Source organism: Indicator indicator, chromosome 5 (genome assembly GCF_027791375.1).
Source record: "Indicator indicator isolate 239-I01 chromosome 5, UM_Iind_1.1, whole genome shotgun sequence".
NCBI lineage: Eukaryota > Metazoa > Chordata > Aves > Piciformes > Indicatoridae > Indicator > Indicator indicator.
In genome coordinates this window covers 33,552,825-33,624,913 of record NC_072014.1, presented here as the reverse complement: position 1 = coordinate 33,624,913, position 72,089 = coordinate 33,552,825, and the positions used below count along the sequence as shown (strand labels likewise).

At 40.6% G+C, this 72,089-nt stretch overlaps 2 protein-coding genes across 2 annotated transcripts; both read left to right on the top strand.

Annotated features, from left to right (window-relative positions):
• The first annotated feature begins 38,432 nt into the window (after positions 1-38,432).
• Positions 38,433-49,481, top strand: DDX18 (DEAD-box helicase 18). Its single transcript, XM_054380976.1, has 14 exons — positions 38,433-38,553; positions 38,686-38,895; positions 39,871-40,008; positions 40,402-40,537; positions 40,989-41,089; positions 41,200-41,399; positions 41,487-41,601; positions 42,803-42,942; positions 43,790-43,951; positions 44,942-45,094; positions 45,793-45,906; positions 46,589-46,645; positions 47,982-48,159; positions 49,115-49,481. Exons 1-14 carry the CDS (start codon positions 38,433-38,435, stop codon positions 49,255-49,257), a joined length of 1,968 nt encoding a protein of 655 aa, XP_054236951.1. The 3' UTR covers positions 49,258-49,481.
• A 10,250-nt stretch (positions 49,482-59,731) lies between these two features.
• Positions 59,732-69,896, top strand: LOC128967276 (5-hydroxytryptamine receptor 5A-like). Its single transcript, XM_054381338.1, has 2 exons — positions 59,732-60,514; positions 69,564-69,896. The coding sequence occupies exons 1-2, from the start codon at positions 59,732-59,734 to the stop codon at positions 69,894-69,896; spliced, it is 1,116 nt and encodes a 371-aa protein (XP_054237313.1).
• The last annotated feature ends 2,193 nt before the right edge of the window (positions 69,897-72,089 follow it).

Genomic DNA, 72,089 nt, shown 5'->3' with positions numbered 1-72,089 from the left:
CATAAATGGAAAGCTTGAGAGGAGTACAGAACGTCCCTGCAGCTACAGCTTGGAATATTAATCACACTGAAATATATTTAGAGTGGATGAGCTGGGATTAATAACATCACAGAAATAATAGATCTTTCTTCTTTAGATAATCGATCCAGGTTTTACTTTATTACTGTTTTATAGCTGCGTGGTGGACCATGTGAAACAAATGGGAGGTTCTGGAGTTTCTTAGTGAACAGCTTAGCCCACACTTCAAGACCTCTCATCTCAAGCAGTATTTGTGATCCCAGATGAAAGGTGAAAGCCTGAGAACAGAAAAACAGTCCAGGGTGGGATTTTTAAAGGCTGTCTCAGGACATGGACTCAGAAAGCCCCTTTTATCCTCCTACCCAAATCAGGGCTAGAGAGCTCTGCACTAATTTATGCAGGATATTTCTTTCTCACCACCCCAGCACTGCCAAGTTCTCCACATGCCTCCAGCAGGAAAGCCAAAAGGAGGGGTACCTCCTGGGAAAAGGAAGTACAGACATAAAACATTTCTTTGCATGCAAAAGGTGATCTACTAAGCCAGATTTCCTGATATGGAGAGTCTGTGCACACAATCATAGAGCTTATGCCCTCGCCTCCCTCAACTGGAAAGTGAGATCATGTACTAAGAGAAGGTCTAAGGGTACTAGGGTGGTCCAAAATACAATTCAGTGCTACAGCTGAACTATGGCGTTCTTGTCTCAAAAGGCTGAAATTCAGTTCCATCTTCTCTTCCCATATTTTAGCTACATGCTTCTCACACACTCCGGCTCAAATGTTTATCCCGTAGCAAGCCAGTACAACAACTCCTTAAACGTGAGTGCTATTTATTAGGGCAGAAAGCAGTGTCTACTTTTAGAAGGGAAGTAGAGGAAAATATATTTTGGACTAAGAGGGCAGCTTAGCAGCCTTAAGAAACCTTCCCCTAAATCCTTTTACAGGTCAGAGTCCAAGACTAAAGATACCCCACTCCTCAGTGTCCGTCTAAGGTTAGGCAGCTCTCTAAGCAGCATGCTCATACTTTATGGTCCCTCTATAATATGCTTAGCTCAGCATTCTCGGATCTCCTGCAGGCACTAGGGCATACATACGTTTTTAGAGCAGCTTTGCCATACCTGAGACTTGAGATCTTTACAGGCAGTTACATGGATGCCTCCCACTGTTTTCAATTAAGAAGCCAGGATTTTAAATAACTCTGCAAATTTGATCCAGTAAATCCTATTTTTGTAACCTCAGCCCTTCAGGTTTCAGTTCCTATGCCAGAATCTATCATTTTTAGTTACAAAAGGCTTACATTCAGACCTTACTGATGGCATACATACAAGATTTCAATTTTTGAGAAGTAATTTGGAAATATGAGATAAATATGCCACAGTTCCTGTCCAGCATGGTTTCCAACTTATTTTACTGCTGACTATCAGCCTAAAATGAGATTTTATGCAACTCAACCTGAAACTGGAAGTTTATCATAGAACTGCTGATAGACTCTTTGTAATATGTTATATGCTGATGCTTTGAAAAGTCCTTATTTGCAATCTAATTTTTTTTTTTTAAGGAAACAGAGAAGAATGAAACATGACCACTAACACAGTCTTTTCAGCATGAAAATATCTTAGGCTATTTCCACCTTTCAGTTGCTAGTAATAAAACTTTGCTATCTTCATAAAAAAAATTGCCTCAAGGAACTTGACAAGACTTGAACTCTTCCATTAATGAGATTTTAACAAGCTGTTGTGGGTTAAAGCTAAATGTCCTTAAGAACCAGAGAGATGACAGTCCTCCAAGGGACTAGACAGCCACAGGAAATCATAAGCTACGTTATTTTATCCCAGAAGCTCTGTATATGTTGTATAAGAGGAATGCAGAGATTGTTCATCCCTTTATTTTCTGGCCTTCTTCATCCCTTTATTTTCTGGCCTTCTTTCTGCCTTCCTCCCTCCCCTCTTGACATGGTATCTCTTGCAGGGTGGGGGAGGCTTGCTGCCAGGTGTGGTGGGTTGAAAATTCCCCCAACATTAACTTTGCCAGAGCAGCTCAGTTGGAAGCAAATGAAAGCTGTATTTCCAAGCAAAACTACAATCTACAATGGAATGCAATGAATATGTACAATTCAACAATATAAGGACCCCCTGCCCAAAGACCAGGGGAAGCTGCAACAGCTTCTTCCTCCCTGCCTCATCCTTACGCACCCTGCACAAACCAAAGTACTGACTGAACATTTTAAGTGTGTATATCGATAAGCACAGGTGTAAAAAAGTGTTATAAGATATGTTTAAGAGACAATTTGTAGTTGAAAAATCCATAAACAATGGGAAGGCACCTGGCATATGCCAAAATATCAGGATTAAGGCATTGTACAAAAATGCCATTTTAGAGGAAAAAAAAAAAGAGTAAAAAACATTAAATCCAGTCTTCACTCTACTGTAGCATACCTGCTTCACATGAGCTTATCATGACCTACCACTACTTCTCATTCAAGTCTTTCATGTAGTGAGACACTACAACATCCATAAAAAAATGTGAATCTGCTTGTTAAGAGTGTGATTTGAAGTTGAATAGATCTCAGTGTATCATTGATGTTGATGTCTGTAGTATTCCAGAGGACAAGGATCTGCAGACAATCTCCTTGGAGATTCATAGTTTCATGTTCACAGATCATAGCCCTGTGCATTGGACCATTTTACTAAAAGGAGACCTTATTGTGGCCTTCCAATATCTGAAGGGGGCCTACAGTAAAGCTGGTGAGGAACTTTTTAGAGTGTCAGGAAGTGATAGGATTAGGGGGAATGAAAAAAAAATAGAAATGGGTAGATTCAGATTAGATGTTTAGTTGAGTGATGGGTTGGAGTTGATCATCTCGAAGGTCTTTTCCACTCTGGTTAATTTTGTGATTCTGTGAAGAGAGTCAGCAACAGAACAGGAACAGCAGTGTCCAGCTGAGAGTAATATTCAATCATCCCCTAATCCAGAAGGCAAGGAGAAAAGAGACACCACTGCTCCTGGAGAACTTGTTTGCCCTGAGAAGCTGTTTACACCTTTGAAAACACTCTTGATCAGCTACTCTGGAGGCCATGCAATGAGAAATCTGAATCAAACAGCACATTTAAAGTTCTTTTCCCGAGCACCTAAGAAGAGTAATAAACCTCTTTCACTGCATCTCCATTTCCCCATTATACTCACCTACAGATGTACCCCCTTCACCATTCTCCACCTCATTAAATGTATATGCATCAATCAAAACAATAAAACCCAAGCATGGAAATAATTTTTCACAAACTACATAAAATCAACCCCTCTTGAAGATGACACTGTGTTTCCACTGTCTGGTTTCTTCCCTCCCACGCACATTACAGATAGCCTAAAATGGCACAGGGACTCTGTTGGGTATGATTTATTGCCTTGATTTATTGAACTGAGCAATGACAGAGCTCCTGTTTGACAAGTTTTCCTTTCTTCATGGGAAGTAATTAGCCTTCATATTGCCAAAGGGCTCTTCAGCTGCCCCATGAATGCTGTTCCAGCCTAATGAAAATACACTGTCTTATCATAGTAAGACATTTACATTATTCACATATTGCTTTCCAGTGCCCTCTCATTAGCTCCAGCCTGCTTAACTTTGCTGGTTTATTTGTGGCAACAGAACAGAAAAAAAAGAACATGATTCTCAAGGAGGAAGGGAATCATTCAGCTGCAGTCTTGCCTTGTTCTAGGTTGAAACAAGGTCTTCTGATACCCCCATGCCAATGATTTTTCAGGAGAGTGTAAAGAGAGCACACATTTTTTGCTATATATTTACTCTTTAGCCTTCACAGTGCTGCATCTTGTCATTAAGCACAGCCCCAAATAGCAGGCTGTGTTATAATCCACACCTCATCACAGTCATAATCTCCCTCCGACCTTCTCCTCCCAGCAGGTAGTTTACAGCTATCTGATCCTGATACCAAGCTTTTCTCCTGCCAAGCCACCAGTGCTTTAGCCAGTAAATAAAATCTGTAACCACAGCCCTGCCTGTTCTGCAACTACCTGGGAAGAGGATAACTGTCAGCAGTTCAACATCCTTGCCAACACTTTCAGGCTGGGACCAAACCCTTTAAGCAGGCAGCCCACCTAGGGCAGGAAAGGAGCTGTGAGGGCATGCAGAGCAAGTCACAGTGCTGCCACATTTATACAGAGGAAGAGGGTCTGCTAAGTAATCCCATCAAATCCCACAAACAGAGCTTTGTCCAATGTGCTGCTTCCTTACCCACCAGAGATCTACAAACTGCAAAGTGCCTCAACACCTTCGGACATACCATGCACAGGCCTGCCCAAACCAACTGTAATACAGTCAGTGTAGCTCTCCAGAGCAATTTTGAGTAGCAGCAAGATCTTCAGCAAGGCTGAACAAGACTACCTGGCTCTGATGGTTAGGAATATAGTCAGAAAAAGCATACAGTGAGAGTGAACAGACAAGCTGCCACAAAGCATACACAGGTTCTCTTATAAACATTCTAGAGTTCAGTATTCTTTTTTTTTTAACATCCCAATCCACCAATTAGGATTATACTAGAGTACACCAAAGCTTTCCTCTTGTCCTGTTTTTCTCAATTTGCAATAAATTTTGTTACTGTTTCTGGGACAAGAAACTGTTCTTCATCAACACAAGACTAGGACTGCCAGAGAGACGAATTAGTAGGCAAAGCATCATTAGGAAGAAAACTTAACATAGCCAACAAATTCAGTCTACCACTGGAAAAAAAAAAAAAAAAGAAAGAAAGAAAGAGAGAGAGAGAGATGAATCCTCCTAGGAAACGAGCACCCATCAAAGCTTTGCAGAAGCTATCTTGCTAACTGGCCAGTGGAGTGTTTAGTGCATTTGCATTCAAGAAGCCAACTCACATCTGGACTGCTGGTGCCTTGCTTGGTTTATGACTAACCCTATGTGGATGCAGAAGGGTAAAATAAGGGATAAAGCCCCCACAGCCATACCATTCTGTGGCTTTCCTCAGACCTTCCATTCCCCAGGAGACATAAGGAAGAGAAAGCAAATCTCACTACCCTCTGCTTAATCCTAACAGAGTAAAATAGTGAGGAAAGCACACATTCAGTCTCTGCTATCCCACTGGACTGCACAGCTGAGAAATACAACTTGTAACATTCAGGAACTCGGCATATTCCTCCCAACACATTCCCCACCTCAAATGAAATAGAACAGAACATAAAGCATTGCTCCCCAAATACCACATTCTTCCCCACAGATGCTTTGGAGATGATAAACACACATTTAACTCCTAATTCTGCTTTTTTCTAGTTCTGCCTTCTACCATTCACAGAAAGAATGTCTCATCAGCAGCCAGCTTGTTACTCTCTTGTCCTGTTTCAGCTTTCAGGACTACCAATTCTCTAACGTAAGATTACTGTCCAGAACAGCAGAGCCCAAAACGGATATGGTCTTCTGTCTGCTTGTTTATTTTCACTGATATTGCCTTTCACACTAGCACTGTATCTTCCTTCCAGTCTGCAAAGCACCTAGAACGTTTTCTACTGCATGCTTTAAAAAATATGAAATACTTATAAACGTGATCACAGTCTCACAGTATATCAGAGCTTGGAAGGGACCTCAAGAGATCATCAGGTCCAACCCCCCTGCCAGAGCAGGATCACTTAGGGTAGTCCACACAGGAATGCATCCAGGTGGGTTTGAAAGTCTCCAGAGAAGGAGACTCCACAACCCCCCTGGGCAGCCTGTTCTGGTACTCTGTCACCCTCACTGTAAACAAGTTCTTCCTCACGTTGAGGTCAAATCTATGTTCAAGTTTGAATCCATTGTTCCTTACCTTATCACTGTGAACCACTAAGAAGAGCCTGGCCCCCTCCTTCTGACACCCACCCCTCAGATATTTATAGACTTTGATCAGATCCTCTCTCAGTCTTCTCAAGGCTAAACAGCCCCAGGGATCTCAGTCTCTCTTCATAAGGGAGTGGCAAGTACCAAAACCCAAGCTGTCCTACAGCCTTGTATTATGACCCCTCCAAAAAAAGTGCTGGTTGAATTTATGCTATACAGTTAAAGTGCTGCTGTTCCAATTGTGAACAACTAGATACTTCATCTTGACCTTGCTTTCCAAGGTAATATTAATGCCTTAGGAGAGTCTTTATTCATAGCTCCTAGCCTGCTTCAGAAGTTTCCCCAGTGACATTACGCGTACCTTAGCAACTGTGTTAAGAAAGCAGATTTAGGGCTTCTAATGTGAAGGGCAAAAGTTGCAGCTAACTGAAGTTGTGGTGACCCAAAGGAATATGCTATGTTTCTTCTAATTGCTCCTTTCATTTTCAGTTTGAGTCTTCAGTAACAAAAGCCTACTGAAATTTCAGGGTAGGGAGAAGGGTAAGAGGAGGAAAACAATCACTTTCTGTAGCCCTTCTTCAACCCTTCTCAAGCCCCTAAAATCCTGTTGAAAGGAGCAAAAGTAGGTCCTGCTTTTCCACCTCAAAGAGTGATCAGGAAAAAAAGAAATATGCTGAATTGTCCTAATATTAAATACAAAAATAACATTAAAAAAAATTAAAGCCTGGGAGCTATGAGAAAAAAGTAAATTTGTAAGGATTTTAATCACAGAAAAAAAAATCTGTCTTCTCTGCTTCCCTTCGATCAACTTCATTTAAATCTTGCTGTGGGTCATGTAAGCTTCTATGCCACTCCCTTAAGCAGTAAGGAATCTTCTTGTAGGCTGAGGGCTGTATGGCAGATTAAAAGGCTTCTCAAAGATGTTGGGGGGTTTGCAGTCTCATTGCCCCTCATCCTATCACTACAGGCATTTGTAAACAGTCCTCTCCAGCCTTCTTGTAGGTCCCCCTTCAGGTAGTGGAAGGCCAACAGAAGGTCTCCCCAGAACCTTCTGAACAACTCCATCTCCCTTAGTCTGTCCTCCAAGGAGAGGCATTCCAGCCCCCTGATCATTTTTGTGTCCCTGCTCTGGGCCCACTCTATCATAAAGTCTTTTCATCACATGCAAAGAGACAGGACTATGAGGTGACAGAGCACTGGAACAGGCTGTCCAGAGATTTTGTGGAGTCTCCTTCTCTGCAGACTTTCAAAACCCACCTGAACTGAGTTCCTATTTGGCCTGCCCTAGGTGATACAGCTTTGGCAGAGGATTGAACTAGATTACCTTTAGGAGTCCCTTCCAATTCCTAACATTCTGTGATTCTGTGACACAGCTGCAAAACATGATATATCCAGTGCACCAACCAGAAGATCTAGTGGACAGCTCACTTCTACAGGAATAACTGCCATATTCTTTCCATGGACCTGTAACAGAAAGTGTATCAGAGGAGTAAAATGTCAGAGATGGTAGTACCTCTTGCTGGATGACATTAGGTTTAGCAGTAACATCAGTATGAGATGTGAAAGTGTGGGAATAGCAATATATTTTATTGCAATATATTTGTTTAATTACATAAATTTTCATCAGAAAATGAAGACAAATAAGAGGATGAGCATACTTCTCAACAGTGTTTGGGTCACAACAGAAACAAGATACATTGGTAATACAGCACTGGATGAGACTAAAATAATTTCAAAAAGATCAGCTGATCTCACTTGTGCCTCCTCAGAAGAGCCCCATGTGTATCAAAAGGCCCTTATTATCTCAGGAGAAATCAAATTCATAGAGATCTTAGATAATTCACTAAAATTAACCATAATTAGTATGATATTAGCCATTGATTCTTGCAATCTGTTCCAGTGAGATGAAGAAACAAGTAAAAAAGGGCATTTTCCTGAGATGTTTCTGCACGATAATTTTCTAATCAGTACTGATCTCTTACCAAATGCAAGACAATCACATCGATCCAGCTGCTCCTATGTGATTCCACAGCCTCCTGCTTTTGTAGGTCATTTTAACAACACATTTATTGTGGTGGTGGGGCCCAACACAAACCCAGAACAAGTCCTGGCATGATCCTCCTTTGCCCCTCCCTCCTGCAGGGGGCTGGGGAATGCAGGAAAAAGACAAGGAACCCTCCCTCAGAAAGTCTGGTGAACCCTTTGTGGTAAACAGGCACGTGCACTGCCCATGTTTCACTTAGACTAGGCTTATGCCTTTACTTTATATGGTCACAGCCTGGCAACATCCCATTCTATTGGTTGCCAAGCGGCCAAATTGATCCTCAGGCAAATAACAGCAAAACCAAATTGTAAACAAGGTGCCTTGCCTAAGATACAGGCAAAGAAGCCACGAGCCTTGCAACTCAGAATCTTTGCTGTGCCTCAGTTTACCCAGAAAGATGCAAGCCCCTTCATGTAAGCTGCACCGAAGCCACAGTCAGCCTCTCCACGTTGCGGAAGCCCAGGAGCAGAGAGAAGTGTCTTGCTGGGCAGAAGGGACAAAACCCAGGAGAGCCGAGACCCAGAGAACTGTCATAGAATCAACAAGGTTGGAAAAGACCTCAGAGATCATCAAGTCCAACCTATCCCCCAGTACCTCATGACTAACTAAACCATGGCTTCAAGTGCCATGTCCAACCCTTTTTTGAACACCTCCAGGGATGGTGACTCCACCACCTCCCTGGACAGCACATTCCACTGGACAATCACTCTTTCTGTGAAGAACTTTCTCCTCACCTCGAGCCTAAACTTCCCCTTGTGCAGCTTGAGGCTGTGTCCTCTTGAGGCTGGTTGCCTGGGAGAAGAGACCAATCCCCACCTGTCTACAACCTCCTTTCAGGTAGTTGTAGAGAGCAATGAGGTCACCCCTGAGTTGCAGTGGCAAAACTGAGCATAACAGCACTTGCCCAGTTAGGCAAATATTACTCAGGACAAAACAACTGAACACACATAGGTACACATGACTAAAATTCACAGAAGTATGTTGAGTACCTTAAACTATTCATTTGACAACAAACTAGACTGCACAGCACAGCTAATACACACGTCTGAAAATATCTTAAGGATATACTAAAGAAAATTTGCCTAAACATAAAACTGGTTTAGGAAGAAAAATATGAGAGCATCCATATAGGCAAAAATGAGGGGCCAGGAACTGTATTATTTCACTGCATGGTTTCCTGCACTATGAGATGCTGAATGGTGGAGAAAGAAACTGTTGCTTTATTACCATGCTCCAAGCAGACATTCCTGCAAAGATACTCACAGGTTTATTGAGTTCAGTAGTCACAACACAACTTAAGATGGTGGGGAAAACAATGTTAGAAAGACAAAAACATAGGGTCCAGCTTTTGCTCAGCTACAGCTATCTTCTTTTGGCTCAACCGCAAGGGGTACATATACTATTCACATACAGAAGGTGAAGAATGTGAATATAGGCAGCTAAGGTGAAAGACCTTAGTCTACAAGATTGTGTTGAAGGACTAATCTTTAAAGGATGGACTACAAAGTTTCCCACTAACATAATAACAGTAGTAATTAAGAACACAAAAAAACTGAAATCATGTAGGAGGACAAGGAAGAATAGAGGTGGAAAAATGCAAACATGTTAATTCATGCCTGGCCTGTAACAAAAGGAACCCATCTAAAAAGTTTAACTCCAGGGTTTAAGGAAAACCCAAACCACAATCAATTTGAAATAGAAGTTTAAAAAGAAAGAATTGAAAAAGCAATGACAGTTTTCACCTTCATATAAAAGCCACTGAGGGAAAAAGAAAGCACAGAATTTAAAAGGGTATTTTCTTTAAAAAAATACTTTACATATTTCAATCCTTGTATTTCCCTTGGGGTTTGCATATTTTGGTCACATAGTTATCCAATTAAAATGAAAACTCTGCGTTATCCTTTAGGCGAGGACAGCTGCCAGCTGCTAAGTTTTATAAAGTCTTTAATCTTGTCCATAAATATTTAACAAGAATTGGTTGGTACACAAGCCAAAGTAAAGTAAGAAATCAAAGGCATGAGCTCTGCAGTAACCTCTGTATTGTCTGAATGGAGATGAACTACTTGAACAAAATTAAGATTTTTCTCTTTGTATGCTAGAATTATTATTAAAATGATTTTTCAGGCAACTTTTCTGATAGTTTCCCCATCTTCTTCTCATGTAAGAGGAGAAGCAAAGAACTTAAAAGATCTCAAAACTGACATAAATCTCTTTTGTCCAAACGGAGTTTGCAGCACAGCTAAGTACTAATCTGCCATTTTATCCTATATGATTTCCATGTTGATTAGTTGTTTTTCAAGCACAGCCTTCAAAAAAGGGTAACCTCTTTTCATGATATGTCAGATATGTAGAGACTGAGGTGAATATCTGTAGGCAGAAGCACACTGACAGATATATGAAGACAACAGGCATAGCCCAACACATCAGATCATTGCAACATCAGCCCCAGCACATCCTTAAATGAGGTACATCTAAACCCCAAGGCCTTCTCATTTAGACTGACATCTGCATGATGACTAAGCTGGCAGCCTAAGCCATATCCAGAAGCAAGGAAGAGTCTTGTGATCTGCTGTTTCCACAGACTACATGCACAAGAACACCTGGGAAGTATGCCTTCAAAGGCACATCTGAGAAAATCATGGATGCAACAGCCTCTTGCCAAGCCAGGGAAAATCCCATGGCAGCTCTTTCTTGGGCATAAGATATTCTGACAGTTGCTGAACCAAGGGACTCAAAGATTTGTATTTGTCATGCAGTCACAGCCTTGTACAACTCCATTTTTGCAGAAAGCAGAGGAATAGTCCTGTTCTCTGTAAGGTAAAGATAATCAATCCCCCAATATCAGGCCACCGATTTCGATGTCATGTCTGTAAAGGATTGGCAGCAGGAGACATGACCTTGCCCTGTAGTAGGGCATTAAGCACACATCAAAGTCACAGCACCTGGAAAAGCAGCATTACACCATTATCACCCCTTGGTCTCAAGAGAATAAGCTCAGTAAGCTCTACATGTAGGGTTTGCATAACTAGTCACCAGGATCTTATCAATGCTTACAAATATCTAAAAGGCCTGGTCTTCAGGGTGGGATTGGGATCTTCTCACTGGTGGCAGTAATAGGACAAGAGGCAAGGGGCACCAACTAGAACACATGAGGTTTCACTTGAACTTCAGAAAAAAATTCTTTACTTTGAGGATGGCAGAACCCTGGAACAGGCTGCCCAGAGAGGTTGTGGAACCACACATTTTGTGGAAATTAAAACTTATACCTACTCAAAATCACTAGTCAATAATGAAAAATATAACTTTTCCTGCCAGCTCCATGACTAGTGAGTCAAGTAAGCTTGGAAAATTATGGTCAAAAGCAAGGTGACTGCAAGTCTCTCTGAAGTTGATGAAAGCTGCAGAAACTAAGCACCCGGAAAAAGTCAAGTCATAAACATCCCTGCTGCAAAACTTCATATATTTAAACATAATTCTGAGGCAGTATTTACTACTTCAAGTAATCAAACTAAGGTCTTCAAATACATCCATTTAAAAAACATTTCAAATTCCTCTGAAGACAGATTCTAAGTACAAAGTTAATGGCACATCCAACCCAATCTGTAATCAAGATGCTATTTGAATTCTAGATCTGGACTTAAGAGGTGTTAGTCCTGAGTTCTGTTAGCCCTGACAGATTAGAGCACAGCCCCTCACAGGGCTGTGAATAGTTGAACAAAGGAACTCATTGCTATGGTCAAGCTGGGCAGAACTCAATAAATATTTTCATGGAAGAACTCATCCTCATAAGAAAATTTTATAGCATAGATTAACCTCTGGCAAGTCTTAATTATAGATGAGGGAGGTCAATGCAAGGATAAGCTACAGAGGACAAGTACTATGAGAGCCTCAGAAAATCTGCACTTAGCCTAGAGCACCAACCCACTTTTGTCAAGGAGGAGCTCCTCAGGCTCACAAGCCCTTAGGGCAGGTCCAATTAAAGTTCAGAAAGAGCAGAAAGAAGTGATGAGCATGATAATTCCTCTGATGGAAGAAACAGTCCAGGAGAAACCAGTGGGAAGCTGAGCATAATCACATTGAGGTGAGACGTATCAAAGCTAGGGAAGGACATGTGAAAACTGGTGATCTGGGTGAGAAGAGCTGGGGTCAGCAGGATGTAGCACCATAGTTTGCAGTAAGGAGCAGAAGAAAGCAATAAATTAGATTTTATCTTCAACTTGACACAAACTTAACTTTTCTTAAAAAAAAAAAAAAAAAGAAAGAAACAAAAAAACCAGCCACACAAAACCCCACAAATCTTTGTGCTGAAGGGCAGGGTGGCTAACTGAGATCAGTAGCTCTGTCTCTGGACTAAACCTGTATGTCCAAAAGTTTAGTCCTTGAGCCAGATTAGATGTACAGAGGGATATAATCCTATTGGATGAATCACAGAAACATTCATGTTGGAAAAGACTCTCAAGATCAACTGATAACCCTACTCTACAAGGTTCATCCCTAAAACATATTCCCAAGCACCACATCCAAACAACCTTTAAACACATCCAGGGTTGGCAACACAATCACCTCCCCAGGAAGCACATTCCAATGCCTGACCACTTTTTCCATGAAATTTTTTTCCTAATGTCCAGTCTAAACCTACCCAGTTGCAGCTTGAGGCCATTCCCTCTTGTTCTATCACTAATTACCTGAGAGAAGAGACCAGCACCAACCTCTCCACAACATCCTTTCAGGTAGTTGTAAAGAGCAATGAGGTCTCCCCTCAGCTTCCTCTTTTTCAAACTAAAGAACACCAGCTCCTTCACTCACTCTTCATTCTTCAGGCCCTTCCCCAACTTCATTGCCCTCCTCTGCACTCACTCCAGCACCTCCACATCTCTCTTGTATTGAGGGGCCCAAAACTGAACACATGAATACATGCCTACTGGCACAAATGCTGTGAGCAGCTGAAAACACATAGCTGCTATGAACAGAAACATAGCCCATGACTCCTGTGGGACAGGGAGGAAAGGGAGAGCACTTCACATTGCTCAGCAGTGCAAAATAAAACTGGGAGAAGAGAGAGCAGTATCTTGCTCATCCAAACAGCAATGCACCATCAAGAAGCTTTGGTGAGAGGACCAAATAACATCACTCTCCCATTCTGGATCTCCCCTGTGGACAGCACACACTAACATACAGCATAAGACATAAAAACAACTTGAAGTGTAGGACATATGGCAGATCTATTTTAACCTGATGTCACATTGGAAAAGATTGCTCTTAAGCCAGTAGAAACTTCTAAAGCCAACTGCCTTTAACAGTAATCAAATTCTTCTTAACAATTTTGACTCATGGACAAAATCTGAGCAAACTCATCTCTGATAAAGCACCTCTGTTCACAGCTCTGTGCAATCTCAAGTATTTCTGAGGGTGAGACATATGAAGTACAGAAATTCTTCCAAAATCTTCCACTTTTATTATCCTTGTGACAATGAGAAAAAGGAACATTTTAAATGAGTTTTGAAAGAGCGTTTGCAAAATGCTGACCTAGAAGAAAAGCCTTGTAAATCATTTGCCATAGATTACTTACAGGACTGGTGAGAAACCTGATGTGAAGCAAGCCAGCTCCCGAGTGTGCAGTGCACACTGCTTTTCACAAGCCTCAGCCAGAGCTACATTTAGCTTTGAATCAGGAGCAACAGATGAATTTTGTACCACAGCATCACATGCACCATTTCAATTTTCCTTCAAAAGGAAAAGCCCAAGAAAATACAAACCCAGGAAAATATAGATAGATCCAGACCCTCTGGTTCATTGTTCTTGCCTCTCAGCAGAGCACAGGGGTAGAAACTCACGTTGCTTTAGCAATCACCTGCCTCTTCCCTAATTTGGGGGAACTCTAAAGTTGTCACAAAACTTAGCTACAGAGCACACAGGCTCATGGCATTCCCTTAGGAAATGGTTCAGCATAATTCAACTCACAACACCACACACTGCAGATGGTAGATATATATCTGCTCTAATGCTAACTTCCTGTAATAGATTATATGGTTTAGGCTCCAAGATTGGATTTCTGATAATGAAATGTGCTATTAAGCTCAGAGACAACTTACAACTGCAGAGAAACTCACGCCACAGCTACTGAGAAAGGAAAATATGGAATTATATAGCCCACGTTCTTGCACTTCCTTACCAAGAGATTACATTTTGGGTTATCTTGACAGGCTAGATTGCAGTACTTGATGTTTTGAGCAGAGTGCACTTGTGTCAAATAACTGTTCTCTCAAAGTGAAAGACACTTTTATCAGTGAGAGACAGTTGTGAAAGCAGAGATCAGACACACAGAAGCATCTCTCTGCAGTCTCCTGCAGCACCAACATCACATTAAAGTATTTTAGGTGACCTGGTGCCAAAGGACACAAAAAAGGCCAAGATGCTCAATGACTTCTGCACCTTGGTCTTGCACTGGTAAAGCTTGCCATCAGCAATCCCAGGTCCATAAGAAGGTCTGGAGCAAAGAAGACCTCCCATTCATGGAGGAGGGTAAGGCCAGGGAACACTGAAAGAGTTTGGACTCTTCTCAGCAGCCACCGGGCAAAAGACAATAGGCACAAAGTGAAATATGAAAAACTCCATGTAAATAAAAGCAAGGAAATGGCAGAATGTCTACTATTTCATCTAAAAAAATGTATGTATTCCTCTAGACAAGACACATTTGGTGCTGTGTTTGACAGTTGCACTCAGGGAAATGGTTTCAAAGTATACTTCAGACTGCACTGCATTAGTGTGACTGCTCTTACTATCTAGATATCATTATTTGACAGAAGTACTTGAAAGAAAGGATGCCAGTGCTCTTTCCAAAGTTAAGTAGCTATCAAAGAGCCCAACCTCTTTGCTAATGCATAAAGAAATTCTAACTTATCTTTTCATAATTCAAGGATAACAGCACTTAACATATTATTGATTATAATTACAACTCCTAAGTCCAGAGACTTGTTTCTCAAAGCCAAGCATCACCATTTTCCCCCTCTAATCCATCTATTTTTTTTTATTAAAGAAGAATTATTTCACCCACTGGCACTCACTTGCAGGCAGTTGCTGCTTAATAGTGTCACTGTCTCCCTGTTTTTCTTTGCTTTAATTTCCAAATCAGTTCTGCACTGATTAATCTTACCTAAGTTTACTGCACATGTCTCAAATAGCATAAATATTGAATTTCAATATGCCACCTTGCATTCTGTTACTTCTCTGCCTTGTCTCATCCATAAACTTTGGAGCAAGAAGCATTTCAGCCAAGGAGCACAGGCACTACTCTGACAGAAACAACAGGAAATATGAACAATAAATTTCTCACTGCATGCTGAAAGAAGATCTTGGCTTCTCTCTGTATGTGGATCTTCAGAAAACAGATTGAGGTTATTGAACACAGGAAGACTTTGCCTCTTTGAGATGGACATGGTGAGGAGGGTACATAAGCAGGTCAGACTTGAATAAATACATGAAGGAACAAATCCACATTTTCCCTTGTAAATTCAATATCATGTCTAGCCTTCTCCATATATTTACTCCCAGTCAGAAGTATTAAATGCTGCTGTGGTGCCAACTTAGTTGACCAATAATGAGTAGCTGGGGTTGCACTTGGTGGTCTCACTAGCATTCAGTACTGCTGTATCATTCTGCAGCAGGGAGAAGACAATGCGAAAGGGAAAGGAAATAAAATGAAAGAAGGATTAAGATCAAAATCAGTTCTTAAATTACATAGTAGGCTTTCAGGCTAATGGACATCCCCTTCCAGACTCCATGTTAAGTAAAGAAATTGTCATAGTATGGAGCAAAGACAGTAGTATGATTATATTTTTGGTAGTTACATTTTGGCAGGAATTTTGGCAGCCTTATTCCACACAGATAAGTAGATGAATCATTTGTTCCATAAATATTCCGTTCATTAGAGCCAGAACAACATCTACCATTATTTTCTTCTCTCTCTATGCTCCTGAGACAACATAACAAAGAATACATGGAGTATCTGAGTTCTTAACAGCACCCCAGGACCAAATTATTTTTTTTTACTCATAGAATCATTGAATCAGTCAGGGTTGGAAGGGACCACAAGGATCATCTAGTTCCAACCCCCCCTGCCGTGGGCAGGGACACCTCACACATTTTGTGCTAATGGCCACAGAGAACAGCAAACACCAGTGCATATTAGTTGGCATTCCTTATTTGCAAAGATCCTCCTAGAATTTGTGACCACTCATGCTGAAGCCTGTGATTCTACAGTATCACTGCTATCAGTATTCATTCTACATGCAACAAACTGACTTGCTTTTCTGTGTTGCAATCACACCATCACATTTCCAGTAACACTGTACACAAGCTATTAGTCTCTGCTGGAAAGCACCAATGGTCCTAGTACAGCATTTTTCAAAGGTATTTAGTATGCTTGTTATTAATATTCTCTCCAGGTTCTACAAACCTATAATTACATGTGGCAATGAGGCCACATTTATCGAAGGATTATATATATATTTTTAATATATTTGTATTTTATTGGAGAATTATACATATGTATTTCCACCCATAAGGCATTCCTTTTCCAACTTGGGCCAAAAAAAAAAAATGGACAGTTTTTGCTTTTTAATGAAGCAGTAAAATTTTCAAGTAAAACTCCTCCTTGCTTAGCAAGGAGCTTGGGCTAGCTCCATGCACAGTCCCCAGGAGAGACTGTCATCCTATCTCCCTGTGGTTTTCTGGCATTCTCATTATCCAGAGCCTTCTCAGTCCCATGCTGACCAGCTACATTGGCTGCTAGGGAAGAATGCAGTCACAATCCATGGACTAACCACTCACTTTCACCTCCACAGACTCACACAGAATTTGGTGGGAAAAAGTAATAGTTCCATTTCTGAAAGATTTATGGCAGGTGCATGCACTGCAGAAGAAAGCAGAAAGAGGAAACTGTAATGAAGATACAAGTATAGATAGTTTCAACTTGTAGTTTCACATAGTGTTACTGTGAAAGGAAAAACCTCTTCCATTTATGTCTCCTTTCCCATTAAGATTGCTAGATGTATTGAAAGACTTCACTCTTAGACTTAGCAATATATAACCAGGTCTACAGCTGGCTTTAACTGATTCATTATATCTGTTTCAGAGACCTTGCCTGGAATTTCATAAAATATAATTCCAGCAGTTTGCAGTAGATCTGTTGAAAGGGTCCACAGCTTTCTGATTCCCATTTGTATTGGAAATCAATAAGTACACGGCATAAGACAAGAGAAAGAGCTTTGTTGTTAAAATGGAAGGTCAGGAGCTCATATATCTAGGTTATATTTCTGGGTTGAGTTTAGATGCTTGTGGGTTCAAGCACATAATTTCATGTTTGTTTTTCTAGTTTTCTTTGTAAAATGAGATACTTAATTTGCAGAAGGGTTACAAAAGTAAGGTACTATTTAAAAAAGGCCTGAAGCCTTCAGGTGGAAGGACAGTCTGATATGAGCAGAGTAACACTTAATATCTGTTATTTTTAATAAAAACCAAACTCAATGGGAACTAATAGGAACAAAGTCTAGCTCACAGCAATCAGTCAAGGCCAGTTCAGTCACCCTCATTCCCTTCCCTTTGTAAGTCCCTTCTGTACACTGAGTAAGGCAGGTACCCTGTAGAGAATTGAAGCAGGATGTTAGAATTTAAGACACTAGACATCTAGTTAAATGTTTCACAGCCAAGCATAAAACAGGCATTTTGCAGCTTTGAGATACTTGACTCTGCAACCTAAGTAACTACCTTGATGAACTACTTGGCTCCAAATAAGAAGTAGACTATTAACCTAGACAAGCATCACTTTGAAGTGGAAAGAAGTGTAAGGAACATAAATTTATATTTAAATCTTACCTGGTTGCAAGCTTACATACCCATAGTCAATTTGTCTGTTGTTCTATGAACACATCTGCTGAACACACAGCTCCTTGCCACAGAGGTCTGGCTGCATTTCCTGAAGCTGCTTCTGAATTCGGAGAGGACCACTGAGCTGTGAAAGACTCCAAACCCCTTGGTCAAAGGAGCATTTAACAAGGAGCCAAATTGGCTATAACAACTCTTTTCCTTCCCCTGGAGCTGCCTTTTCTTCACCCCTGACTTTGCTTCTCCTTTAGAAGCAGCCCTTGAACATCCATCCTGACATTTACATTTTATACCACACCCCAGCGATTAACACCTGGAAAAGTCCTAGAGACTTCATTTAGTGCTCATTGGAACTAAACCATGTCTTTGTGTGAAAGAATAATCTTGCTATCCAGAGAGGCAGAGAGATCTAAACCTTATGCTGGCTCTCTATTTCTTGTACAACATTATCATCAATGGGGAAAGCTGTGTAGGTCAGATGAGGTGCCCAGTTTCACCTTCGCTAACACCCTCACTGTCAGTGTATTTGCACAGCTGTGGCTTAGCAAACGGTTCTAATGCTGAAGACAGACAAGGAAAGAAATGTTTTTCTTTGTGGTACTGGCTGAGCAAACCTTGCAGGCACTCTGCTAACAGAGTAAAAAAATCATTCAAAGCTGTCTCTTGTCACACTAGTCAGTGAATATTATTCTCTGACTGCAGCCTTGTTGAGAAGGAAGAAGCTATCCTTGCAGAGATACTTTTTGATCTACAAATGCATTTCAAGGCAGAGGTATATTTTAAAGTGAGAACACAAGCACCAGTCAGAGAAGAAAGAAATGCAGAATGTAGTAGAATGAAACCAGTAATTGTAAAAAAAAAAAAAAAAAAAAAAAAAAAAAAAAAAAAAGACAGGGCTATGATGTACTTTCTTTCACAGCTTGGATATCCAGCTTCAGCGTGCCTTTCACAAAGCCTTGAGAGCTGACCCAGACCCTACTGAAATGAGCAGCAGATTTGTCTGCACAGAATATTGTTCATTGCACATTGACTTGACTGCAGATATCTAGAGATTTCTTGCAATGGTCTTTTCTACCTACTGACAACCAGCCACCATCATAACCCAGCCTGTGGGTGGCTGACTGCTTTCTCTCATTATTTTTAAGTAAAACTAACTAGGCTGAGATCTGGCTGCTTACACTTATCTGTTTATCCTTGTGGCAGTGCTCTATGACTGACAGCAGACAAACAGCAGCGTGGGATAATTCCTAAGAGTGTTTTTTTGGCCATGTTTCTTCATTACAATGCTGCAGCTGGACTCCTCATGGAGCACAGGCAAACTTACACAGAAATTCCCTGCAGGTCTCCAGAACAGGCTGTACCCAGTTTGTCTTTTGGTTTTACACTCACAGATGTTAAAATAAGCATTTCAGCTTCTTATTCTGGAGAGTCACAGCAATCAGACAGATGTCTCTCCTGGGGCAGCTGGAGCAAGTGGTAGAAAGCCTTTTTAACCTATACTGGCATTATATGTGTGCTTCCTCAGGTTGCAAGTAGAAACTGAAGAAACAGATGGAAAAGTAGAGCTGCACTGAGCAGACAGGTTGACCTTCATTTTACACAGTCATATTCCCAGTCCAGTCCAGTCTTATCTCCCTAGAAGAGTGTCACTGTGTTTAGGATAAAAAGATCCAATCTGTAATGTGCAGTTTTGTAGTGCACCAAAAGCAGATACACAAACACACACACAATGTGTGGAAAAATACTACTGGTTGTTAATTCAGCTTATAGGTATATTAGTAGTTAGCATAATACTTCTTCTCCTAAACTCAACATATTTTATAGTTGTCTCTAGAAACAGAGAGCTAGAGCAGGATCATACTGAGAAACAAGGTAAGGTCAGATATTAAAAAAAAAAAACAAGGAAAGGAAAAAATGGGGGTTGATTATAGAAAGTAGATTCAACACTGAAGTGAAATAATTGTTCTGCAATTTTGAACATAGTATTTGCAACAATGTACTAACCAATCAAAGCACCAACTATCTCCTTTCTTTGGAAGGCATGAGTAATTTTTTTAATTATAAGAATTGTGCAATGGGAAACCAGACATGTCAGTTGCCCCACTCTAATAAAATGTTTGATATCTTACCCAAAAACAAAGACTTGAAATGACGATAACCCACTATCTGTCACGAAGGATATGAGGAGTGATGGCACAATAAGGGAAGAGGCACGCAGCTGCTGTCTCTCCCTCATGCAGAGATGCAATAGGGGCATTCTGACTTCTTTCACTCAATGCACTCTGCCAACTCTATATGGGGACTCTGAAGTTAGAGAATCACAGAATCAGAGAACCACAGAACATTAGGGGTTGGAAAGGACCTTGAAAGATCATCTAGTCCAACCCCCCTGCAAGGGCAGCATCACCTAGAGTAGGTCACATAGGAATGTGTCTAGGCAGGTTTTGAATATCTCCAGAGGAGACTCCACAACCTCTCTGGGCAGCCTGTTCCAGTGCTTTGTCACCCTCACAGTGAAAAAGTTTTTCCTTATGTTCATGTGGAACCTCCTCTGCTCCTGCTTGCACCCACTGCCCCTTGTCCTACCACTGGGCATCTCTGAGAAGAGCCTGGCTCTGTCCTCCTGACACTCACCCTTCACGTATTTATAAACATTAATGAGGTCACCCCTCAGCCTCCTCTTCTCCAAGCTAAAGAGCCCCAGCTCCCTCAGCCTTTCCTCATAAGGGAGATGTTTCACTCCCTTAATCATCTTTGTAGCTCTGCATCAGACTCTTCCAAGCAGTTCCCTCTCCTTCTTGAATTCAGGGGCCTAGAACTGGAGTCCATTAGGGTCTGTGTATTTTTTATTTGTTAGGCAAAAATCACTTCTCCAGCTTGTTTCTGCAAATAAACTCATATCTAAAAGGGGATCAACAGACTATTTATTTGAGAAACTGTTTCTTTTTTCATATGCAACATGAATATGAAATTGAGGGTGCTGTTTTTATTTACAATGCCTTAGTTAAGGCTGGTTTCTATGGTAGCAGAAACCAAGTTTTTTGTTGTGTTGTTTTTTTTTCCCCATACATATTCCCCCAGAATATTCAGCTACTGAATTTATGAAGATTTGTTTAGATTATTAAAAATACTGTTTCTTCTTTGATGATATGCCAAAAGTGACAAAAATGTCAGCTACTTATATCCCACTTCAAACTGTGTTTCCTTAATGCTGTTCTGTGTTTCAAAAGAGGCATTAAGAAATAGAGGAAAGACATTTGACTATTCAGCACCAGCTGAGGTCAGTAAAATCACACTGATTCTAAGACAAGAAGAGTCACAAAATTAGTTATAACTTTACATCAGACCTTTACAAGCAGGTAACTCTAGATCCATAATGGCATTAGATTTTGGATGAACAGTTATATAGCTGAAGATAATTCCTCCTATTAAAAGTATATGCATTTACAAGTTCTATTTTTATATCTAATGGAAAAAGTTATAATCACAAGCTCATTGTGCAGGTATGGAAAGTACTATTCTAACATGTTTGGGTTAGGTAAAACTTTGCAGAAAAAAGAAATACAGACCTTTTTCATTTCATGCCTCACAGTCATGTATTACTAGGCAAATTCAAAGACTCAAAGACTGTAGTCTCGTTATATTCCTGTGGAATATCTTCAGAGAAGAGAAGACTGAGAGGGGATCTGATCAATGTTTATAAATATCTGAGGGGTGGGTGTCAAGTGGAGGGGGCCAGGCTCTTTTCAGTGGTTCACAGTGATAAGACAAGGAACAATGGGTACAAACTTGAACACTGAAGATTTCACCTCAACATGAGGAGAAAATTCTTTACAGTGAGGGTGACAGAGCACTGGAACAGGCTGCCCAGGGGGGTTGTGGAGTTTCTTTCTCTGGAGACTTTCCAAACCCACCTGGATGCATTCCTGTGCAGACTGTCCTAGGTGATCCTGCTCTTGCAGGGGGGTTGGACCTGATGATTTTTTGAGGTCCCTTCCAACCTCTGATAGACTGTGATACTCTCAAGTGGCATAATATCCATGGTAAAAAAAAAAAATCATAAAAATTAAAATAAAAATACAGCCTGTCATTCATCAGTGGTGAATAACTACAAGGTAGATTTAGGATATCAGCCTAGGATTAAACTGTTAGGCACTTGGAGATTGATTTTATTTCCACCGATGTCAACAATTATACTTCTGTACACATCCATGGTGTGTTTGACACTTTGACTAAATACTTTCCTAATTGCTTGATCACAGAATGATAAAATACCAGGTTGGAAGAGACCTTCAGAATCATCTGATCGAACCTTTCTTGTCAAAGGTACAGTGCAGACAATATGGTCTAAACAATGCTAATCTTTTTACAACAAAATGTCAAGCTGCATAGCTTCCCAGCACCACAGGTATGTCCATATAATCAACATCTGGTCAATGTTGTGCTCAGTGCAAACTGCTACTGTGTCTACATTGTGTGGACACAATTTTGTGTATTGAGACAAGACCATGAGAAAAGCTGGAGCCCCCATGACCCTTGGAACAAGTACAAATACATCAATATGCCATATGGATAGCACATATATGCTATATTTAACCTGGCTGTTGCCACATATCCTCTTGCTCTTGCATCAGTGTCTCATGGCTGAGGTCAAGAAGACTTATACCTGGGACCCTTTTGTGAACATTCCAAGGACTCCTGCACTCCAAGCAAGTGCATGCTGTAGAAAAACCATTTACAAACACAGCATACACACAGCTCTTATTCTGTCTTCCTCTCAAGTATTTACATGGCAGACTCTTAAATTCACAAGAAAAGCAGATCTGATGCAGTGAATATTATCTATGCACTGTTTGTAGGACCTTTTCCATTTTTCTGCAGTAGACTACCTTCTGGAATATTGCAAGTAAATGCAATATAATTTCTTCAGTATTTTCAGTCACAAATATTTACACAGATGAACAGTTTCTGGGATAATCTGGTTTTGCTCAAAATGCAAAATCCCAAATAAGGAACACAATTCAACTATCTAAATGCTTGTGTGAACAAATGCTGCTTAATTTGGAGCACTATCTCTACCACACCACTGTGTTTAACACTTAGCATTTCTTTTGAATTCCAGGATGCCATACTGTAGAAATGTGCTCCATATTTGTTTCAGCACGGAGCAGAAGGGTCCAGATCCTGCCATCACACACCTTCCTTCACTGACCTGAATGAGAGCTGCATCAAGCCTGATAGATACATCTTCCAATGAGAAATTTTAGTGGACAAGCAGTTTTGCTTCTTTGTCCTGTGAAGATTCAGTTCTGTAACTCCTTCAGTGAAAGCCTCTCCAGGTACAGAGAAGAGTGTTGCCTCACTCCCATTGAATATAGTATGAATTATGCTTCACCCCTTTACAAATCTCTCTCTTTCCTCTCTCAGATGGAAACTATCCAATTTCTACTGGAGGGAGGAGGAAAAAAACGCATTTAAAAGACAGCGAGTGTATGGTGATTGCCTTTTTCCATATCTAGTGAATACTGCCCCAAAGATGTTCTCCTCAAGTCAGATGAAACTGAATAATATATTTTAATATCACTGCAGGATAAGTTTGACCTTTAAATATTAATATTTAAATATTAATGAAATAGTAGGATGGAAGCAGACTGACAGGTGTAATACAAGTCAGACAAAATAGCACACTAAAATTATATGCTGCGTTGAAATTCTCATTAGTGATAATGAGATATGCCCAGATAGTCCCTGATCTGAAAAAGAACTCCAGAAAATCCAGGCAGAATAAATGATCAGAAATTTTTTGCTAAGAGTAATTATTCTTATTTCATAACTTAGGGGGTGACTCTTTAAGAGAGGAAAAGTCAGACACCTGTACTTAATGCATGTAAGTGGACCTTTTTCTTTAAATAGGACTCTTTCTCAATTTTTTCCCTAAAGTGTTTTAGTCAAGGCTCTATTTCCATTCCAACAGTAGAGGAAAATCTTAATCTTTACACTGCTCTTCATATTAGCTCTGCTAGTCTGTCCTGTATTAACCAAAGTGTATCTCTCAAACATACCCTGAGTACTGCTTATGCCACCAAAGTTGTCTGAGAACAGTAGAAAATTACATGCTGAAATTGTAAACATTCTCCCATTAAGTGCAATATACCAAGACAGACACATAATTTTGAGGTAGGATCAGCTCTTCATTCAGCACCTTCAATGCAACATAAAAAGGCAAAATCATAGAAGCCAGATAAATACACTGGGAGCTTTCAAACTATCCACACTTAAAATCATGTGTGCAAATCTACAAGACAGGCTTAAAAACATAACTAAAAGAATGATTTAAAACCAATGAAAACAAGGCATTAATGCTGAAGGTGAGCTTAACAGACCCACAGCCTCTGCCTCACAGGTCTGTCCCTCTGCTAAAGCTGTGCCATTTAATGGAAAGACAGTAAGTTGCTGGAAATTATGTAATTAAAACAAAACAAGACAAAACAAAAAGCTATTTGCAATTATGTTGTTCATCTCTTTTGGAGAGTTAACTACCTAGAAGGTGTAAACTTGAAAATGGCAAAAATGTGTAGAAATGCATGGTGGAGGTGAGGTTTAACTTCCCTGGAAAAAGCAAGTATTTTAGAGCAAACTCAAGCTGGCTAGGGAATTCAGTTTGTTATATCTCCCAGTGTCTCTAAGCATCACCTGCAGGGCCAGACTTACTCAGTGCTTTATCTTTGACTGTCAGGAAGACGTGACTAACACTAATTCTATGTCACAGCACGTTACTTCACTGTTGCAGCTAAATTCTTATCCTGAGCAGTCAGACAGCAGAGGATGTCTCATAGCAGCCAACAAGTAGCTGTACAGCATCAGCCAATGTGAAAGTACTGCAAGACCATGAATGTAGAGTACAACTGAAAATGCTGCTTTCGCAGGGCTTTTATATTCTGAGGAAGCCAAGATCTGTGCATGTCCTAACTTCGAGCTGCCAGAATTGCAAGTTTGGGGTTTTTTTTTGTTTTGGTTTTTTTTTTGTTGTTGTTTGGTTGGGGGTTTTTGTTTTTGTTTTTTCAATAACACCTGTACCATCCACTCCATCCTTACAGAGCTTCTGACATAGCTCTTCCAGTAGTTATGTCCTCAAGACTTCATCTGCAGTACACATAACTCCATGGCTCAAAAGACAGTCCTACAAAGTGTCCTGCCAGCTTCTTACTCTCCCTAATGGTTTCTCTTGGCTTCATTGTGCCAGAATCCTATTAACAGGCTCAGGAAGAACAACTGAGAGAGATGAGAAATGGCATATGCCTTATCTGAGGCAGTACATGGCCCAAACCCTTGTGGGAGATGGGCTTGGATGAGGCAGCCTCTAAGCACAGGAAATATGACTGACCTCATGCCAAAGACATCTCCACTGTTCTTAGTAAGTATCACCCATCAGCAGAGATGGTTGTTGTCCTGACATGAGATGATCAACCAGGAGCCATGGATTTCAGGATATAACACAAGCCTGTCTTGTGCCAACTTGTAGATGGCAGTGACTGAAAGGTGGCAAGCGCTTGGCTGTGAGACATTGCATTTTGGCATCATCAGAGGGCTGATGCTGACATGCTCTTTTACAAGAGCACACTCAAGGAACTCTAGGGTATAGCAAATACTGTTGAAATCAACTATTACTCTTTTTTAAAATCAAAGTTTAATTCCATGGCACATGAAATAACACCACAGAAGTTTTGCTCCACATTTGGTATCTAGACAGAAGACATTTTTGAATGCTTACACTTGCTGAGATGTTAAGGCTCAGTCACAGAGACCTTTTTTTGGGTATTTGTTGGCAGTTTGCCATTTAAGTTCATTAGGCATCTCTTGTTTTTCCTGCTTTCTTTTGTAAAATGAAATAATTACAGGTTAATGCATTTTGCCATTCAAGTTTGAAGTAATTCAGGCTTCATTTAAAGCCTTAAATTGCCCTTTTACACACTATAGAGTGAGTACATTTGCTCTCTGCCTGGAGCCTACCTATACTCATTTGCTGACTCTTTGTCTTTGATTATCTTCATTCTTTATGGACATGGATGGGAAAGGATAAAACACACTGTTAATCCAAAGGTTGGTGTTATATAGGAGCAATGTCATTCTGAGACTGGAACAAAATAAAAATCCTTTCCAGTTCACTCAATTTTACTTTAGAAAAACTTTTTTTTTTTTTTCCACTCTGCACCCTCCAAAAGGCATAGGCAGAGAAATTGATCCAAAGCAAGTTGAATACCCAGGATTCCCTTGTGTTTTGTGTAGAAAGGGCTGAGGGAAGACAGACACTCTGAGACAGCAAGGGCTCACCAGAAGGACACAGGAGCAGCTCTAAGGCCAGACCCTGTCTCTGGCAGTGACCAGGACCTTTGATTACCTATGTACTCTGGACCTGGGGCTAAGATTGGTAGTTCTCACAGATAGGCAAGAGTAAGTCATTACTGAACTCTGTACAAAAGGGTTGTGCTGGTTTGGGGCCAGACACAGATCGTCTCTTGCCCCGAAAGGGACAAAAGAATGAGACTCACACAAACAGATTGGAGAGTGATGGAAAGTTTAAATGGAAAAAAGCAATTGGTGAAGCTACAGAGAACTACAAACCACAAAGCATAGTGACAAAGAGTATCCCAAAGCGTACAGAACCCCTCACAAAATTCCCAGAGGCTTCCCAATCCTTCCCTTCTTCCCACCTGAGGGTAAACCCAAACCCCCCAGGGCTCTTTCTTCCCCCTCCCACTGCTAGGCAAGTCTCAGGCTGGCCAGGTCTGAGACTGCCCCTCTAGGGAAGCCCAGCATTTTAACTCAACCAGGTAATACTTAAAGCCTATAAACCCAGAAAAACATTCAAAACTGCACATGAGGACCTTGACTTCATTAAGAACCCATTCACTCTGTACTCCCAACAGTCACTGAAGAGGGAAAGACATCCCTATGGAGTTCATGTGACATTTGAAATGCTTCTTGAAGTGACTGCTTTAATATAGGACCTCTCTTCATGTCCATAGTTAGATGGGAGGACTGTGAGCATGGTCAAAGTTCCACATGTATTTTCCAAGTTCCCTAACTGAATGACATTCTGAAATAATTTTGCTTTTATTATTAATGTTGTTTCATTAAGCTGCCAGAGTATGGGGGAGTGTAGAAATTAGACTGAACACTATTTCAATGACCAAATGCTTCCTTTCTTTAGTAATACATATCTTTTAATAAGGCTTTGTTAATTCCCTACAAGAAAATTCTAGTGTCTGGTATGATGTTGCATCCATGGTAAATGACCTGTGCTTTACCATTATGCATAGTAAAGATGGAACATTTCTCTTTTCATGGCTCAATGATTTAATAATTATTGATGAGACATTATGAGTTTAAACATTTCTGGCAGATGATGCTGCATAGCAACTGAAACTTCATATGCACAGCTAAATTCCATTATAGGTATTTGGGAATTATTGCTGAGATATTGTGAAGCAGAAAAAATATCAAACTTTAATCAATTTGTATATCAAGCAGTTTTGTCACACCTATGAATTCTGTACTCTCAGTGTTTCCATATTCCAAACCCACATCCAGATACTCCTTACCATTCTCACCTGCAGAATCCTGGCACACAAGCTCAAAGACATTTGACTTTTGCTAGATGTGAACAGCTCATCTTCCCGCATGCCAAGCTAAAAATAGAGCTCTGCTGTGAGAAACAGTCATCTGCAGGATGTCTACAGGCACGAATGCTCAGGAAAACAATGGAAAGATAGGGAGTAACCTGCATCAAACTGAACATGGTGAGCTGCAGAATAAAGGTTGAGAACCTTTACACACAAACATGACATGGAGATCTGTTGTCACTAAATTTAAAACAGTTTGAAAGGGGTGTAAGGTAATGCAAAGCAAGACTTTGATGCAATAGAAGATAAGTGTTAGTTCAAACAATAGGTAAGCCTGATGTGACTGTACATTTAGCATTCCCATGCACCTGACTGCAGTTTAAGGGAAGGTATGATAACACCGAGAAGCAGCTTTGGGAGTCCAAAAGCCATGATGCTATGGAGATGAAAGATTATTAGTTAGAATTCTTTCACTTGCTTCTCGTAAACAATTGAAGGTAGATCATATTTTTCCTTAGCTTTGTTTGAGCTGTGCTGTGACAATGAGGACAAAGAGTCAATTTAAGCCACTTTTATGCTCAGAGTTTCTGGTGCTTATGCTAGAGAAAAACCTATAGAAAGGTAAGAAGTTTTTGTTCACGCTTGCAGCCAATGGCTCAAAATAAACTGATTATCTAATACTGTCATTGCAGAGATTAATTTCCCTAGTAAGAACAACCACATAGCTTAGTAGAGTGATATCCCACCAGGTTATAAACTGATGTTATACTGCCTTTTGTCAGGTTACATGAACAGAAACCAGAAACACCACAGCCAGTTAAAACCATCTAGAAACCCTGTGGAGCCTCTGAGCTGTCCAAGAACAATGACAGATACGTTAAGGAACAAACTAAGAGAGGGACAGACTAGGTTATACAGTCTCTAGATTACTACATTTTTACCAATTAAACATACATGAATGAATTGTATTTTGTTTCTATAATGGTCTTTGATTAAGGGAGCAGAGTATCTCTTAGGAGGAAAGACTGAGACACCTGGGGTGGTTTAGTCTGTAGAAGAAAAGGCTGGAGGGGACCTTATCAGTGCCTACAGATATCTGAAGGGTGGCTGTCAGGAGGATGGAGCCAGTCTCTTTTCAGTGATACCCAGTGATAGCACAAGTGCCAATGGATGTAAACTCAGTCACAGGAAATTTCATCTCAACATGAGAAAAAACTTTTTTACTGTGAGGGTGATAGAGCACTGGAACAGACTGTCCAGAAACCTTTTGGAGTCTCCTTCTCTAGAAATCTTCAAAACCTGCCTGGATGTGTTCCTGTGTGACCTGCCCCAAATGGTCCTGGTTTTCAGGGGGCTTGGACTTGCTGATCTCTGGAGGCCCCTTCCAATCCCTAGCATTCCATGATTCTATGATTCCAAGTACACAGTCCTAGGAAGGCTGGCTAGTCATTGACTCCTCCTATGTGTTACCAGAGAACTGTAGTTCCAGTATGTTGAAACAGTTCCAGTATGTTGAAACAACAGTTATGAAAAGTGCACTAAGGTTCACTTGAAGACTGGGAAGACCACCATTCCCCCTGGATTTATGTGATTGTCCAAGATCTGACACCTGAAATCCAAGGCTCTGAAGGATACCAAGACAAGTCAAGCATGCAATGACTTTTCACGCCAACAAGACAAGAAGCATGTCTCTTCTTTCACTTCATTTTAAATTTCTGCCTACTCTGAGACACAAGAGCAGAAGCTGTCATCACCAGTAGAATTTAACTCTGATCCATTGAGAAAGACTGCCATCTCCTGGTTTCTTCAACAGCCTTCCTTGGGGGAAAAAAAGAGTTTAGTTAAAGATTACAGCTCATCATAAGTCATGCTTGCTCTGAACCTTTAAGGGAAAATGTCACTAATAATAAAGGACAGGCAAGTGAAAGTGGGAAAGGCTAATGCAGTATGACTACCCTAGAAAGGTTAGGCCACTGTGTGCAATAATTAGAACTATCATAGCCTGATGCAGTTTATAAAGCCTCGAACTGTAAAAGCTCATAGTCTGATAGCACAAGCTACTGAGCATTCATGGGGTGCTGACTGTCCAAGCTGCCATTAAACTTCAATCAAAAAAGCAATATTACATAACAGACCAAGAAATGTCATTTTCAAGAATATTTAACTCCTTTAAATGTCATTCTGAGAGGGTCTTAAAAGTAGAAGTAACTTACCCCAGTGTTAAGGAAATGCAGAATTATGTGAAGTGGAAGAGTAGTGTGAAACTATGGATGTAAGAGCATATTAATAATATTTGGCAAGGAAGGGGTGAGCCACTTCAAGGAAAGTACTGCTAAGTTTATTCTTAACTGCAGAAAACATGAGAACTAACTCATTCTATTGAAGGTATTCTATTATTCACCATGGGCTAACATTCAGGTAGAGGTACTGTAGATTATTTGACATGCTCTTTGTTCACTATTTGGTTTCCTTCTCCGTCCAGGCTGATGAGAACCTAGTCCCCTGAGATGTATATTTGGTAACAAAACAGTACTTTATAATCACTTGTATATTTAAATTGAGGTGGTTAAGGGTAGTACACCTTAATTAGTATTACTGTAGTGCCCAGAACTCCCTTCTACATACAGACCTCCTTGTCACAGGTTCTACACAAATACATTTTTAAAACTAGTCCTTGTTTTAAGGGCTTGCTACCTAAATATTAACAGGCAGAGGGAGTAAAGAAATATGGCTATCCACATCTTACAGGTGAAGATATTCTCACTGTATGGATGAGGCAAATTAAATGGGGCATGATCACTATGAGCATCTACATATGAGTATCTACAACACAACGAGGCAGACGTCTTCACCACAAAATCCTTGTTCTTATTTCATGCAGGAAGGAAACAAAGATTTAAAGCATAAATGCCACTTTTAACATAGGTATGCCCCTGAAATCAGAGGCCTGAGCTCAAGGAGTTTAATATGTAAGGTTCCCTATTCACAATGAGAAAAATGATATTACCATTGTTTTTAAATAATGCTTTCTTTAAGTCAAGATTTTCAACCTCTTCTTCCTTGCAAGAATTTTGCATTACTTAGACTAAGGCAAAAGGAATTTCAAACTGTTACATAAAGAAAATATTCTTCTCAACACAAAGGTTTACACATTGGAGGAAGAAACATAACAAGTATGTGTGTTATCTGAAAGCTTTTCACTTGCAATTGCATCCTTCTATAAGCTTTTAGACATCAAGGTTAGTGTATGAAAATGAATGAGAAGAAAAATTAAAAGTATTGCACTTGGTTCTCCACTGTCTTTTTCACTTAAAACATAAGAAATATAGGGCTACTATTCAAGGGACTAAAATCTGGCTTCAAATTTCAGGAGCGTCCTTTAAAACAACAACTTTAAAAAATCAGGAATGGCATCATAGAATTTGATTAGAAATATTCAGCAAGGTGTAGAAAAAAAAATGTAATGAAACAGTGTTCTGTGATAGGTAAATGAAGGAACTCATATAATGGACAGTTTTAAAAAATAACAATAATAGTAACCTCAATCCTTTATCTTTCTTCTTTGACCAATGACATTTTTGTGTTGGAGCTATCTCACACCTAGGGTGACATCTTGTGTTCATTCCATCCACAAAATGCCACAGATCTGTCTCCATCCAAAATGTCCAAAGTTCTATCAGCCCCCCCTTCAAACTTTATCACCAAAATAACCTGCAAAGAGTTTGAACTGACCCCCATGTTTTTCACTTACTACCTCAGATTTCATACTCTCTTTAACTGTGACTTTCTATTATTTGAACAGAGCTATTTTAAATAAAGATATGTAAATAAAATGGCAATATGAAAGACACACTCCTGAAAAGAACACAGTAACATGTTTACTAGAATTCTTTAAATCAATGATGGCACTGTAAAAACAAAGTCATTGCCTCCTGAGAAAATTATTATTTTAAAGATTATGGCCCTGTCAGTCTGTAAGTTATAAGCTAATTGCTACACTTGCAGTTTGATTAAACTGTTAATTAATCACTTGATCTGACTCATAGCCTTTGCAATATTTTGAAAAACCTCCATTAATTTTTTTTTAAATCAGGAAAATATTAAAAATAGATCTTCATACGTAAAGAAAGAATATTGTGAATTTAACTACTATCTTAATAAAAGTGACTATGCTTTACTGTCATGTGCAAAACAGGCTATCAGCACTCATTAAGGATGGTGGAACAACTGAAACTAGAGCTATAAACAGACTCCTAAAATAGAAGAGAAAATATGTGGTTGTTATTTCATACAACTCAGACAAGCAGTTTCTGTGAATTTAAAAACATATTTTGTTTAGTTTAAATTTCAAGCATCAGAAACAACTTGTTCTTCATAGAACAGAATAGAATTTAAACTGTTCAGCTGTGTGTCATACATGTGCCATGCACATGACAGTCACCCACATGGTACCCCCCTGCCTGCTAGTAGTACATTACAAACTGTGCACTGCTCCTATATTATGTATTATTAGTTGTTCTCTGACTGCCTCTATGAGGATAAAAATGTGTATAGCACCTTGGTTTCCTTTCTTGTTTTATTTGCAGTGTGTAAGTGTGAAATGTGAACTTACTCTTCATCTTGGAAATGGCAAAGTTTTCTTCAAAAAACGAGTTATACCATTAGATCACAAAATCCCACTGTGACAACTGGGACAAAGACAAGAGAGTTGATCCTTCCCCCCGCTCAGCACTGGTGAGACACATGTGGAGTAATGTGTTCAGCTCTGGGATCCTCAGTAAAAGGACACAGACACACTGAGGTCAGTTCAGCAAATGGCCATGCAAAGAGGATAAAGGGATTGGAGCATCTGACGTTCAAGGGGAAAATGAGAAAGATGGAATTGTTCAGAAGAACCTTCCCAAAAGGTTCCCTGTGTATCAGTACCTGACAGGAGTGAGTAAAGAAGACAGAGTCTTCTATGGAGTCTGCATTCTTGGAGACACTCAAAAGTTGAGTGGACGGGGTCCTGAGCTCTAGCTGACTGTGAGCAAGGGAGTTGGACTAAGCAATCTCCAGAGTTGCCCTGCAACCTCAAACATTCTGTGATTCTACAATTGCAATTTCAGAGATATTTAAGCAATATTTTAGACAAATTGGTCCCTAGTGATGCTTTCAGAGATGAGGATCAAAATACTGACCTTAGCATAAATTTCTGTGGCAAACCAATGAAGAATACCTCTTAACTGCAGAGAAGAACTACAGCATTTTATACTAGGTGGAATTTCCTAAACACCGAAGAGTTTTTGCTCATAAACATTACATAATCTAGCTGTAGTCACATCTACATATCTCACTTCAGTTTAATTAAGATAATCTCAATTAGCTGATCTTGGGAGTGGCAGAGTTGATGAAACAGTCACAGATGGTAACAAATACAGATGGACAGATATCATCTTCAAATTGCTAACCTCCGAGTCCAGCGTTCTGTTGCTAGAAAAGGACACAAAGAAATTGATTTTTATGTGTTTCCAGCAGTTAAGGATCAAGTCAGGGAGGCATGCAGCTGATTGTCACTATCTGTTGGATTCATCAATTCAGGAAGTGCCCAGACTAGTACAGAACCCTGGACACCTGCCATCCAGCTCAAATGACACACCAGGATCCCACAATTAAGCATGATAAACTCTGCTAAAAAAAAGTGAGCTCTAAAAAAGTGAGATTAGACTTTGGTTCCATATTTGTAGAAAAGATGAGATCATTCATTCAATCAGTTTAAATTGTTTCAGTCCCTTATCCTGGCATGATGGAGATTATTACATCTCTAGAATACTTGTTTCCCTCTAATGAACTAATGAGGGCAATGGTGACCTAATACTCTAAGATGTTAAACTGCTTCTCAGAAACACCTGAGCACCTTTCAGTTCCAAAAAAAACCTACAAGAACTATGCAAAACCTACAAGGTCTCGTATAAAATGAAATATAATCCATCTCTGCTTTCTCATCCCAGCTGCAGATCTGCACTAGATTTGATTTGGAACACATTCAGGTAAATGTCCACCTGCATTTATAATTAATACACTGAATAGCTTCAGCTGTAAAATATGAAGTAAATGAGAAATTAAAAAAAAAAATCACAAATGTAATTTGAATCCAGCTGTAGTCCACATGCTATAAAAATTGTTGATGATATCAGTTTTAACTGAGACATACCTTCTTATGACACAAGGAAGACACTATTTGAAAGCAGTATTAAACAAACCCCCTAAAAAAATATGATGATAATGGCCTAGCTTGCTTCTTCCACACACAGATATCTCCTTGTCTTAAACTCAAAGCCATACTTCAAGTTCCCTCACAGATTGAATGATACTCAGTGATACTCTATAGAGATATGACTTGCACCAGCAGTTTCTGGCCCCATTTTCTCTACCAACATCTAGATTTCTGACCTATGTATCTCAATTAAATTGGAAATTTTATTATTTCTGCAAATATCTTTGTATCCATCACTAGCATATGTAAACAGATATTTTTCTTGCATATTAGACTCATTTTAAAAATATCCATCTATCTGATACTTTATTTTCAACTAAGTCCCAGTTCAAAACCTATTAGTCTCTGACAGATACATCTGATCTGCCAGGGAAAATCATAATCCATTACAAATTCAGACAGCTCTGAAATGCTTTCCAGTTTGTGGCTTTAAGCAATAAAAGCTCTCATTTTCTAGTACAAAGCTTTTAGTTTAATGGTCCAGATGTCCATTACTTACATCAGTGGTGGGTTTTTCATGTCCAACCTAAGACACACCAGAAAAAAAAAAAAAAGGGGCATTTTTTCAGAGATTCTGCTTTCTGAAAATAAACCCCATCTGCCTTAACCAACCCCCCAGGTGGTGACTGCTCTCTTCCCCCATGCAATCAGTGACAGAATGAGAGGACAGAGTCTCAAGCTGCACCAGGAAGGTTTAGGCTGGATGTTAGGAAGAAATTCTACACTGAAAGAGTGATTGGCCATTGAAATAGGCTGCCCAAGGAGGTGATGGAGTCACTGTCCCTAGAATTGTTTAAAATAAGACTGGATGAGGCACTTAGTGCCATGGTTTAGTTGATTAGATGGTGTTGGGTGATAGATTGGACTAGATGATCTTGAAGGTCCTTCCCAACCTGGTTAATTCTGTGATTCTGTGATTCTGTAACTCTGTACCACAACTCCAGTATCCAAAACCGACTACACACTTTTGTTTCATGATCTTTTCTACATAGCATTTTGATACCTTTTTTATAAAATATCACCAGATACTTGAAATGATGCAACTGAAATCAATGAATGCTTTTGAGTCACATTGTTCCTCAGCATAACACCTCTTGGTAAGTAGGAGTGAAGATTTTGAACTTGGCTTTAATGATCAACTGACTTGGGGGCTGGGGATAAACTATTGACATTGGCAGCCCATTGAAAACCATTCATAGAAGCCTAGAATCAGTCAGGGTTGGAAGGGACCACAAGGATCATCTAGTTCAACCCCCCTGCCATGGGCAGGGACACCTCACACTACATCAGGCTGGCCAGAGCCTCATCCAGCCTGGCCTTAAACACCTCCAGGGATGGGGCCTCAACAACCTCCCTGGACAACCCATTCCAGGCTCTCACCACTTTCATGGGGAAGAACTTCTTCCTCATATCCAGCCTGAATCTCCCCACTTCCAGCTTTATTCCATTCCCCCTAGTCCTATCACTACCTGATAGCCTAAAAAGTCCCTCCCCAGCTTTCTTGTAGGCCCCCTTCAGATACTGGAAGGCCACAACAAGGTCACCTTGGAGCCTTCTCTTCTCCAGACTGAATAGCCCCAACTCTCTCAGTCTGTCCTCATAGGAGAGGGGCTCCAGCCCTCTGATCATCCTGGTGGCCCTTCTCTGGACACGTTCCAGCATGTCCATATCCCTCTTGTAATAGGGGCTCCAGAACTGGACACAGTATTCCAGGTGGGATCTCACCAGAGCTGAGTAGAGGGGGAGAATCACCTCCCTTGACCTGCTGGCCACACTTCAGAGATAAAATCAGGGTATCTAACATGGACAAGTTCATTCTGAAAAGGCTTTGCTAACCCAGAACATGATTTCCTACAAACCTTCCTGCAAGATCATGTATAGAGAGTTTGAGACATTCTGACAACAAGTCAATAACCATTTGAGACAATCCTATTGTTAGAAACGGTTATCTGATAAGTCAAGCAATTAGGAATGAATCTATTGGACAGAAATGAGACACATACCAGGGGGAATTCATATGATATCTCAGAAATGCCAAACTTCAGAGAAAAACTATTAACATGAGGTAGTGGTTTAAACGATTGTCTAGACATGCCACAATACAATAATCATTATTGCCTTCTGACTCTTCTTTCTTTTTTGTGACTTTCCACAATTGCAACTTGAAGGGAAAAAACAATCAAATAACTAAAAGAAAGAATCTCATAAAACACATTCTGACATTTCCAGAGAAGCACAATCCTTTGCTAACTCCAAGCAACATCTTTTACAAGATGCTGAGACAAAGCAATGTTGGAGCATATGATACTTTGCCACCTAACAAAATCAGTAAGACATAAATGCACAGATGCAAGATTATTTTAAAATTACACAGATGCAAGAGCATCATTTATATACAAGCACACTAAGTTTTTACTGTGCACCATGCTGATAACAGTCGACAATATATTCTGCTCAGTGGGATCTAATGTAGCTTCTTGTGGTGGGTTGAAATTACCCCTTTCAACTAATTTGGAAAATTACCCCCCTAAAATGAAAATTGCCAGACCAGCTCAGTTTGGGATGGAAGCAAATGAAGCTACATTTACAAACTACAATCTGGAAATATGAAATGCAATGAATACAGCAGGCATTTATTTTACTTCTTTGCAGTCAGGGACTAGGCTAAAGTTCCTCCTTTGAGCTGTAACACTTCTCAGGACAGTTTATCAATTTGTGCTTCATGTCACACTAATGCAATTCCTCAAAAACTTGCCAAGTCAACTGGGACTCAACAGGGACAGTGAGGTGAGTTCTTTATTTAGTTCTTTATCTAGTCGGGTTTTACCTGACCAGAATTTTCAGGTCCTAACTGTTGGCAGAGCTGGTGGGGTGATAATGCTGGTGAAAGCAAATAAGTGATGATCCCAGCACTACAGGTTAAGATAGGAACATGTAGACCATGTCATTGCCAGAGGACATAATTTTCTCCTCTCTCAATGTAAGCCTTAGTATCAGGTCTTTCCTGCCTAGATTTTTAATTCACTCCAACTGCACAATGGCCATATTCCCAAAAAGGAGCACCACATGGTTTAAGTCTGGATCCAAATAGTAAAACTAGTCCCACACATATAAATCAGTACCTGAATCTACTTAAAAATGTATTCTGCAGATACAATGTAAAGTAGCCAGGAAGAAAATATGTCCAGAATCTAAATTACATTGAGCTGTAGGAAGGAAGTTTCATCTGCTTAAAATTCAGCCTTGAAGTGAGTTCCCCTGGAGTTTTGTACCAAAAGCCTTTCTTGCTGTGGATGATTCAGTTTATTTTCAAATGCAGCTGACGGAGATGGAAGTTGTCCTTTCAGCTTAATAAGCCAGAGGCCAGACCTGTTATCCCATCTGTGCAAATCAGTCTGTGAAGACCACATGGTTCATGTTCTAAAGTTCTGGCAATACAAATTTAATTCTTATCCTGGTGATCCATATGACCTCTGCAAGTCAGTGACAGGTGGATAATGGCTTGCTTCATCTCAAGAGCAGCTGCTTTTTTAAAAATAAATGTTGTATCAAATAAACACTTTGAAATTAATATAGTAGCAGTTCTGGAGTTTATAATGCATTATAACGAGCTAGTAGAGGCTGAACTTTACACGATTTGTAGTAATTCAGATTTCTAAGAGCATTGGAGTTACTGGTTTAAGACAGCAAGCAATCAGCTGTAAATCCCTGTACTGTTCGTGCCATCTGCTGGTCGAGCAGGATCTGAAAGGCACTGCATTTCAGCCTGCAAGAAGAAGAGGATGCAGAGCCAAAAAGCAAGAGGACACTAGAAAGAAAGGTCGTGCTGCATATGTATCACAGGAGTTTAGATGCAGTTGGGAGCTCCAGCTGGCCAGCTGAAAAGCAGTGCGTAACAGAGCTTCAAGAAACTGTGTCCTGGAAATGATGGGCTCCCAGATTAGGCCCACTCACTAACACTGTCAGGCTGGATAAAATCTGAAGGATGTCCATGTTCTTTGCATCCATCAGGAGGAACGGAGAGCAGGCCAAACGACTACTGAAGGCTCAGATCTGTTCTTTATGCCGGGGGTTTGTGCTGGGGATTCTGCAAGCCTGAAAAGTTTCACCAGCTTTACTGCTGGAATTCGGCATGGAAGTTTGCACCGCCACATGCTGCTTCCCCTGGGGATGCCAGTGGAGCTCACGGCCCACAGGCATCACCCGTTTCAGCTATGGGTTGCACTTTGGCAGCACTGCAGGGTACAGAGGCACCTGCAGCACTGTAGAGCAGAGGTGTCTGCAGCCCTGCCAGCCTGCACACGAGAAGGCACGCAGGACGTCCCGAAACCCCCCTCTCCTGTAGTGCTACATTTGCAAGGGCCCACGTGCATGCCCAGGAGCGTTTCTTTCTCCCACTGGACGTAAACACCTGCAACCAGGAGTGGAGGCACCACTGCCGGGCTGTCGAGGCAAGGCGGCTGCGGCAGAGCGAAGCGAGGCGTTTTCTGCCCGCGCTCACTGAGCTACAGGAACGGGACAGGGGAACAACAGCCCACGTCACGACACGCACCACTATCGTCCAACCGTGCCCGCGGCCACCCTTCTGAGGGCTGGGCACCTTGACGCTGTCTGTTGGGAGGCTCAGGCTCCCCCTGCCTGAGCGGCGCTGTCTCCTCCGGGCCGCTAGAGGACGCCCGTCAGGCCTGGCGCCCGGCGGGGCCGGGCGGGGTTCCGGTGGGGTCCGGATGCGCCGTGCCGCCGTCCACACGTGTGGCGGGTGAGCAGGGGTAGGTGGTGGAGATGTCGGTGTCGGTGGCTGCCGCGGGCAACCTGCCCATGCGGCTGCTCCGGAAAAAAATTCACAAGCGCAACCTGAAGCTGAGGCAGCGCAATCTGAAGCTGCGGGCGGCCGAAGGGGCAGGTATGATGGGGACGGGCGGATGGCCCTGCGGAACCTCTCCCCCACTGAGCCTTGCGGAGCTGTCGCTGACTTTGTGGGCTTCCCCTCTCTCTTTCTTTCTCTGTTTCCGACACGTGTCTCCGCGCTGTGCAGTGCCTCCGCCAGGCCAGGGACCATCGCAGGGCCCTCCGGAGGAAGAGGAGGAGGAGGCGGCGGCGGCGGCTACAGAGATAGAAGAGGTGGCGGCCGGAGCGGCCTCGGAGGAGGCAGAGACGGCGACGGCAGAGACTGCCGGCCGGAGCGGCGGGGAGAAGAAGAAAAAGAAGAAGAAAAAGAGGAAAGCGGCAGCCAATGCGGAAGATGGTACATGATATTAATAAATACAGTTTGTTTTCCAGGGCTGACTTAGTCTCGGAGAGACGCCACCACCACCACCTCACCCCAGACATACTTTCGTTTTCCGCCGTGTCGGAGAGATCCGAGAGAAGTGCCATGTGTTGGTCTGGAGTATGTTTGAAAGCCCGGGAGGTCTGCAGTATTATCTGTTCTCTTATTCCAGCTGTAACATTTGAACTCTAAACCGGAGGCAACTATATTGATTGTTACATAGGATGCTGCTTTGTAACATTAAGTTTGGATGTTTTGCTTACTTGTTATACAAATACACACAAGGTCTTTCTAAGCAGAGCTTTGGCAGACAGATGGTTTCTGTACTCGAATGTGCAGACAGTTCATCTTTTTAGCAATGCATCCAGCCATGGGCAGCATCTGTGTATTATGAAACTACACTGGAAAACTATATAAAAAAGAATTGCATTCTACTAGGTTTTTAGATATTTTTATACATTTAAATATACATTTTTATCTATGTTGATATTTTTATGTATTTGAAACTTCTGTCTCTTATGTGTTTGCTATGGTAATGCAAATAAACAGGTGTTTTCGTGCAGTTCTTCTCTGAGGATTCAGGTACTTGAAACAAACATTACATTACACGTGACATAAGTACAGGTGACCATGTTGGAAACTTAATGTCTGCATTACAGATAAGAAAGAGTTTTGTAACTGATGCCTCATTTCCAGAGAAAATTCATATGATATACGTGAAGCTTCACCACTTCATTGTGTGATATGAACAGTGTGCAAGTAACTTCTGAATTCTTTGCCTCAGAAGGTTGCACAGAAACCTTCCCCACCTTTTGCCCCACCCTGTACAAAAAGCATGACATTTGTAAGTGGTGTACAGACTAAAGAAATTAATTCTTTGGAAGAACTTTTAATGATGAATGTGTCCTCTGCATCTCTAACTGACTTGTCTTCTGTAAAATCACACTTCAGATAAAGAAACTAAAAAAGCCAAAACTGAAGAAGCTGAATCTGTGGAGGTAGCAGATGACCATAAGCAGGATTCCGGAGAAAAAGAAGAGGAGGAAGGGGAGGAGGACGAAGTGCCCAGTTTACCACTAGGTTTAACAGGTATCTTGTGTCCTCTTTTTCCTACGTGTGCAAAAAGCCATGGTCTAACAGTTTCTTTCAGAGCAAGATTCAATTCCCAGAAGAACTTTCTAAGTCAGAGGTTTATATATTGGTGTACAGCTGTTAGTCAGTTACTGTTGATTGAAATTTGGGTTATATACATAGTCCTATTAGTCTTTGTAACTGTAGAGGGGGGAAAAAAGTTACAGATAAGGTGAATAGTAAATTTATCAGGTCCTTAGGAACACATTAAGACATAGTATTTTGTCAGATTTTATGGTAGAAAGGAAAATGAAAAATCCTTTTCTTTTTTTTTTTTTTTTAAACTGGGTAATCTCAGAGGACAGATGGAATTGAAGAAATTGAATTTTTTTTTTCCTCCCCTCATTTCAGGTGCTTTTGAAGACAATTCTTTTACTTCCCTGGCTGGCATTGTCAGTGAGAATACACTGAAAGGCGTAGAGGACATGGGTTTTACACACATGACTGAGATTCAGCACAAAAGTATTAAGCCACTTCTGGAAGGCAGGTAAGAAATAGATCCTTTCAATCACTAAATCAGCCCCAAATGTTGTGTACATTTTGCTAGCAAATGAAGTACTTGGGATGTGACTTGTTGCAGCTAAATGGTTCGGTTTGTGTTTAAATATGTTCTCATGTGTTAATACAAGTTAACAAAGTGTATATGTGTTGCTTGTAAACAGTTACTTAGATTAAGCCTATGGATGCTGCTTTGCGTTTGGCTCTGAAAGCAGGGAAGTCTTTTCACTAGTCATCTTGTCAGTGCATCTCAAAATACTGGCTCACACTGTCACTAGAGACAGTCACCAATAGCTGTGGACCACATCTGCCACTGAACTTTTAATACCAACTCTGCTGATTCCTTTAAGCCATGTTATGTTTTTACGCTTATTCAGAACAGGATCGTTCTTTGCACAGTCAACTAAACACTTCTCTCTTTCTAACTTTGCTCTGTACAGGGATATTTTAGCAGCTGCAAAAACTGGCAGTGGCAAAACACTTGCATTTCTTATTCCTGCAGTAGAGCTCATCTACAAGTTAAAATTCATGCCTAGAAATGGTAAGACGTTTGTTTACAGCTGAGTTTTACTGTGACACAGCCATTTAGGGATGTGGCTAGGAGGAGGATTGGACAAGTCATAACTTTCTCTTTTCTGATGTATTTTCTAGGAACAGGTGTTATTATTCTCTCTCCCACTCGAGAGCTTGCGATGCAAACCTATGGAGTTCTTAAAGAGCTTATGAATCATCATGTTCACACCTATGGGCTGATAATGGGGGGCAGTAACAGATCAGCAGAAGCACAGAAACTTGGAAATGGAATTAACATCATTGTAGCAACACCAGGAAGACTGCTGGATCATATGCAGGTAAGTAAAATACTGATGTCTAATCTGCACTTTTAAACATAGTAGAAGTCCCGTCCTTGTCTGACTCTGGATTTGTTCATCTTCCAGAACACTCCAGGTTTCATGTATAAGAACTTGCAGTGTTTGGTAATTGATGAGGCAGATCGTATCTTGGAGGTTGGATTTGAAGAAGAAATGAAACAGATCATAAAACTTCTACCAAGTAAGAAAAAAAAAAAGTCTTTCCTGGAAATCATTAATGACTAACTTTATGTCTCGATTATTACAAGAGAAGTCATGAATTTTTGTAGTTCTGTAAAGGCACTTCAGAGTGATTGTCTCCTCTGTCCTTTTTTTCTGATTGCTATTATGATTTACTGTGTATTACTGATTGCTATTACTTTATTTAGTACAATTTATGTGACAGTTTACATATGTGCTTTAGGGATGTAATTTTGTTCATGTAAGATCCTTTTAATTTAACATCTGTGTTCTATTTTCCATCTTCCTCTGGTCATTTATTTCCTACAATTCATTATTTCCTAATAAGGCTTAAATATAATGAAAAAAGATTTTCTGACTTGCAGTTCATTTTTTTTTGTGCCTCCAAGAACATTTTAAGGATTTTTAGGTGTTTACCTTAAAAGTTTCTTTTCTTAATTTTTTCATTCAGTTATTTCTTGTCATTGACAAATACAGTCTCAGTCAACAAGGCTCTCCCTTCTGATTTTCAAAATGCAGAAAGAAAATCACCCATGGAAATAGTATAGACAAAAAAATGGAGGCTCTGTATCTTAAATATTAAAATTCAGATCTGCATGTTTAAAATTAAGAAGGTTAATGAACAAGGCTGAGAGGCAAGCAGATTTCCTACACTTGTTCTGAGAAAGTTGCAGTCACTGAGGCTCAGTACAGCTGCATTGATTACCCTATGGCTAAAAAGCAGGCACAAATGTCTGTGTTCTAAACTGGTTTTATAAGAGAAACTGCAATGATGCATTTTTTTTTCTTGTACGTTCTCCAGCATGATTTTTTTGTTGTTGTTGTTGGCTTACTTTACAAAAACATTCTAATACTCCTGGGAATGAAATCAGTTTATAATTAGAATTGCTAGATTTGCCTCTATTTAAGTTGTTTTGTGTTTAAATTGGAATGCAAAGGACTATTAGCTTTTTCCCAGAGAGAAAGAATACTGTGTTTTGATAGCTGTTAGGATTTTGGGGGTGTGGGCAGCCAAAGTAAATGTCCTATACAAGCCATTGTCTGGCTATATACCTCTCTCTTTCAGTAGCAGTGTGTTTGAACTGGGAGTTAATTGGAAAAAAAGCAGACTTGCTCAGGGCAGTTTGCAGCTAGTTATTTATGGACTTGCTATTTGCATGCTCTGAAAAATAAGACTCTTTCCAAATAAATGTGTTTTTCAGAGCGCAGACAGACAATGCTTTTTTCTGCTACACAAACCAGAAAGGTTGAAGATCTGGCAAAGATCTCTCTGAAGAAAGAGCCCCTATACGTTGGGGTTGATGATAACAAGGAGACAGCAACAGTAGATGGTCTTGAACAGGTAAAACACAAATGTTACTAAAAGGAGTATGATCTGTGAACATAGCCATATCCTGTGTGTTTTTACGGGGGTTGTACCACTGTCTGAAAGGGTGTTTGCCATCCTAACAGCCAAAAGCTATCAGCTGTCTAAAGGGCTTTATTCAGTCTGCTAACTACAGTAAGTTGTTTGCAGAACAGATGATATAATACCTCATAAAATACCAATATAGTTACGTAGACTTATCTTGTTCTTATCTGTATTAGAGACCTAAGCTCCAATTGTCTTAACTGTATCTTCCACATTACTGACTAGAGATACATGGGTTTATTTCATTGTTACTGCTTCATATAGTAGCAAAGTAGAGGTGCACTGAGGTTTAGGTGTTTGTGCATTTGACATGATGAGTGTTGTTACAAAATTACTATTGGCTATGCATTAGCTGAGGAGGGTAGACCAGCCACAGGAAAGCTATAGAATAAAATTCTTGAAATCATAACAAATGGCTAAGAACTCAATGCTGCTGTTTCATGCCTAATGTCAGTAATTCAAAGTTCTTTAATCTTAATTGAATACACTAATTAATAATCTCTAAACTTGGAACAGTTTGGAGAACTAATTAAAAAATAGTTCTTGATGTTTCAAGTTAGTACATTAAGTTTTTTTGCCAAGTTCATATCATCCTTAGGAGTTTCACATATGCAGGTAAGGAGCAGACAATACGATGGGCTTTAGCCCAGCATAGCTGGAAAAAGTAACTATTTGGCATATTTGTTTCACAGCATAACACTTCTTTTATTTAATTGTATTGCTGAAACATAAGTTTGTTCTGTAATATTTTGTATAACAATATTTAAACATTTTCCAGGGGTATGTAGTGTGTCCATCTGAAAAAAGATTCCTTTTGCTCTTCACATTCCTCAAGAAGAACCGGAAGAAGAAACTAATGGTATTTTTTTCTTCATGCATGTCAGTCAAGTACCACTATGAATTACTCAACTACATTGATCTGCCTGTTTTGGCTATTCATGTAAGTATTTTATTAATTACTTTTGTTTTTCATTATTCTGATATACCTGTAAGTTGTTACTAACCTTACGTTAGCCTTGTTCATTGCTGTCCAGTTTCTAACAGATATTCTGCTCAGAAAACTGTTGATGGTCTTGATTAAGTCTGTAGAGAAAGCAGATAGAGCAAAGGTTGTGTAATAAAAGCACTTCAATATTGTTAATCTTGTTATTTCTCAAACTAAGGCTGTGTATAAAAAGCTTTCTGTTTTCTTCCAAGGGGTTGCCTTTCACAAGCACTGACACTAAGTTTCTGGAGCAAAACTGTTGTCAGAGGCATCCAAACAGTGATCCCTGAAGTGCTGCTGGGTGCTTTTTCTGAAGGCCAGAGTGGTGGTTGATTTTACTATGCCAATTTTTACCATTTGGAGGAGTGTTTTAAAAATCTTTTCAAACCACAAAATGTATAATTTAGGAGAAAGAATTCACTGAAAGCTTAGGAGAAAAGCTTTCAGACAGTTCTATGAAACAGATATAAGTAACCACGAATGTTTGTTTGGTTTTGGGTTTGGTTTTGTTTTTTTTTACTTTGGAGTTTTGCTATACTTTGATAGAACAGTTAAAGCTATGGGTTTGTTTAACCTGTAATCTATCTAAGATGTTGCTAGTCTTGCAGATGTCCTTTTTCTTCGCTTCAGGCTCTCCTGAAAAGAATGCTTATGCAACTGAGTTTTCAGTGCTTTGGAAGATGCATTGTAGCCCCTGAGAGATACCACTTGATGTAGCCCTGTGCTGTTGACTGTGGTAGTATTGTTGCATCACTGCGCTTCTCTGTTTGGTCTCTACAACTCCATGATGTGGAAAGATTCTCAAAATTATTTTATATTTTTGGCAGTGATTATGTGAAATGGGAAATTAGATTAAAGATTACAAGTTGGCAGATGTTTTTTATTTATTGTGGGGTTTTTTTTCAGTCAATGTTTCATCCTTAACATCTGTTTCTTTCCTTTTAGGGCAAGCAGAAACAAACCAAACGTACTACAACGTTTTTCCAGTTCTGTAATGCAGAATCTGGAATACTGTTGTGCACTGATGTAGCTGCCAGAGGATTGGATATTCCTGAGGTTGACTGGATTGTCCAGTATGACCCTCCAGATGATCCAAAAGTAAGTTAAGGAAATAGAGAAACTTCATAGCAACAAATCAAATCCTAGCTACAAATGGAGTTGCAGAGAAAAGCTGAATCTGCTGCTTGACACAGAGGTCAGGATTCAGCCATGTTCATCTCTAGCCACTGATTTCTTCCAGTTTCTTTCACCAACTTCTTAGGAAATGCTGCACCTAGCTGAGACCTTTTTAAGATTTCCTTTACAAAACATTATTGGTTCTGTTAAATTACTTTAAAATCTAAGCATCTAGACAACAAAAGCACTTTCCAGGAGGAGTATGAGTTTATATGTCTACATCCCTGAATCTCCTAACAGCTTTTCCACTGAATTTTTTTTTTTTGTTTAAAAAATAAGGAATCTTACTTGAATAACTTTCAGTGTAAACAAAGCTCAAAAAACTCAGAGGTTTGGGCAGATACACAGAGCAAATACACCAAAAGCAAAGCTTAATTTTCAGTCACAGCAGACAGTTTTGTTTTGTTGTTCATTAAAAGGTAAAATACTTCAGTCAGGGTTTGTGTCTCAGCTTAATTATGCTTTGCATCTTCAGTGTTTGGTTTCCCTCATCCATGTGTCAGTCTTGAAAAATAGTGGGTGATGCATTACTAATGTTAAATTAGGGGGGGAGTTTGCAAAGCTATTGAATTATTAGATGTTTCAAGGACTGATTGAACCTGTTTCTTACTCTTTCCAAGGAGTATATTCATCGTGTTGGTAGAACTGCCAGAGGCATAAATGGTAGAGGACATGCTCTGCTCATTTTACGGCCAGAAGAACTGGGCTTTCTTCGTTACCTAAAACAAGCCAGGGTAAACTTAACTCTAGATATTTTCATTATTATTGGTTTTTTACTGTGCAAAAGATTTTGAAAGGCAAAAACTAATTAATAATTTGATTTTTTTTTTTTTTTTTTAAGCAAAACATGCTTAGAAGTTATTTAATCTGACTTTAAAGTCAGGAGCATAAAGGTAAATTCTGAGTGTATTTGTAGTTGTTTTGCAACTCTGTAAGTTGTCTTATTGAAATATATATATATATATATAGAGAGAGAGAGATATTTAATCTGACTTCCTGGTGGAAGGATACTGAGAGTTTGACCATCCAGAAGAAATGTGGAAAACCTAAATCCTGTTTGTGCAGTTATTTTTTTTCCGTTCAAAAACTCAATTGCATTTTGTTCAATTCCAAAAGAAGCGTAGTCTTCTAAACGTTTCTTGGCTGCTCTCCTTATGGACTTGTTGCCACTTGTAACTAACATGGTGTAACTTACAAAGCAAAAGGAGTAAAAGTGTTTTGATGAGCATCTATTACTCTAGCTTAAAGGAAATTATAATACTGGCATATTGATGTAATGGCAATTTACAGTTACAGCTGTGGTATTACAATAAAGTCTGTTATCTAGCAGGACTTTTCCCATTTGTCTTAGGTCTTAAATAGATTCACTGTTTACATAGTATAAATTATCTTGATGTTTTCTTTTATTTTTCTAAGGTACCACTAAGTGAATTTGAATTTTCTTGGTCAAAAATTTCAGACATCCAGTCTCAGGTATGAAATGACTTAATATTACAGCTATTCTGAATATCTGTATAGTAATTTACATGGAGAATGATAATCTACAAAACTTGAAGTTTAAAAATACGTGTGCTTGTTTGGAACAGCCCTCATAAAGGGGTATTGTGCAATAAATCTGCCTGCCATATTGTACCTTGATGACAGTAAACTCATAAAATGCTTAGAAATTAAAGATTAATTTTAATGTCTAGTACCAAATTTCATCATTATATACCATACACATTTCCTTCTAAGAATTGAGGGGTTTTCACATTACATCACAAAACCTCAGTGATATAAACCTACTTTCATTTTCTGAGTAGAATCTTCTTGTCTGGCATAGCAAACAGGGTTTCAGTAGCTTTTATTGAAGAGTTACCTATGTTCAGATTAGTTGTGAGTAACATACATCTTATAAGATGATTTACTCATGCTTCAGTGTGCAAAAAGAGATCCAGCACCTAGAAACGTTGATAAGTAGTCCAGGTATATTTTTCACTAGCTGGTGTCAATAAAGCCCAGCTAAACCTGTTTTGTGCTCCAAAATAAATATGGAGTACAAAGTTTAGTAGAAGAGTTGTAAATATGTGAATTTCTGTTGTTTAGTTCTGTCATTCCTTTGATAAGATGTTTGTAAAGCTTCTTTCCAGTAGCAAAGTACAAGAATCAGTGAATACAATCCTTACAGAAAGAGGTTCCTCATTAAGAACAACTAGGAAGTAACAATGTGTAATGTAGACTTATTTTTAGTATGCTGAATTAATACACGTTAAACATCAAGTGAGATATTTGTATCTGAAGAGTATTAGGAGTTTAGCCTGCAGCAAATCAAATGCCTTGGTCTACAGTAGTATGTCTGCATTTGTGTCTTAGAATTCAGCTTGTTTTACCAATCCATTTGCTTCAGAATAGGTAAGACTATATACAGAATTACATAGAATGGTACAGTTTAGACATCTGACTTAAAAGTGCTTTGGTGTTGTGCATTAATTCTCAATACACAAAGTTTCATGGTGTGGCTGCAGTAGTGTACTCCTCGATTAACTTGTTTGTGGCAACCAAATTTGATCTTTCTGTGAATTTGTAAATTGCTGAGGCTTTATACTGTAACTGTTTTGTCTCTCTCTTTGTTTCCAAAAGCACTCTGATATACGTATGCCTACTTTGCTGTCACAGGGCAATTTTGCTGAACTCAATAGTGAATGTCACTGCAACTCACAGTAAATAATGTGCTTGAATATAACTTATACACTTGTTACAGCTATAATTGAATATATCTCTTGTTTTTTTAATTTGTTTGTTGTTGGTTTTTTTTTATCCCCCTTACCAGCTGGAAAAACTGATTGAGAAGAACTACTTCCTTCATAAGTCAGCCCAGGAAGCATACAAAGCTTACATCAGAGCTTATGACTCCCATTCTCTGAAGCAGATCTATGATGTCAATAACTTGGATCTTCCCAAAGTCAGCCTTTCATTTGGTTTTAAAATTCCTCCATTTGTTGACCTCAGTATCCTTTTACTGCAGTGTTTCAAAGCTGAATTTCTGCATTATAAATGTTAAGTGCAACTTACTGAAGTTCCTATGTTACTTCAGATTTTTTTTTCTCCTTTTCCCTTTTTTTTTCCTTTCTTTTTTTTTTCTTTTTGGCTAGTAAGCACATAAATGCATCATTCAACAATAGTTTACCAAAGCAAATACTAAAACTGCAACATTTGCCTCCAGACATCTGTGTTTTAGTGCACATTGTATACGCTGTACATGCTTCGGTTGCTGTGGGATGGCAAGATCCTGGGATGTAGGCATGCATGCAAGTTTTAGAGTGCTGTTCTCCATGCAGAGTTATTTCCATTGAAAGGTACATGCTCATAAGTTTAATAATGGAATATTGAAAGAGAGGGGCAAGAGCATGAAATAGATGAGTATCTATATTAATGTCAAACCTCAAGTAGATGGAACTGGAAGCAGTAGTACTTGCTCCAACCTAGCTGGACAGCTGGAGGAATAAAAGCATTAATTAGTTCCACAGGCTGAAAGTTCTAGTTTTGTCTGCAGTTATAGAATTGGAGAATGGCTTAGGCTGGAAGGGATCTTAGAGATCATTCTACTCCAACCTCCCTGTCCCAGGCAGGGACACCTCTCTACTAGACTCACCTGATCAAGGCCTTGCCCAGTCTGGCCTTGAACACTCCCAGTGAGGAGGCATCTAAAACCTCCGTGGGCAACCTATTCCAGAGTCTCACCACACTTGTATTGAAGTACTGTTTCCTAATATCCTGCCTAAACCTACCCTCACTCAGCTTCAAACCATTCCCCCTTGTCCTATTGCTAGACACCCTATGAAAAGTCCCTACTTACTGTATAATGCTCTTTTTTTTTTTTCTCACATTAATAACCCTTGCAGTACCTAAAAAGCAACATTTCACATTACTCCTTTTTAAGTTCTTTAACCAATAAAATTCCAGATGTGCACAGCAACCATGGCAGAAGACTGCAGAAAAGAGGTGGAGGTGGAGGATTTGGTTATCAGAAATCGAAGAGTGTCCACAAAGCTAAAATCTTCAAACACATTAACAAGAAATCAGACGGTCGACAATTCTCGCGTTAATTGGATGTTCTTTGAAATGGCTTGTGGCGTTGGAATAGCCTACCTTCAGCAAAACATCTGGCAGTTACTTCCAAGTTAAACTGCTCCTTTTTTCCACATTTTTAGAGATCCTTATGGTTCTGCTTCTGTGAACGTCCTTTATCTTTCAGTTCAGGAAGACTGGAAGAGAGACAAAAGGTAAAAAGGGAGGATATGGCCAAGTAATTTTGCTGTACTTGTTGTAAGGAAGAAGGTAGTTTAATACAATTACCTTAATTCAATAGTACAGAGTTTTATATTAAAGAAATAAAAAAACCCTGTCCAGATGAATTTGTTTTGCATTTACCCTTTTGTCTATGCACACCTGTGAAAATTGTTGGGAGTAGATGTCACAAGGACAGATTACAGTGTGAGAAAAGGAAAAAAAAAACATTGTTCCCTGAAATGTTGCAAGGAATTTTAGTGTTACAGAACTCTTTGTCTGTAAAATATGCTGAAGAATATGGGAAGATTCCTTTAGAACACAGCATACCTATGAATAATTAAGGCTGCATGAGCTTGTGATTAGTTTCAGTCGTGGTATCTGTAGAAATACAGTGTCCAAGCTTATTTAAAAACAAACAATTCTCCTCATATCTGGGACATGCTTAATACTGTTTCTTTTCATGTGATAAAATCATAACATTCTAGTGAAGTTTTTGCTTTTCCTTCATGTTCTCTTTAAATCTAAATTTATCCATCTGGTAAACAGTGTACACTCTTATGAATATTCAAAGAAAATTAAGAAGAGCAGATTGCATAAATTGAAGCCCTCAGCCTAGATACAAAGTTTCTTTTTAAATGTTCCACAACCTTGGTGCAGTGGCAATTTTTGCAGTTGTGTCCTGGGAATTGCTTTTTAGTCTTAGTTAGAAGATCAGTGGTGGGCAAAGTCAAAGATATTACCACAGGATTGAAGCAGTGGAGAGATTCCATAAGTGAAAAAGTTAAATGGAGCATGGTAGAAGGGTATCCTGAAGGAGAAACATAGAAGACTGAAAAGGAAGAGAATACATATTGCAAACAGAACAGATATGGGGATGAAATACAAGAAGAACACAAAATTGGGCAGGGGTAGCTGTATTACAAACGTGATATTCATATCTGTACCATTGTAGAAGCAGGTAACTTTTTAGGGGGCTACAATGATGATGGGCAATAGTATTTCAAAAATGTGCATCCATCCATGCAGAGAAAGACTGAAATGTGTGATCTTAGTAGAACACCTTTTTTTTTTTTTTTCTTTCTTTCTTCTAACATCTGAAATGTAACTTGGGACCAATTATGAATCCAAAAAGCATATGTAGTTACTCCAGTATAAAGTGGACTGCTGTTCCTTAGGTCTAGTGAAATAGCATGTCAGATTTAAATCTATGATACATGCATTCAAGTATTGCAGAAAACCTAGGCAAACCTTCTTTTCATTCATAGAGAATCCAGATCATTTTAAATGGGAATATAGTATGACCATTCTGTTGCTGCTGTTTCTACCATTTAGAATTGAGACTTGCCTTTTTTTTTTTTTTTTCCCTTTCATTTTGTGGAACTGATGACTTCTAAGCCCTAATGGACTTTTCAAGATTCATCATTGGTCAGACATTAAGAACTTCTGATATGTCAATATATTTAAGTAGATCAATTTTGTAACTAGGATTTGAATGCCCTGTGCTTCCAGGGCATTGCAATGAAGAGGCAATTTTCCTCTGAGGGGTAAGCAACATTAAGTACATAATGCCTGGCTCATTGAGTTCTAATCTTTGAATCTGGGTTTGCTTATGTACTTACAAAAAACAGATGTCAAAATAGTTCTCTTGTCTGTTTATTAATAACACATTTTGAGTTATCTCTCAAATCTGCAGGATCATGCAGTTAAAGGATTCTATACTGGCAAGCTGTGCAGTTATACTGTGGGAATTAACTTGCACAGTAGTGAAATTAACTCTTGAGGAACTCATTAGATGTGCAATACTAATTACTTGAGGAAAAAAACGTAAGCAAAGCTGAAGTAAACTACTGTAAAGATCAATGTTATTATGTGGGAACAAGTCGTCCTGGTGCCTAGAGACATGGTTTAGTGCTGGGTCGAGGGTTGATCTTTGCTGGGTGATCTTTGAGGTCTCTTCCCACCAGATGTTTTCTGTGATTCTGTGTCATGTGGAGTACTGGTTTGAAAGAGGGAAAAAGCTGAGATGATGGGCACAGTCAGTGCCCACCTGTCTGGCCATGTTCTGCACAGTTTAAAAGCACGTCAGAATTCCTGCCAATTCGCTGTGTCAGAAAAAATCTGCTCCACAGGGAACTCCTTTTTTCTGTCACTCCTGAGAACAGAAGGACGACTGCTTTTCTGTTAGTTAGGCAGTTAGACAACCTCCATCTCCACCTAATCTTTTTTTCTTTGGAAGACTGCAGACACTCAATTTCTAAAGTCTGATATGAGGACAGTGGAAAAATGAGTTTGGCAGGAGTCTGTGCAACTTCACCCTTGTATATTTCATTTGCATTTTCTTACCTACCCAGATACAAAGATATCTTTGAAATAATCTCATCTAGGAGATGAAAAGTCTGGATGGTATTGCTCTAGAGCAGTACTAGCTTAGTCTTAAGAAGTAGAATTGCTGCACGATAACTACATTGTCTGCTACTTCACACTGTAATTTCCTGATTAAGCAGAAGACTAAATCTCAAACTGAGTAAATGGGAATCAAAAGAGAAGGACTTCAGCTTCCAGGCTTGTGCAGATGCAGTTACCTTTCTTTATGGAGCTGTAAATGAAAAACAGTTTCTGATGAAATATCTCTGTGTATCAGAGAGAATCTATTCTACCATGGTATTGCAAGAAGTTTAAAAGATTGTCAAACTGATTGGAAATCTAACATTTCCTTTGCAATTTACCCTGTTATCAATCTTGTGAGCAGTTAATAGACCTCAGCCATCAGACTCTCAAGGCTTGTCTCATAACAGTGACTGATAGCTTGGAGACTAATACTGTGTGCCTTGAGAAATTACCTTCTTTCTCTGAGAACCTTGACAAAGAAATTGGACTCTTTAAACCACTTAAGGGGTGATCAAAACTGTCCTGCTTGAACTAGAAGATTTTTTTGACAGTTCTTGGAACAGGCCCATAAAGGAGAATACCATTGCTGAGACGCTGGTCATAATCATGAAAAATCTCATCCTGGTAACATTTTGCTGTGCCATAACCTTGCTGAGTTACAGGCAAGCACAGGACTAGTCAGAAAGTGTTGCCATCAGATTTTTCAGTGTGCGTGTCACAGGTAAAGATTTATTGACAGTATAGAGCAGTACTTGGGAACTGAATAAGATACTATCTACTTAGGTCTGCTGTAAATAAGCTTGGTTTAATTTTGGCAGTAATTAGCCTTTTTGTTTCATATATGAATTGATGACTGGGTTTAAGTAAGCTACCAAAGCATTAGACACTGGATTGATTTGTTTTCAAGCTGGTCATCAAAGGCTCTGGGGAATCAAGCTCTCATGGGAAGGGTGAAAAAGGGCTATGGGATTAAAAAAAAAAAAAGAAAAACACCAAAAAACAAACACCTCCCAAACATTTTAGGTAGAGGTCTCTTAATTTTACACTGTGAAGGCAGGCAGGGTACTGACAGGATGCAGTACAGGTCTATCACTTGTTTTCAGTTGTACCACAGGCCTGTTTAGGAGACAATTCTCCAGTTATTTCAACTCCCCAGAGCTCACAAGAGTTTTTACAGAGATCAGTCATTAGCCTTTAAGTGGTGGGTTGATTGGTTGTTTTTTCAAACTAAAATAACAGTGCTGAAAGAAGCCTAGAATCAGCTGGCTAGGCATGCAGAATAAAGTCCCTCTGCTCTTGACTTTGGCTGTACTAGCTTGATTTCCTCTGGATTTTAGCTGCTTGGCTTGACAGGACAGTTCGTGCAACTGTTACCAATGCTTTTGTTTGCTCTAGCTTTATAGAAGATGTTGAGCTGTGAAAATAAGAATCCAGTCTCTTGAACTGGAATGCTCTTCACTTCTGAAAAATATGCTGGCTTGCATCAAAATCATAAATACTGTAATGTTGCTTGTGTCAGATCTATTTATTGCACAGCCACGTGAGGAAGAAACTGCTTTTTAATTTTTTTTTCCTCATCTTAGCTACCACAATGAACTTTTGATATGGAGTGGTGAGGAGAGGTAGGGGAAGGATGCCATTAAGAACAGAAGATAAATAGAAAATCAGAGGTTTTAAAATAGAGTGCTGTCAAGACACACACTCCCCTTGCTGTATCAGTGCCATCCAGCTTAAGAACTGCATACAGCTTTCAAAAAAAAAAAAAAATGTCTGAGCATGCTCTACAATTGCAGTCCATTTCCCCAAACACTTGTGAGCCAAAACACTGAAAAACATAACCATTCACTATTTTTATCTAGTTGGTCAGAATTAAAAAGAAGAAAATCATAGGCTCTGCAAAATCCTGTATAACAGTTCCAAGACTTTTTCCAAATGTTCCTCTCTATTTTTGCTTTAAAAAGCCAAACAAATAAATAAAAAACCCACCACACCATGAACAGCTTCATTTTTGCACAGAAATCATACCACTCATATCTTTACATTTCTCTCAATTGTTGCAGAAGAAAACGTAGCCAAATTCTTGTAGTACTATGAGAGGTAATTCTTTAATACTGGAAAAAGAATCCTTGACCTGTACCAAGCCACAGGTGCAGCATTGCCTGTTACAGAACTATATGAACTATTAAGTGTTTTTTTTAAACACTGTATTTTTCACTTCATTGCAAAATTTTATGATTCTTTTTCTGGTGCTTTGCATGTGTCACTCGAACTACTCTCAAAAAAAATATTAGTATAGAATCGTTTAGGCTGAAAAAAACCTTTAAGATCAAGTCCAACTATTAAACTAACACTATCAAGTCCACCACTAAAACATGTCCCTAAGAACCACACCTATATGTCTTTTATACACCTCCAAGGGTGGCTCAACCACTTCCCTGGGTAAGCCTGTTCCAGTGCTTGACAACACTTTCATTAAAGAAATTTTTCCTAATGTCCAACCCAAACTTTCACTGATGCAACTTCAGGCCATATCCTCATCCTGTCACTTGAGAAAACAGACCAGCACCCACCTCACTATAACCTCCTTTTAGGTAGTTTTAGAGAGCCTGAGGTCTCCCCTCAGCCTCCTTTTCTCCAGACTAAACAACTTTAGTTCCCTCAGCTGCTCCTCATAAGACCTGTTCTCCAGACTCTTCACCAGCTTTGTTGCAGTTCTCTGGACAAACTCCAGTACCTCTATGTCTTTCTTGTAGTGAGAGGCCCAAAATTCAGCAGGTTTTATCCCACTTGCCACATAAATTGAGCAAGGGATTCCTTGTAAATAAGGACACTGAGGAGAACGGACTATTTCCAGTTGAAACAGACCTACGCTGATTATCTACTCAAGGTGAGACATCAATGCCATTTCAGGTACAAACTAGCCAATAGGCATGCAAGTTTTAAATCAAACTTACTCAAAGAATTTTTCCTTTTAGTATGGATATGAAACTTGTCTGTTCAAAAGGATTGCACAGAGAAATGACCACACACACATTCCAGACTGTACTCATTAAAAATTCATACAAAGGCCCTGTTTTACATTCACTCGACATCATACTGGCAGTGGAGTTAATTAGTAGAAATAGGTGGCCCACATGGGGAATTTTTTATGAACACTTTGTCCAAGGAAAGAAGGCTCTTTCTACCACACTTAATACAAACATGAAAAGAGCTGCTGCACAAGTTTGAAGTGATCTGGAATGAGAATCAAAGGCATTTCGACAATGCTACTTTCTCAGACACCAATTAAAATCACATAGAATCAACCAGGTTGGAAAAGGCCTCAGAGATCATCAAGTCCAACCTGTTACCTAACACCTAACAACTAAACCATGGCTCCAAGTGCCAGATCCAATCTTTTTTTGAGCACCTCCAGGGATGGCGACTCCACCACATCCCTGGGCAGCACATTCCACTGGACAATCACTCTTTCTGTGAAGAACTTCCTCCTCACCTCAAGCCTAAACTTCCCCTGGTGCAGCTTGAGACTGTGTCCTCTTGTTCTGCCACTGTTTGCTTGGGAGAAGAGACCAACCCCCCACCTGTCTACAACCCATCTACAACTTCCACAAGTGGAAAGTCTGTGTCTTGTACATAGTCAAAAGAATAATGAATACATAAATAAACAAATAGATACAAAAACAAACAAATAAAAAAATAAACAAAAACCCCAAAGCAATGACAACAACAAAAAGACCACAAAAACCAACAGTCTGGCTCATTCTCAAAATTATTTGCAGTAGCAGAAGCCAAAAGCCAAGGTCAATGTTCACTCAGTTACAGATTATTAATTGAGTAGGGTGTATGCCCTTTGTATTCATGTGTTGGCCTTAGCTGTATTAGGGCTTCCTGTTTGTTAACATACATGCACACAGTCTTGTGGCAAACCTAATCCATGCAGGTATGCAGATATTTGCTGGCTACCCCTTGTGCTTAGTGGCTGATATCCTCATAGGTTACGTAAAGCTGAAATTTGAATGGAAATTATTCTGTCAAAGATGTGCTCATTATCATCAATAAAATCAGTACTAGCTAGCATCTATGTGACATCTAGATTCTCCATCACAGAAATATGGAACCAGCTGTCAAAGGGCTTTTGAAGGCATGTTTTTCCCTTAAGCTAATATTTTTTTCTAGGTATTTATCAAATTAATTGCAGGATTTATATAACTGATTTTTCAAAAAAATGCTTTATAAAGGAGGCTGATTCTGTTAAAGAAGAGGCAGCAGAGAACAGAGGATGAAATAAAACTGCAGATACTAGGAGCTCTCATAGGACTTTTGTATCTAAAACAAAAAAATGGAAAATAAGTCAAAACAGTCAAGTTCGGTGTAGTCTACTTTTAGGGCTCTAAAAATAATCTGCTTCCATGTCTAATAGATAAAAGCAAGCTTCTAAAAAATGTAAACTATATTTAAATTGTATGTACTTATAAAAATACAGCATCACTTCACATAATGACTTGAAATTCTGTTATCTGGATGAATCATTATCCACTAAAGCTGTTCCTAAGCATCATGCTGTCTTCGAAGGTGCTTGAAAACAAGGATAATGAAGCTAGCCTGCTGTCTGGGGCAGACAGGTGCTTCTGGAGCACAGCTCTACAAAGGGAAGCTTGGACAGGACTTAGAAGGATGTAGGGAGGGTTAAGCTAAGTTAAGAACTTTGAGAGTGACAGGTAAAAAATAAAATTATGACAACCCTGAGTCTGAGAAGATTCATTTCACTGCTGGCAGCCAGAAGAATGATTTTTGCAGGTGGTGTTCAATAAGGTGGTAAGGACTAGGAAATATATTTTGCAATTCCTCATCTCTGTCTCAAGTCCTTTTCTTGGCAATTCTCAGGTCACCAGAGAAAAGTGAGAACAGATGCAAAGGAAGATGTGAAGCATTTCCATTCTTAGATTTTATAAGCAGATGACTATTTCCCACCCTTTTGTGTTTTGCATCCCTGAGACTTTTCAGCCCACAATCTCTAAACATCCAGATGGAAAGATGACATTATTTCATATTTACTTTAAATTCTATGATTTAGCTCCAAGTCCCTAGTCACATTTATTTGCTTATTTGAAGAACAATGAAAGAGTTGGTGATATCAGTTATCTTTGGATGATACCCTCTGTCATATTTTGTTAAAAGAAGGAACTATGAAGATGCAAACTGTATTTTCTGAAGTCACTGAAAAATATCAGTGAATAAACCAAAGTATTTTCATTGTTTTTATTGCACTTTGACATGACATTAACTTGTAATACTGCAACTGCACATAAAACTAAACTAGGTCCTCCTTCAGTTTCAATAGGAAAAAAGCATGGGGTTTTGGGTCTCTTTCTTGGTGTTTTATTTTTATCATTTCATGCAATATTTATTTGCTTTACACATGCAAGTCTCCTCGTATTTTAAAATTCCCTCTTCTCCTTTTCAAAGTATACCCTGGTTTCTGAGACATTGTAATGCCATTGTTGCCATAGCAATCTTCGAGGAGCGCTAAGCCTTTGCATTCACAAGACAAGACAGCAGTGGGGTAATTACCAAGAAAAAAAATAAATCCCTTTGAGATTTTACTCAAGCCTCTGTATTATAAGACTAGGTTATTTCAGTCAAGTGGGAGGAAAAAAAAGTAGGAGATTTCAATGAATTTGATGTGTGAACTAGAATGTATCTATCAGGATGTGGCACATGATATATATAGAATAAACAGAAGAGATAGAATGTGCGTGTTCTAGGGAAGGAGGATTTTGAGATCTGGGCTGCTTTAATGGTGGCCCACATATCACAGTATCACACAGTATATCAGAGGTTGGAAGGGACCTCAAGAGATCATCAGGTCCAACCCCCCTGCCAGAGCAGGATCACTTATGGTAGTCTGCACAGGAATGCATCCAGGTGGGTTTTGAAAGTCTCCAGAGAAGGAGACTCCACAACCCCGCTGGGGAGCCTGTTCCAGTGCTCTGTCACCGCACTCAGAAGATCTATTCTCCTGGTAATAAAAGCTGTTAAGTAATGAAGATAGTTTTCTCTTTGCTGCTGCTTTACACTAGAGCACCTGTTAGAATTACTATAGGATAGAACAACTAAAATCGTGTCTGCATTAGGAGCCTAAGAAATAATTAATTTGCTTTATTGTTCATCTGAAGTGGCATCCAAAAGTTAACCAACAGGTTGGTCATTCTGATTACCGTCATTGTCTTTCATTTCTGTAACATTTTATCATTGTTTCAGCTTTTGAAGTTAGGATCCCTGGCTAAGCCAAGTTAGACCCTGCTTGCTGTGGGTAACACAGAGGTGCTATACGGTGTTTGTGGTTTTTTCGGATGATACTGTTTCCTCAGTGACGTGAGACCAAGTGAATCATACTGATTTGAGCAGCATTCATTTAGATGGGACTATTCCGACCCAGAAAATACTCCTTCTCTACTTCAGAACCAACTAACTAATCTCCTGCCCCCCAACTCTGCTCCAATACAGTTTGAGGTTGTAGCTGTGCTGCTATTTGCAGGGAAACAAACTTCACAGACCTTCTTTGGTCTTGTTTTGTGATTCTCAATAACTTGAAATCCCTTTGGAGATCTCTCAACAGCACCATATGACCTAGTAAGGAGGATGAGTTTGTGGTCTTGCCCAGTTACTTCCCTCAAAATTATCCTGTTAACAGGCTAAGAGGAAACAAAAGGAGTGGAAGTTCTGGTTATGGGTTGTAAAGGATCCCAGGAATGAAAGCAGGTCAAAGACAATAGACATAACATGTATGTATGTACTCAGGATACTATATGATCCTGTCACACTCCTTGTCACAATTTATTACTCAGGAAGTGACAAAGCTCATTGCTTTATGCATACCACCCTGTTAACAGACCCTATTACAGACTTTAAAAGAGGCTAACAGGTTTAAAATTAATTTTGAAGCATCTTGATTTTCAGAGAACGGTGTGTTTTCAGAGGCTGGGCACATGCCGTTGGTAAAGAAATCATACTGTAAATCTGCCCTGAAACAGAAGGCAAGATGGAGATGTTCCCGGCCACTTAAAAAAAATGTAACAGATTTTTTGTTTGTTTGTTTGTTTGGGTTTGTTGGTTGGTTGGGTTGGGTTGGGTTTTTTTCAACCTAGAAAACTTCCCATTTAAATGCTGTAGCCTAGAAGTAACTCGCGTTCAAGCACCAAAATTGTCACCAACCTTGTCGGTTGCACCCGGCGGCGGCAAGGGGCCGCTTACTCGAAGCGATGCTCCGGCGGCAGTTTTAAGGGGACCATGGTGGGCAGGGCCCGTGAGGAGAAAGTGCTCTTCGACTGCCTCACGGGTACTGTGGGAAGAACGGGGCGATGTCCCGTCATCTCACGGCGGCTGTGAGGAGAAGGAAGTGTCCCGCCACCTCCCGGTGGGCGGTGGGGAGAAGGCAGTGTTCGGCCGCCTCAAGGGAGCTGAAAAGAGATGCCGGCGGAGGCGGTAGCTCTCGCCGGTGCGGAGCGGACCGTCCGCCGCGGAGGGGACCGTCCGCCGCGGACAGGCTCCGCTACCGCCTCCGAGGCGGCCGTTGGGGCGGGGCAGGAGCGGCGGTGCCGCCCTCCCCGTGCCTGCTCCTCGCCGCGGTCCCGGAGAAGCCTCTTCGGCGGCGGCGCAGCCTCCTGGTATGGGCGTGAGGAGCGGCGGGCGACAACCGGTGCCCGGCGGCGCCGCGGGGCGAGAGGGTGCGGCCTGTCTTGAGGCGTCAGCACATGGAGGGTGGCTGCTGAGGGGAGACCCACTGCGGGCTCCCGCTCCTCCGCAGCGGGGCTAGGGACGGTGACGGGGCGGCAGGCGACCTGGGAAGGGGGAGAGTGCTGGCGTGCCGAAGTAGTGAGGGGCCGAGCCTCAGTCTCGGGCATGGCAGAGACCCTGAGCCCCTGCATCCCACGGTACCAGTGCCAGGCCAACCTTGGTGCCAACACGTCGTCAGCTAATGTGGTCACCAACGTCTCCTCGGCTGCCCCCGCACTCGTGGGCAGCAGCACGTGGAGGGCCCGGGAGCCCTACTCTATCTTCACTATCCTCATCTTGACGCTGCTGGTGCTCCTGACCGTGGCCACCTTCCTCTGGAACTTGCTGGTGCTGGTGACCATCCTGCGAGTGAAGGCTTTCCACCGGGTGCCCCACAACCTCGTGGCTTCCACAGCAGTGTCAGACGTGCTGGTGGCGGCACTGGTGATGCCTCTGAGCTTGGTGAAGGAGCTGTCAGCTGGGCGGCGGTGGCGGCTGGGCCGGGAGCTGTGCCTCGTGTGGGTCTGCTTTGATGTCATGTGCTGCACAGCCAGCATCTGGAACGTCACTGCCATCGCCCTGGACCGCTACTGGTCCATCACCCGCCACCTGGAGTACACACTGCTCACCCGCCGCCGCATCTCTAACATCATGATTGCTCTCACCTGGGCACTTTCTGCTGCCATCTCCCTCGCTCCCCTCTTTGGCTGGGGGGAGACCTACAGCCCTGAGCAGGAGCTTTGTCAGGTCAGCCAGGAGCCATCGTACACCATCATCTCCACTGGTGGGGCGTTCTACCTGCCCCTCTGCGTGGTGCTCTTTGTTTACTGGAAAATCTACAAGGCAGCCAAGTTCCGCATGGGAGGCCGCAGGAGCAACGCCGTGGTGCCCCTGCCCAAGACTGCCCAGGTAAGGGTAGGGAATGGAGAGGAGAGCCCCTACTACCTCCTCCAGGCACCAGCACCCCTGCCTCTCATCTGCTCTTAGCCATCACGTCATCCTGCATTGGTGGTTTCGGCACAGCCGAGACAACTGGGATGTGCCCTGCGGCTCTCGTGTGAATTTAGCTCTGTTACAGGCTGGACATGAGCAGTAATTAGCCAGTCAAAAAGTGTCACTCTCGGAGAAGAGTTTTATTCTCAGTTTTTATTCTCAGGGTTTTTTTTTTTTTCAGTGTGCCATAAAAGTGACAGGTGCATTCACTGCCACTCTGGGGAGCCATTTAAAAATTGTATCTGGTCTGAATTTATCATTCCTTTGCAGTATTGATGTGGTAAACAAAGACATAAACAGCTCTGTAGGTAATGTACTGAGTAAATGTATGCACATTTACCAACCAACATGGACTTTGTGTAGGATCTATCATTGTCTGAATAGAATTTAATGAGCAAATTATAGATTTTATTTATGTGCTTGAGCTATTTTACCTTGCATATTGGGAACACGCTGCTCACTGAATGCTATTGAAACAATGAGCAATGATTTGTTCCTATTTTTAGATTCTCAGCTGTCTTAAAAATCATGTCCTTCTTATTATTATCCCAAACTTTGCCTGTAATCCCACAAAGCCCTACTCATGTGGGAGTTCTCATTTATTCTGGGGATACACCTGGCTAACAGGAAAGCTCTGTCCCTGTGAAAGGGTTGAGGTTGTCCCCCTGTGTCCCATCATGTCAGTCTCTTCATAATGACACTGTCACCCATGTCATGCTATCAAGCTGTTTGGTAGTGGTTTATGTAAATTCCTTCCACTTTCTGTCACCTATTCTGACTCTCACTCCTATCTGTGGAAATAATTCTTTACAGTATTTTTTTGTGACTGCATGTTTTACTTGTTACATCCAGTCCCTTCTCAATAACAAAAGACAAGTTGTGTGGATGTTAGAGGTGCCTAAAGAGACATGCACCCTTCCAACTGGGGCTAATCCTGCAGAGCCTCACTCTTCTGCTAAATCCCTCTCACTTTGGTTTGGAGTCATGGTCAGAAATATTATTGTGGTCACAAATAAAAGTTTGTAGTTTGTGTCCCCCAATTCTGACAAGAGATGACATCACCAGTAACTATATGTGATGAGACCTGCAGATTTGGGCCTTGATGTCTTGAAGATGTAAGCTGAATTATGAAGCTGTCTTCCCCACAGAAGCAGAGACTGTGTTAGAAAAGATGAGTGTGTCTCCTCTGGTAGCATTTTTTTCCCCTTTTCCCCCTCCCTCCCCCCCCCTTTTTTTTTCCTTACAGCTTTTATTGCTTGTTTACACTGAATTTCTTTCCAAGTCATTATAAGTTTGATGAGTGTAGTGCTTGGAGTTAATGTATAATTCTTCCAAGCACAAAAGATAACTGAATATTCACAGTGTTATTTACATGCCTTACCTTTTACACAGACACATACAGGAATCTAAGGTTCTGGGAAGCTAAATGAGCTGAGATGTTGCTGCTTAATTTTTAAGCTATACAGAGACACATTGTTGATGTGTCAGTTTTAATATGGAAAAGTATGGCTCCTTTCACAGTTCTGTCTGCGACGGCCCTTGTGTGGGCACAGCTAGGCTGGCAGGTGAGTGGGTTTTGCTGATGTAGTGTCTGGAAGCTCTACTGACAAAAAGAGCTCCTGTCAGTGTGAGCTGAATGCCCATTTTGGAGGGAGTGCCAGTACAGCTGTTACTGCAACACCAGCAAATGCTCAAGCCAGCATTTCTTCATCTTCCTTATATGAGTAGTGATTGACATATTAGCCTCTCCTTTCATAACTCTGATTCTTGCATCTGCAATTGGTATAAAGTGGCAAACTTCCCTATTGTCCCAACAGCTTCGTTTGCTGACTTAAATAAAAATACTTTTATGACGCCTGTGCAAACCTTCACTCATCGTCTAAAGGAACAGCTGATGCCCATCTGCACACATGCATGTTAAATGAACCCATGGATCAGGGGAGCTGGCGTTCAAGATGAGTTTCTTTCTGAGTTTTCTTACTCACAAAGTTTTATCCTGACCCTATCTAAGCTTTACAGTCGATCATGTTCATAGGAACAGTAGCACTTCCTCAGTGAGTTCTAGAGAAGAACCTGCAGATGCAACATTGCTCTTTTGTCATGGTTACTCTGAGTGTAAAATGCCCTCTGGGTCTCTGTCAGTTCTTATCCTGGGTGCCCTGCACTAGCTTATCCAAGTAACACTAGAGGGTCTTTCAGCACCTGGTGCTGAAGGCTGGCAGCACTTCCCAGGCTGAATGTGAGTGGTAGTAGCAGTAGTCCCAGCAGGGTTGCACTCAGGAATTAACTGTCAGGTAGTGCTGAGATGGAACTGCAAGCCAGGGCTGCAGCCTATGGCCTGAAGTATAGCCAGAAGTGTAGCTGGCTAATACTATCAAGTTAATTTAAGGAGGAAAAGATTTGAGGTCATAGTTCTCTTATGCCAGTGGAAATGCTTTGAAGAAAATTATGCACCAAGTGGAACAGTTGTGATGCTACGTTGATGTTTTTTTACAGTGCTTTTCAGCCAACTGAGTCAGACACTAAAGTGCTCTGTAGGTTGACACTGTGCATGTTTTTATATATATATATATGTGTATATATATGTATACACAAACAGAGAAAGGGCAGCTGTCTCCAAGCTCAAAGCTGGCATACATACTTAGTTTCTGTACTCTTAGATTCTGAATAGAATAGTTACAGCATAACTATTCTGAGTAATTTTTGGTTAAAATTTTACTTACTGTGATGGTTTTAAATTTTAATTTTTTAATTTTTCTTCTCAAAGTTCAAGCAGAGAAAGCAAAAGAATGTAAATAAATCACTATTGGGTGTAAGAAAGCAAAATAATGATTATTTTAAACATTCCCATTGGAGAGGTAGAAATGTTTAAGAATCTCTACTCAAAACAAAGTTGGGGCAGTCTGAGTTGGGGACTCAGCTTACTCACTTGGTTTTCTGTCTGTCTGTCTGCTTCTTCTTTTCTGGCTGAAGATAACACACTGACCTTGTCTAACACTTGCCTAATAGCCTCTGCTTCTTTACTCTGCCTTCTGCCAGGGGGGTCTGGGGGGATTCCTTCTGGCTGGAGGGGAGGCCCCTTGGGGAAAGACCCCTTGGGGAAAGCAAAGGGGGCTTGGTTGTGCTTTTCTGTTGATTGTACACATCTGTAAATGTTGTGAGTAGTGTATATTTGTACATATTCATTGCATTTCATCATAGATTGTAGATTTGCTTGTAAATACAGCTTTCATTTGCTTCTAGACTGAGCTAGCCTGGTCATTGTCGGTGTGGGGGGGATTTCAGCTCTCACACTGTTACACTTGTGCAAGCGAATAACGTTTTTGTAAGGTATTTGGGGAAAAAAAATCGAATGAGGGAGATGGACATGAAACATCTGAGGTGCTTCTGGTTTTACCAAGAGCTTGTTTCTTACTTTCTTTTGAAAGAAAATGCAGAACTGGGACCCTAAATTTGTGTTCATGTTTATATAATTATTTGTTCACTAATTTTGAAACCCCTTAAGTGAATTCTACAGTCAATATTGATGTGGGTGACTCTTCTTAAAAAAGAGAGACATACCATCACTGATAGGAGCTATACTCTGACACACCTTGTCGACAGTAGGTAAATAGTCCAACTGAAATAAATGAGGCGGCATGAAGAACAGCAGATACTGCTGGATAGTGCCCATTTAAATCAGTCACTTGTAGCCCAGCAAAACCAAGGATGGCAGAATCTATATGTCAGGATTACTTGCAGTAATTGCAGAGTCAGGATTAAATTTCCATATGAAGAGTTAAAAATTAATTTCTGTTGAAAGTTGGGTTTTGGATTACTTTGGTTCTGTTTCTTTCTCCCCTTTCGAAGTACTTTCCATATAGTCTATAGGTAAGTAGGTCTGATCCAAACCTTACCAGTTTTGTGAGAGTCCTTCCCACTTCAGATAGTATCAGGCCTCAGAGCTCCAATGGTGCAGTGTTATTCTGCATGTTGGCTCATTCAGCCTCTCCAACTCATGTAACTAATCAGGACAATATGAGTGAGTAAACAGACTTTCCTTTTCTGAAGGAATCACAGGCCTTCTATTTCTTATTTCTGCTCCTGACTGTACAAGTAGAAAAGAGGGGTCAGGAAACAAAGTACAACTGTCCAGAAGAGTAGCAGCAGGTGTCAGGTAGGAAGGGAGGCAGGAAGCAAAGTGGAGTGGCAGTGTTTTTCTGGGAAGAATGCAGCGCTATTCCTGTTTACAGCAGAAAAAAAATGTGCTGTGGGAGAAAGGAGCTGTGCTTTTCCCCGTCGGATGTACCATTTGTCATGTTGGTGGAGCATCCAAGAAAGTGTAGCCATTTCTTATGTTTTGATCCTTCCTTGTGGATTTCAGTTTCTCATGTTCTTGTTCAAAGAGTAGACAGTATGCCAAAGCTGCTCTGAGGCAGTAATGATGTTTGCTGAATCACAGTGCAATAGGCAAAACTGAATTTGTGGTAGTAAGCCAAGTTTGCTTGATGCTTGCCATCTTTACTGTTGTTTTGTTACTGCAGACCCTGGATGTACAGGACAAACACATACAGTACCTGCCATGAAAGACTATAATAACAATCCTTAAAGCTACAAGGAACATTTACAATCAAGGGATTTCATCAGAAGCTCCTTGGTATCATGTGTTTTATAATGGTGCTAGGAACAGAAGAATTGAGCTCATACAGCTCTAGGAACAAAACAAACAGAAGTGTCATTGAACTATGACTACAGATGAGCATACAAAAGAATGAATTCTGAAACTAAACCCAAACTCCTCTGTGTCTGAGGAAGAATTTATATTAGAGAAGTCTTTTCCTTCATTTAACTTTATCATACTCTCGAATGTGGTTGTCTCTGCACTTTACAGAGCCTATTGTCCTGGAAATAGCCAATTTCAGAACTTTCACCACTTCAGAACACGATTCTGGCCTCAGAGTATCAGTCCTTTCATACCAGCTCTTTTATCCACTGAATTGCACCTCCTGGAGCAGAGCTTGGGCAGAGGTAAGGACATCTGTGCCCAAGGAATAGTGTGCTACTAGCCACTGAGAGAGAACAGTGTGCAACACCATGCAGTAGTGCTCACACACAAGAGATGTCTCCAGCATAAATGAAGGCATCTTCATGGATTGCTTTAATTTGCAGCCTGTGACCGCTTTTTCCTCCATCACTGCCAGCTCCCCAGCATTCATCAGTAGGCCCAAAATGGGGGGAAAGGTTTTATACTGGGCTTGCCCTTTCTTCCCTGTGACACAGGGATAGTGGTCAGGTATTGTGACTTACAGTAGAAACTGGAGTCATGCAAATCCTCCAGGACTGACACTGGCAACTGCAGAATTGGTATAGTCAAAGCTGGTTTTAGTTCAAGAAAGCTGCAACTGGCAAGGCTGGAAAGCAGCTACATAATCTTTTTGGCCTGTGCTCTTGTTCAGACAATGCCAAATTACAGTGGGTTACCCTATGCCTACATAAGAAGAGGAATCCTTCAGTTTGGTTCCCCTGCCAGCACCATGTGCCACAACAGCGTTTGCCTGCAGTAGACCAATTTCTTTCCATGTTCTTTCTGTGGGTTGGCTTGTAACAGACAGCCTTGACAACACAGTCCTGGGGGCTGGTAATTGTAGCAAGGATAATCTTACAACAACCTGTCCAGGGAGATGAGTCAGATCTGCAGCAAAACGTATAGAGAGCCATGAAAAATGTAAACATTGAAATGATAGTGAAAGGTTGGACTTCTCCAGCTTTGCAGTTTGCACTGATATGTATTTCCTGACATGAACAGCACTTGAGGTTAAAGCCATGTTTAACTTTTAAAATCTGGTGGAACTGTCCTCTAATGACTCAGTCCCCACAGAAGGGACAGGATGCTGGCAGTGCTGTAGTAGGTGTATATGGTGCCCAGGCAGGGAGGGAGTGCAGTACCTCAGAGCTGGGGCGTTCACAGGAGCCTCACTTAGAAACCCTCTGTAGATTCTGGTCACTTTTGCAATCACACAAGCCAGGAGCAGCTGGCCAGTGGATTGCAGGCCTGACAAGTGGCAACACTCATGCCAGGGGCTGGCACTTGGAACAGTACCCCAGGCCAGAAATGCCCAAGAGGCAGGTGAGCCTGACAGCCAGTGAGAGAGGGCTGTTCACAGTGTGCATGGCTGGTCAGCTGGAAACGACCTGCTGGGTGAGCATTAGACACTGATGATCATGGAAAGCTGAGCTTTCCTATAGTTCCCAAGGTTTAAATGTTTGTGTAAGTCCTGGTGAAGGCTCAGGCTGAAGGAAGTTGCTAAGCAGACATAGTAGTTACCTTTTCAAGAACATTTTGTGTATCCTTCCCAAAGGATTTCATATGGAACACTGAAGCAAAGTATCTCCAGTCTGCCAGGGATATTTACATAGTTTACTTAAGGAAGGGTTGCATGAGATTTATTATTCCTAAAGCACCAGGATTTTGTTTGCACTTTCATTATGATTACTGTTATTACAACATTATTCAGAAGTCCCAGGCAGAAAAAAAAAATAAAAAATAGCTATGACAGCAAAGAAAGTAGAAGAAAGAAAGTAAATAGGAAGACAACTGCTGTTCTGTAATTAAAAATAATTTTAAAAATCTATTTTCAGTTACTCTTCAATATCTAGAGACAAGTGGAGTTTGTGGAAACTTCTCTGATTTCAGTAGGAGCCTGACCAAGCTGTAAATGCATGCTTCATTAGGAAAAACAGCTAAAGGACTGTGGTATCTTCTGTTACAATAAGTCCAGTAACTCTTTCTCACAATGTGAAATTAAATGATAAAAGAGTCACTTCTAGTAAACTCAGCAGTTCAGTTATGAGCCTTCCAAAACCTGAAGTACTGGAAAGAGAAGGCTCTGATTTGATGATGACAAACTGCAAGCTCTGTCTTTTGAGGAAGAGTTGAAGGTTAAATGTAGTGCCAAACTATGCCTGGTGCCAGTGACAAAGTTCTTTGTATGGCTCTTCCCCAGAGGCTTACTTATGTAGCTATTCCTCAGGGCTAAGATGTAATCTTTCAGGGCTGCTTGTCACAAATTTGTCCTAATGTCATACATTCATCCCTTTTTGCCGAGTGTGATTAAGGATGTGCAGAGCAAGTCCTTCTGCAGACAAATGGTGTGATCCTTGCTACATGAGGGGTGTCCTATTTTAATTGTCAGGACAGATGTGATTTTCATTTTCCTCCATTATTTGCCTGCTCCCATAATCTGCTGCTCTTACATTCCGCAGCCATGTCTCACATCTGAGGGTGAAGACAGGGATATCCATCTTGAAGAGTGATTGTCCAGCCATTGCCAGTGCTTCCCTCTCTGAGCTGCTGTGCTCATATTAAAAGGAGGCCCTCCAGCTATTACAAAGCTTGCAGAAAGGTGGCATGTGCATGTGGAACATGTAGGTAATCTAAAACCAAGCCATCTTTGGGGTGGTGTCAAAGTCTTGCAGTGCCTGTGAATTATCACTTAAGCAAATTTTCAGGCCTCAGGTTGCATCCTTAAAATGTTTATTTTATTGTGCTGTCTTTGTAACTTCAGTGCCTAGAAGAACTTTAAACTTGGGGATAATTTATTCTTCAGAACAAGGGTTTTTTTTTGTAAGCATATTAATAGTTTATGCCCAGAACCTCTTTGCCAGTCTCACTGCCACCCAGAGCACTGTACTGTACTCACAGTGCAGATGAATGTCTTGCCTTAGCAAGGGAGGAGACATGAAGCATTGTTGGTGGTCTGGGCAGCTGACATTTTTTTCCCCCTCTTGTGTTAAGTTCTGCTGAAGCCTCAGTGTGAACCGAGGCTGATTGAAATGGTGGTTTTCTGGCAATGGAGTATTTTTGGTGAGAATACTAAGTAGATCTGAGTGAAATAAAGGACAGGTGACAGGGGAGAGAAAGCAAGGACAAGAAAATTCTGCTTCTCCAGCAAAGCTTTTCTTTTATTATAACCAGTATATATTGCAAGCTAACTCAAAATTGTGGCACAGTGCCTGAGGATACATCATCTTCAGGTGCTTCCTGCTGCTCCCATTGTCATGTACTGTGTTGGCACTGACACTAGGCTGCAGCTGGTACAATATGATGGTCCATCCCTCTCCAGGAGGAAGATGTGCCTGTGATGAGATAGCCTCTGTCAAGGAGTCTTTCATAAGAGACTCTTCTTGATGAGTTTACTTTCCACAGAACTATTTCCAAAGTACTCTTCTTTCAGGCTTTTATGATTTTTTGGGAGGGATAACGAACTATCAGCATTTTCCAAAGATCAGACACATTTCTTAAAACTTCCTCAAACCAAAGTCCCACGCTTTCATTAAAAATGAAAGTTCTGATGGGAAAAAAATCCTGCAGATTTAGCTGAATTTTTTGGGGTGTGCTCTGTCCCTTCTGCAGAACAAGTGGTAATGCCAAGCTTCAGTACCCACCAAGGATGGGATTTTGAAGAAAGTTAGACTGAAGAAATTAGCTTTATCTGGTAGTTGATGAGCAGGCATTTGTGGCAGGTGCCTCCCTAATACCTTAGGGAAATGACCCAAAGGGCCTGCAACAGAATGAAATTCATTTATGATTCAAGCTTGAGAAACCCTGAAGATCATGTAGCAGCCTAGAAAGTGTGGGATAGACAGAAGGCTCCTGCCTCTGTTAGCTTCCTGCAACAATCTGGTTTCCCTCTTGGTATCAAGGCATCCAGTAAAATAAACTGAACAAGAATGCCCACAACACACGCCACGTGGCATCAGTTACTCTTTATTTAGCTTTGTTTGTCAGTCCCATTCAGCAGCTTTTCCAACATGATGAGTAGTCTGGTAATGTTGGCACTCTGGGGCATTTTCTTTCTTTTAGCGTGGAAGGAACAGAGTTGGGGCCTTTTGTGGTAGGTGCACAGATGTCGTGCTGTCATTTAAAAGTAATGCTTCACTCAAACAAATTGTCTTGGTAAGAATCCATGTTTGCTTTTGTTTTGAGGTGAAGGAAGCTTCGCATGAACCACAGATGGTGTTTACAGCTCGTCATGCAGCTATCAATTTCCAGACAGATGGAGAAACATGGAGAGAACAAAAAGAGAAAAAGGCAGCTCTGATGGTTGGCATCTTAATTGGAGTTTTTGTACTGTGCTGGATCCCTTTTTTCATCACGGAACTAATAAGCCCTCTCTGTTCCTGCAACATCCCACCCATCTGGAAAAGCATCTTTCTTTGGCTTGGCTACTCCAATTCTTTCTTTAATCCTCTCATTTATACAGCATTCAACAAAAATTACAACAATGCCTTCAAGAACCTTTTTGTGAAGCAGAGATAAAAGGGTACGCAATGGAGAAGACAATTCCTTTTTTGCATAATAGAGAGAGTTCCTGAAGGAAACATGCCTGTGGAATGCAGAGTTTTCATGTGCCAGAGCTACTTGAGGGGATTTCGGAACAGTGAAAAAGAAGATGGATGATGTTTGGATACAAACCTGTGGACAGTTTACAGTTCCCCCTTGGAAAGACTTATATGCTGCTCCAGAACTTGGCAAAGAAGGATGAAGCAGTGAAGACCTCCTGCCTGCTCTGTGAATCAATATGTGTTAAAGTCTGCGAGTGAAACACTGCATGTGTCCAATACCATGACTGTCAAATCTTACCTGGACTGATCTCATCTAACAGCTACGAGTGCCATTCTGTAGCGCTCTCATCATCAGCAAAGGCACCAGTGGGAACTGCTAATTGAGCTATACTGAAATATTTGTGAGGTGGGCAGGACGCTGGTTTTCATTTGGAGATTTATTTGGAAAGGAATAAACATGCTGTATTCAATCAGTGTTTGAACTGACATGAAATTAAAATGGATGACTGAGCAGCTCAGAACGACACCCTGGTATGATTGAAGGGCTGCATGTTCTCTAGCAAGCAGCAGCTCTTGATGGGAGGTCTTGGTGAAATACAGGTCTGTTACGTTCCCTGGGGTTAAATGAATTTTAGAGCCAAGTGTAGAATTATTTGGAGCTACTGAGAATGTGCTCACATCACTTGCATGGGAGGAGGATACAGTGTGGAGTTCTCACTTGCATCGTACTCTCTCACTGTGCAGGGCTCAGGCTCTTCCTGTTTTCTGAAACCCAGGTGGGCTCCAGACAGACACCTGACACCTCCAACAGAATGGGGACTGTCTGCATTATTTTTTCATGCTGCCATAAACACGTATTTGTTTTGCAAACACCAAATATATTGTATTCAATCACAGATGTGCTGGCAGCAGCACCTGTCTGCTTAGCTGTGGCAGGCGAGTACCTGCACTGTGTTGTCAGAGGTCCTTGCACCACAAATGTGCTCATCATCTCACCTGAGTGAAGTCCACAATTTGTCAGCTTGCATCAGCATCCTCTTATTGTAAGAAAGGTACTGATGCCATCAGGTCTAAGTGACTCCAGAAACTCACAATTGACTCAACACCAAACCTTAAATTCTTTAAATACCGTAAGGGCAAAACAGTGTAGCTGTGATGGGGCTGGACAACATCACAGCTCCTTCTGAAGCCGAGGTTTCACTTTTTACACTCCTTTTCTCTGCCAGTTTTGTGTTTTCTGCTGCTTACCCAACCCTGTGATTCAAAGTGTACCCTCAGGCAAACAACACAAACTGCACAGAATGCGTAAGTCACAAATTCCAGCTCCAGCAATATACACCACTGGCATCTTGATCTCACTGCAGTGCATCACACTCTCAGCCTCATCTCTGATAGGTACCAAGTTAATTGGCATCACATCGACACAAATGGTGACCACAAAGCTCCTACCAAGTCTTGGTATCCTGGCAGGGTCTCGCAGGCAGCAGGAGCTAGGTGCATTTCCCCCTGCTAGGACTCATGTACTTAACAGATATGTCAGAGAGATTATCAGATGTCTGTGTCATGTAGTCTGAAAATCAGAAAAATGATGGAGCCTTTACTTGCTTAACATAAAGCAGAGTTTGCTGCAGTGTAGCCTAAAGCGGTTCATGTACCTGGTGATGTCAAATTGAGCTCAATGTCAGGTGTAGGGGCAGCTTAGACCGAAGCAAGTTCCAGCTCCTTTCTAAATAAGTGATTTACACAAATACCTTTGGAGCACATTCCTCCAGTTCCTGAAGGGAACTGTCCAGCCTCATCTCACTAGCACAGTGTGTGGCGAGATCAGCACTGCTGTACCTCACACTGCAGTACTTCGATATTCCAGCGTGACCTGCTGTGCCTGCAGCTACAGCCACCTCCCTATCTTAAATACCTGCAGAGGATGCTTCTCTCAGTTTCAATGGGAACTGAGAATTTTTCATAACCTAGAATTTCAAAGAGTGGTTAGATAGTGGTTCAGAATTCTAAATGCCAGCTTCAGTAACTGTCTCCCTTGTGAATCTCAATTTGCCTGGATATCGAATAGCTACACTTCAAACTAGTGTTTGGAGGCCTAATTAAACCAGAAGGAAGAGACATATGTAAGAGTCTAAAAGTTACTAAAGCCTGCAGACCTTACACAGAG

Bases quoted from the DNA above. Each gene is read 5' to 3' on its own strand.
- LOC128967276 (XM_054381338.1), top strand. From the start codon at position 59,732: ATGGCAGAGACCCTGAGCCCCTGCATCCCACGGTACCAGTGCCAGGCC. The intron at 60,515-69,563 runs GTAAGGGTAGGG...TTTTGTTTTGAG, and splicing joins CCCTGCCCAAGACTGCCCAG to GTGAAGGAAGCTTCGCATGA.
- DDX18 (XM_054380976.1), top strand. From the start codon at position 38,433: ATGTCGGTGTCGGTGGCTGCCGCGGGCAACCTGCCCATGCGGCTGCTC. The intron at 42,943-43,789 runs GTAAAACACAAA...AACATTTTCCAG, and splicing joins CAGTAGATGGTCTTGAACAG to GGGTATGTAGTGTGTCCATC. The intron at 43,952-44,941 runs GTAAGTATTTTA...CTTTCCTTTTAG, and splicing joins TGCCTGTTTTGGCTATTCAT to GGCAAGCAGAAACAAACCAA.